General features: G+C 32.8%; 1 protein-coding gene, 3 long non-coding RNA genes and 2 pseudogenes across 4 annotated transcripts; 2 read left to right on the forward strand and 4 right to left on the reverse strand.

Annotated features, from left to right (window-relative positions):
• Nucleotides 1–17,270: 17,270 nt before the first annotated feature.
• Nucleotides 17,271–19,006, reverse strand: LOC148208244 (uncharacterized). Its single transcript, XR_015788934.1, has 2 exons — nt 17,692–19,006; nt 17,271–17,630 (listed from the first exon to the last, which is right to left on the reverse strand). It is a non-coding gene; the product is annotated as an uncharacterized LOC148208244 (long non-coding RNA).
• Nucleotides 19,007–30,256: 11,250 nt separating this feature from the next.
• LOC148208245 (uncharacterized) lies at nt 30,257–32,477 on the reverse strand. Its single transcript, XR_015788970.1, has 2 exons — nt 31,903–32,477; nt 30,257–30,571 (listed from the first exon to the last, which is right to left on the reverse strand). It is a non-coding gene; the product is annotated as an uncharacterized LOC148208245 (long non-coding RNA).
• A 2,486-nt stretch (nt 32,478–34,963) lies between these two features.
• Nucleotides 34,964–36,835, forward strand: LOC148208246 (uncharacterized). The gene is made up of 2 exons (XR_015788933.1): nt 34,964–36,414; nt 36,476–36,835. It is a non-coding gene; the product is annotated as an uncharacterized LOC148208246 (long non-coding RNA).
• A 10,839-nt stretch (nt 36,836–47,674) lies between these two features.
• Nucleotides 47,675–49,755, forward strand: LOC111019627 (sugar carrier protein C-like; annotated as a pseudogene).
• Nucleotides 49,756–51,470: 1,715 nt separating this feature from the next.
• Nucleotides 51,471–52,878, reverse strand: LOC148208247 (serine/threonine-protein phosphatase 7 long form homolog; annotated as a pseudogene).
• A 1,301-nt stretch (nt 52,879–54,179) lies between these two features.
• Nucleotides 54,180–54,941, reverse strand: LOC111019626 (uncharacterized). The gene has a single exon (XM_022296022.1). The coding sequence runs from the start codon at nt 54,939–54,941 to the stop codon at nt 54,180–54,182; it is 762 nt and encodes a 253-aa protein (XP_022151714.1).
• Nucleotides 54,942–72,089: the final 17,148 nt, after the last annotated feature.

Raw genomic sequence — 72,089 nt, forward strand, 5'->3', positions numbered from 1 at the left:
CAATTTTTGGCGGGAGAGAAAGGGGAAGGTTTTAGTCTCTTTAATTTCTTTAATTCCTTCCATCTCTCCAAATTTCCCTTGAACCAATTTTTTTTTTCCTCTTTCGAATTGGTGCACTGTCATCCTCCCACTCATGTTTCGTCCAACTCAACATCGAAGGTTTGAAGTTTCTTTTACTCTTATTTTACTCTCTTTTCAAATTGCTTAAATGCATGATATGAGGATTAATATTGGATAGGGAGATTTTACATTATTGTATAGGAGATGTCATTTTTGTGTTTTATGCATCGTAACCTTATGGGATTGTGCGAATCTCTAAAGTATTAGTTTAGTTTATTTAACATGCTTGGTTTGATTTTATATCAATTTCACGGTATGTTTACTTTCACATATTGGTTACTGTACGTATTTAAATTTCAAATGTTGACATTTTCTCATTTTTGAGATATAATAATTTCAATTTCAATTCCCTTTAATTTTCAATTTTCAAATGACATAGAGAAAATAATTTTTAAATATCTGTGTATTGTTTACTTATGAATTTTTTTTTGTTAAATCCATAAATAAATTAAATTCTTTCCGAAATAAATTTTACAAAATTGCAATTATTTTTATCTTATTTACAAAATATCAAATTTGAGTATCAGTAGTGTTCAATTTGTAGATTTTTTCTAAAATTCACGAATACATGAAAGTTCTCGGGGCAAAGTATTGTTCTTTTTATGGATTTTTGTTAAAATCCCATAAATACATGAAATTCCCCCCAAAAATTAATTTAACAAAATTTCAAAACTAATTGGTTAACAAACACCTTAAATCAAATTTGTGAATTTTCTTAAAATTCATAAATACATGAAAATTCTCGTGCAAATAATTATAAATTTCCATAATTTTGGAAAAGTATTGTTCTCTTTATGGATTTTATAAATTCCATAAATTAAATTTCCGTTTTAAAATAAATTTTAATAATCATAAAATAAAATTTCATATTCTGAATGACATTTATGTCACCCATAATTATTAACTCATGTTTTATTTCTAAAATGTGGATTAATAAACATGGAAAATTTAAAAATAAAATAAATAAACTTTTGTGGATCTTTAATAATCTAATAAATTGGATAATAAAAAATAAAATATTGGTAACCGTTTTCACGAGTGCTGTAGGGTGCTAATACATTCTCTATACACAAATGACTCCCGAACTCAATGTGATTTGCGTAGACCAATTTGGTTTTTCTTCTAATTGGGTGACCAATCACACCCTCAACAATGATTGGTGGCGACTCCAAAATCTTTTATTTTAAGAGACCCTTCAAAGAGGACGTCGGCCACTCGCGTCGCGATCACGTTGCGACAGTGACTATTAATATTGAGCTCGATCTGACCCGAAATTGCATAAATCTGGTCCAAAATTCATATATCTTGCTCGAGACTCGTGTAAATTTGTCCAAGATTAAGGCAAAACTCAAGCAAGTTCGAAGAAAGCACGCCCGGGATTTATGTAAAACCTGACTGAGTTCAAAGAAAACTTGCCCGAGAATCATATAAAACTCAGGTGAGTTCGAATAAACTTTGCCCGAGTTATGAAATTTTTGGATTCACGGGTGAGTTTGAATAGCTTGGCATGAATTGTTGATAAAGTCAAGTATTGTTTTTATATAATATGTGCAATTTATTTATAAAAGGTGTTGCTTGGCTTGTTGGCTTTGTACACGGACCGTTACCCTTGAGTGATTAGGTCGACTCCTGTCATGGTCATTTTTTTAGGTTCTAAAAAAAAATTTCTTGAACTCAAACTCTCAGTCATAAGTGGGTGAGTCGAAACCCACCGAGCCGAAGAAAAAATTGTTTCTAAAAGTAAAAGTTAAAATATATTTAATATTTTTTCTAAGATACCATGTTGTAAAATTTTCATTAAAGTAAGGGGCAATTTTGTACTTTCACATATCCTGTCACTTTCAAGTTAGAAAAAGGTATTTTTAAAAAAAAATTTCTTGAACTCAAACTCTCAGTCATAAGTGGGTGAGTCGAAACCCACCGAGCCGAAGAAAAAATTGTTTCTAAAAGTAAAAGTTAAAATATATTTAATATTTTTTCTAAGATACCATGTTGTAAAATTTTCATTAAAGTAAGGGGCAATTTTGTACTTTCACATATCCTGTCATTTTCAAGTTAGAAAAAGGTATTTTTAAATAGTGGGTGATTTGAGGAAATTGAAAACTTGTTAGGTGAAATTTGTCAATTTGCTAAAGGAGATGAATACATGAATATTGGCAGGGAGAGAAATTTGTGTTAAAATTAAACTAAAAAGAAAAAAGAAAAAAAGGAGCTATTGGAATTTCGGGGCAAATCATGTGTAATGGAGATTGCAAAGTAAAGGAAGTGGGTTGTGGGTCCGACTCGTAAGAAAAAGTGAGAGACAAAAATGTAGTTGAGTGGAGGAGAGAGAATCATCCCACTTGGTAAGAAAAAGTGGGAGAGAGAAGTATTGTTGGGTGGAGGAGATAAATGTTTTTTTTTTTTTTTTTTTCTAAGGAAAGAGAATGAGATTCTTGAATCTCGTTGTTTATTTTTTAAGGTGTTGCAATTTTAAGATGGAATTAAGTGTTATGAAATTGTGTTGGATTAATATTTCAAGTTAAACTAAAATTGGAGTCACGTACCACCCGATTTATTCTGTTTGTACGATTTGTGAGTGGTTATTTTACAAGTGTTTTTAGATATGGAATTTCAAGAAATTAAATATTACGTACGTTTTAACACTTCTGCTGAGAATGAAAAAAAATGTGTTTGTCTGAAAATTTATGAATGTTTGTGAAAATTTAAAAATGCTTTACCGTTTTAGAGAATTTATGAATGTTTGTGAAAATTTAAAAATGCCTTACCGTTTTAGAGAAATTATTGAAGCATATGATACGTTGTTTAAAAGAAGTGATTTTTGAAATGCTTGATAAGTAGAATTTTATGAATCTTGTTAGAAATAAATATTCTTATAATTTCTTTAGAAAGTAAGAAAAGTTTTTAGAAAGAAGAGTTTTTGAAATTGATAATTTTATGCTTAGTGTAGCTTTCACACAACCATGTTTTGTTGTACTCATGTGATTGCTCGTATGCTATATGAATGTGTTTCTATGTTACACCTAGAAATAGGAAGGTCTTCAGAACCATCTAACTCTTCGCAAGAGAATTATTTTTTTTGTGTATATTGAGATTAATTTATGCCAGCAGACTAAAATTATTCTGTTATTCATATTGAGATTACTCTATGTTAGTAGACCAAAGCGTTATGCTATGCCTATTGAGATTACTCTACGCCACTAGACCAGAATATGGGTATGGTGTTTAGTTTTTCCTAGCCTTACTTATATTTAGAAATGGATGTTTTACTAAGATGTCTATATAAGTCTTTATAATGCTTCATCAAGCTTGAACTCTAGTTGTTTATGGAAGAAGTTTTACGAAATTATAGCTTTTCGAAATTATTTTCTTATTAAAATGCCACTCACCGAGCTTCCCAGTTCACTGTTTATCCTTTGTTTTCTCCACCAGGCTGCACCTGAGTTTCAAAAAGATAGCCGACCAGTTTGTGCCACTTAGAGTCTTTTAGAACTTGCATATCATTTTGTATGTACATTTATCATGTTCTGTTATAGTTTAGTTGAACATTTTGAAGTTGTTCACCATCTTTGGAAGTTGTGGAAGAATAGTTATTTCTGTATTGAATTTTGTTTACACTTCGTGTTGTATATGATAGTGAATAACTTAAGTTAGGTTTAAAAGTTCAGAAAGAAGTTTGACTATGAACTCTGTAGCTAGTTGGGGTCTGTGGTCGGCATGACTCGTTCTATAACTAGTAGGTGTTTATGTGCGGGTCGTGTCATATTAGCTTTTGTATTTCTTCTTTTGTTCAATTTTAGTTCTCTGTATTTCTAACTTATATATGATCTATAGTTTCTTTTGTTTATGCTATCGAGATTTGTAATTGTTTGTAGTTAGTTACATTATAATTTGTTAATTTGCTAGTGTTAGATTGTTTATATATACAGTATATTTACCCCAACAACTAGGTCCTTGAAATGAATTACTCTTTATTTGTTTCAATAAATTCTTTAAAAAAAGGTACCGAAACCGTTCTAGATCCATAGTTCCAGTTATAAGGCCACGTGCGAATACAAGTGAGAAGATTATAACAAATCCTCTATTTTTAATCAAAGAAGAAATATGCCTCTTATCTATGCTTTAATCTGTCACGTCGAAGAAAATTTTGAAGTTTCAATTTTATGAAATGTCCATAGAAATATCGATTAAATGTCGATGTCAATATATATTTTTAAAAAGATTATAAAATAAAAAAAACTCATATAAAATGTTTAAATTAGCAAATAAACATTTCACAATATTTAAATAGGTTAAAACTTCTTATTATTAATGTGTTATTCACATGAGATTTTGTTGATATATATATATATTTTTTGTATTTGTCTTTTTTTTTGGTGATGGTATGAAAATTTAGACTTAACTTCTTCTTATATCGATATCGAACCTATGTACGTAGGAAAATGTCGACAAAAATTTAATACCTTGATCTAATCTTGAGGTTGGGCAAATCGAGGGGCATTTAGTTAGAAGAAAAGAGGGAGGCAGTAGTGAAAGAATAAAAAACAAAGTGGGCAGTAACTGAGGTTGTGAGAGAAAAATATAGAGAGTGCTGGTAAAATAGTGTGGAACAAGAAGACTCAAACGAATCGTCTAATTTAGAACGAGTGCCTAATTAAAAGAAGAAGACCGACCTAGTTAAAAGAAGAAGATGAGGAAAGGGGAAGAAGAAACAGAGGGGTGAAAACTTGGGTTGTAAGAGAGAGACTGTGAAATATGGTGGAAAAAAGAAGAGGAGGAGACTAGTGAGTAGGGGTGTTCACGGTTCGGTTCGATTCGGTTTTAGAGCTGAACTGAAACCAAAACCGAATAATAAAATGTAAAAAATTATAAACCGCATCAAACCACATTTGGTTCGATTTTTGCAGTTTATGGAGTAAAATGAAAGATGTAATTTTTCCTCGTTTCTGCTAAAACTTATATCACTAATAATACCTTTTCAAAGTGGGTGGGGTATCTCAAAACTCTCCCATGGAAAAAAAAATCTTCATGTACCTTAACATTTAACAATATAAATAACTTTCTAACTAGGATTAACTGCCAGAGGTTGAGGAAGGTAGATTTATGGTGGGAGCAGCGATAGCAATAGAAATTGGATTCGAGGTAGTGGCAGCAACAGTAGAGCTGGGTTGGAGGTAGCGACAATAGTCGTAGATGTTGGGAGGAGAATAACCAAGAACAAAAAAGAAATGTAGGAAGATAAGAAGAGGAAAATAGGAAAAGTAAGAAGAGAGACAAGATGGGAAAGGCGGAGTAATAGAAACGGTAGATTTGAAAACAAACCCACAATTCAATTATAATTCAATTTTGTAATTTTTAAAAGTAAAACTAAAAAGTTAAATTAAATGTTCAAAAGACAAGACATTAAATTTAAAAAAATCAACGAAATATTGTATGCCTCATCTGCCGTGCATCAGAACTCTTACTTTTACGTTCCCCAATGTATTAAATGTAATATAAATATATAATTATTGATAATATTAATTATATATATATATATATATATTGTTGATGCAGAAATTTGGTCTCCCGATACTTCGCCAAATTTGCACCAATATTCTAAGTGTGAAAGGGATCGACATGACCTGCAAAACAGAATAGCACTATGACCGTTGTGGCTTTGGCCACATGGGCTACGATGCTTAAGTTAGTATCGGAGAAGTCGAGTGAGGAAAGTAGGAGGAGAGTAGGAGGTTTTAGCATACTTCTAGGGTTTGGATTACTTCCCTATATATAGAAGTTGAATCGTAATCTCCCTAGGGTTTACAGAAGTTGAACCCTAGTATCTTGAGGAGATATGGACTTTTGGGCCCATGTGCTTCGTCGTGGATTTAATGTCAAATCAAGGGTCGAGATTAGATGGGGTTTCAGATTGGACTGCAGGAGGATTGAGGGGAGTCGAGTTAGGTTCTCGACGCCGACCACAGGTCGGTCCGGGCCGACGGTCTTCGGCGATTCTCCTTCTGTCGCTTCGCCCATTCTGTATTTTTCTTCCCATAACAGTAGCCCCCACTCTCAAAATAGAAGCTCATAAGCATAAGTAAAATGTTAAGACTTCTATATTGAGAGTACTTATCACTCGGTCGTTCCATGGGTAGCTGTTTTTGTGGAATAGCCCTCATACCCTTTTGTCGTGGTTGACTATCGTTTCATGGATCAGCCCTCTTAGCCCCATACCCTTTTGTCGTAGTTAGCTGTAGTCAAGTCTCTTGGGCTCTACCGTATAGTTAATTTAAATTGTTTAGGTTTTTGTCTTGGGATCTAACTTTTTGTTGCGCTAGCTGTACCATCTTTGGGTTTCTAACCTGTTTGGATTTTGCCTATGGTTTTATACTGAAGGGTCTACTCTTGGGTTTCCAACCTATTTGGCTTTTGCCAATGGTTTTGTACCCTGAGTCCAGTCGATATCCTTTTGTTGTTGTCGATTGTGATCAAGTCTCTTGGGCTCTACCATACAGTTAATTTTAACTGTTTAGGTTTTTTTTTGTTGGCTTTGGGATATAACTTTTTAGCTGGGCCAGCAATACCACCATTGGGTTTCTAACTATTTTATGCCCCAGGGTTAACTCTTGGGTTTCTAACCTATTTGGCTTTTGTCAATGGTTTTATAACTGAGTTTAGTTGGTACCCTTGAGTTTTTAACCTATTTTGGCTTTTGCCAAATAGTTTTATACCCTGGGTTTCGTTGATTGGTTTGACATGTCTGCTTTCTGTTTTAACCTTGTTGGGCCTGTACGCATGTCTTTCATCACCTTTGGAATTCTTTTCCCTGGTTTCACTGCTTGACTTTTTAGCTTATCGGTCTGCTTCTAGATCTATCCCATTTCGAGTCCTTGACCAGTTGTTGATTACCTTATCCATGCCCCCACTTGAGGAGTTTTTTGTTTAGAACAAAAATAAATGTTCAAGTAGTAAAAGCTAATTAAATCTCAAATGCTAGAATTGATCAGAAGTAAGTAATCATTTTTGGAAACATAAAATCATACGTAATCTGAAAGAAACGACATATACTAGCTAATATGTAAGTAATAAACCACTATTCGATCATTAAAAAGAATATTATCTTGTGGTTTCCTAAGATGACGTAGTAGTATCCCCGCAATACTCGTTGCTCTCCCCTGACTCTTGTTTGAGCGAGACTGTCGTTGGGGTATATCTTTTTTTAGGGTCTCGTTAATCTGATTGGTCTTGTGTTTTGTCGAGATCCCATTTTGAATAGAGTAGCTCTTTTGCGCTCATATACTTTTGGGTTAGATTCAATGCTTATGAGAAAGTTGTTGGTGCCCTTTTTCTAAAAGAGAACAATAACTCTTTTTCTCTTACCCCATACATGAAAGCAAGTAGTGATATTGCATCGGTAAGATCTCTGACTAGTAATCTTTCCTCGTTGAAGCGAGCCACATATTCTCCAAGGTTCTCTGTGGATCTTTGTTTTATAGTAAGGACGTAGGTCACAGGTCGACTCTTATCTTGCCCTCCAATGAATTGCGTGATAAATGCCCTAGCCAGTTATTTGAAGGAGAAGATTGATTTTCTTCTCAATTGTCGGAACCATATGCGAGTTGTGTCGGTTAACGTGAAAGAGAATACTCTGCACCTGATTGCCTCTGCTATTCCGTAGAGGTCCATCCATTCCCAATATGTGCACAGATGGTCAACAGGATCTGTTGAGCCGTCGTATTGCTTTATAGTAGGGAGTTTGAATTTTGGAGGGATCTTTTCTCTCATTATCTCCTCCCCGAATGGTGAATTTGCCTGATCTATAGTTTCTTCGAGACCACATTCCCTATTCTTCTGTTTTCCATTATGCTTTTGTGATTCTCCTGCATGTTGGTTAAGTGGTCATCTCTGTCAAGCATGGTGTTCCCGAGGCTTGGTCGGGTTTTCTGTGTCGCTAACTTCTGCGATCGTGTAGTTTTCGGATCCTGTAGGCGAAGAGCTTTACCTTTACGTGGATTTCGGATAAGTGTAGGTGACCTATTTTCTGGTTGTTGAAACCTTTAGAGGAAGAGTGATATGCTTCGGTCCATCTCTACGACCTTCTCTGCTAAAGCGGCCAATTTGTTATGTTCTATAATTTTCGTCAGTCGCTCTTCCTGTGCTGGAATATGTCGTCTTGTGTCGCCTAGGACTTGCTCAGGAAGTTGTCAATATGCTTCACCCTCGGCCATCTCGGGCAAAGACAGCTTCCGAGTCGTATGGTATTCATCGTTGGAATGTTGTGGTTATCTCCATAATTCATGTTGCTTTGTTTCTCCTTTGGATTCTGTCTCACGACCTGTTGATTTGTTTTTCCCCTAGACCTCCTTAGATCCGAGCAGTGCTCGACCAATTTGATCGTCTTGACTTGATCTTAATCGTTTCCACAGATGGCGCCAATTGTTGATCCATAAATTTGGTCTCCTGAGATCTCGCTAAATTTGCACCAATCTTCTATGTGAGAAAGGGATTGACGTGACCTGCAAAACAGAATAGCACTAGGACCGGTGTGGCTTTGGCCACACAGGCTCCGATGCTTTAGTTAGTATCGGAGAAGTCGAGTGAGGAGATTAGGAGGAGAGTAGGAGGTTTTAGCATACCTCTAGGGTTTGGCTTACTTCCCTATTTATAAAAGTTGAATCCCGATCTCCCTAGAGTTTACAGAAGTCGAACCCTAGTATCTTTAGGAGAGATGGACTTCTGGGCCCATGTGCTTCTTCGTGGATCCAATGTCAAATCAAGGGTCGAGATCAGGCGGGGTTTCGGATTGGACTGCACGAGGATCGAAGAGAGTCAAGTTAGGTTCTCGGTGCCGACCACGGGTCGGTCCGGGTTGGCCCGGGCCGACGGTCTTCGGCGATTCTCCTTCTGTCGCTTCGTCTGTTCTGTATTTTTCTTCCTATAACATATATAATGCGGTTTGGTTCGGTTTTGCTATTTGGTTTATAATTCTAAACCAAAACCGAACCGCATATTTTGTTTGATATTTATTACTAACCGAACCGAACCGTAAAACCAACAAAACCGCTTTTTCGATTCAGTTTCGGTTTTTTCGATTTTCTCGATTTGATTGTGCACCCCTACTAGTGAGTAAAAAAATTAAGTCTTTTTTTGTAACGTATCATTTAAAAATACACGTATTATAAAATGCTTGGATGGGAGCCAAAACTCCACCAAGCAAGAGTGAAACTTTTTTAATATGTTTAAATTAGGGAAATTGTATTGAGTAGCTAATATTTACCCATATTTACAAAAATGTCAATTTCTTTTTTATTTTGAAAATATGGCAATATATATATATATATATATATATATATATATATATTTTGCAATTTTTATTATTTCAATTTTACACTTATGACCTCTAATATATTTGATGTACGTTTGATATACATTTGATGTACCTCTAATATACATTTGACATAATTCTGATTTACATCAGGATCTACTTTTAGTATACCTCTGACATACATCTGATGTACCTCTGTATACCTTTTATATACATTTGATGTATGTATTATACCTCCAATATCAACTGATATACCTCTAATTTATGACCTATACTAAATATATATGTAACTGATATAATAAATATAAGGTATATAAGTTGTTTAATTTGCAGTGGTATATTAGCAATTTAAATTATAGTTTATCACTTCTATTTGTTGATTGATATAATAATATCATCAATGTTGATTGCTATATCACTACTATTTATTCTATATTAATATTGACTAGTTACCATCAGTATATCAAGTATTGATATATTTAATGAAGTATATCATATTGATACTTCATTTTAGGTATATCTGTAACTGATATACTAAATATAAGGTATATCAGTTGTTTAAGTTTATCAAATCTATCAGATTTTTAACTTTTCTTTTTGGGCGTGCATGGTCCACATCAACCATTTCTGCAATAACTTTAGGTTTCATTTTCTTTGTTTTCACCCTTGTTTTCATCTACACACAATTAGTAGATATATTAGTATTATATACAACACATAGATATCATGGTTATACCAAAGGTATATTAGTCGTAAATAAGAAGCATATCAAGTATTATATCAGTGGTAAATCAGTACATAGCAAATCATATATTTATATAAGAAGTTGTATTAGTAGATATCAAAATTATATCAATGGTATATTAGTTGTATATTGGTGGTAAATAAGAGGCAAATCAAGTATATATAACAGATATATCTATGTTATATTAGTGGTAAATCATATAATCACATCAAAATTATATCAGTAGACATCATAGTTATATCATACGTATATCAGTGGTAAACCAATGGTAAATCTTATTAAAAGTTATATGAGTAAATATCATAATTATGTCATAAGTAAAACAATTATATATCAGTAATACATTAGTGGTATATCAAAGGTATATCAAGTATATGTCACATATATATGAATGACAAATCAATAAATGGTAAATCATAAATCATATAATATCATAGTTATATGAGGGGTATATCACTTGTATATCAGTGGTATATCAATAGTAAATCAAAGATATATCAAGTATATATCATATAAATATCAGTGTTATGTTAGTGGTAAATCAATAATCAATAAAATATCAGCGATACAAGGCTAAATTTGACTTTTTATTATTTGAACCTCTATTTTTCTAAAATTTTTTATATATTTTGCAATATATTAAAATGTAGATGTTAAATTTGTCATTTTTTTATACTAAATTTGTTCTTCTTTGCAAATACTACACCCAAATCTATGATCAAAACACATAGAAATCAAAGTTCAACATCTATTTCAAGAAATTTCTTAGGCAAAGCAACAAACCCATAGACCATTTCATTCCAATCTCAAATAAACTTGTGATTCACAAACCCACAAATCAAGGGAGTCCATATCCTAGAAATTCAGGGTTTAAAATTCCAAAACTTACCAAAGTCAAGTTCCCAACCTCAAACCGGTTTCACAATCAACTTCAATTTCATCCTCCTTCCTTTGTTTCGTTTACGTTTCTTTCGTTTCTTTTTTGTTTCCTTCTCTTCTTTTTCTTTGGTTTTCTTCTCTGTTTCTTTTTCTTTTCTTTTGTTTTTCATCTCCACGTGGCTTCCTCCACAACACAAACATCTCAGTTTCCCACTTCTCTTTTCTTTTCTTTTCTTTTTCTTTTTCTTTAAAAAAAAAAACTCAAAATTACGAAAACACCCTTACAAAAGTAATCCACATAAAAATATTAAAATAATCCAAACAAATAAAAGTTGAAGATAATACGAATACATAATTTTGTTACTCTACCTCTTAATCGATTAAATATGTTTCTGGATTCTCAAATATTCTTTTGACATGGTTCAATTTTCAGTCATGAAGATAAGAAAAATCTTCATTAATATTTTGGAAATGAGTTGTAGGTCATAGAAGAAAAAGACATAATCTTTCATTTCATAGATTATTTGTTATGACACCTATATGTGGATAGATGCATCTCTTCACCAAACAGTTGTACTTTTCATCGGATTAACTTCTCTCAACACACCTTTTCACTTGAACAGTGACAACTCTTTTGGATTAAACTCCTTGTTTGATCGAATGATCACAACTTTTTTGGATTTATTATCTCAACAGACACTTTAACTCGAACAGTCGTGTCTCTCGTAGAAATTTGAAGGGCAAAATAGGTATGTATTTAAAAGTTGGAGGCAAAATGGTGAGGTAAAGATTCTCCTCCATAGCCCCATTTAGATATAGTATAGATATAGATTTTCTAAAGGAATAAAAATCATATATATATACTATATATAAATGGGCTATGGAGGAGAATTTTTTTCTACCAGTTATACCCTCAGTTTTTTTATATATAACAATTTTACCCTTTAAACTTTTAGGGGATGCGATTGGTCTACGCATGTCTGACACAAGTCTATTTTGCCTTTAAGATTTCTATGAGATGTGACTATTTAGATCAAGTAGTGGCGGATCCAGAATTATTCTATGTCAGGAAGGACACACATGCATATAAAGATTGGAAAAGTATCAATTTTATAAACCTGGCAATCTGTGTCGATTTTCATCTTATAATTGGATAATGTTGTAATTTTCACCTAAAATTATAAAATATGTCACACAATTTACCATTCGATAGATTTTCATTTGAAAATTTGTTGAAAAAATAATCTCATGAATCAAATGAATTAGAAAATACTTATGTTTTGATATAAAAATAATTGATATGATTTAGACAAAATTGACATTAAAGTTGTTCTTAAGTTTAAAAGTTTTTGCTGAATTATTTGACATTAGATTTTGTGCATTAGTCAAACTAAATTTGAGAAACTTAATTTTGTTTAATTAATAAGTTTTTGTAGATTTTTAAACTTAACGTATGAACTAACATAAATTTAATAGAGAGATAAAACTTATTACATTTATCTAAGTTTAGTGTCATGAACTTCAATATATTAAAAGAAATAAAATCAACTATATAAATTAATTATTTGGTCCAAAAATTAATTTAATTATTTTTTTAAATGAAAATGATTATATATATTTGGTAAAAACAAAAACACTTATTTAAAAGAACTAAGACATTATTTCATTCAAAAAAATTTTTTTTTTTTAAGAATTGGACATATTTTGGTTAAGAAAATTAAAAAAAAAAAAGAAAAAATTAACAAATAAAAAATGCAAATGGTAGGATTACATCATAGGACATAAGATATATTTTGTCAGGAAATAAAATAAGAATTAAAAAGAAAAACACGCCGACCGGAACTGTCAGGAAACAAAAGGAAAAAAATAAAATAAAATAAAATAAAACAAAGATGCACTTAGCGAAATTCAAACTTGGTAGGCGCAGAGGGGGGCACGAGGTGTAAGCGAACGAAGCATACGTTAGTTTGATTCATAGTGCATGTGCTGGCTACCCAATAGAGGGGCTGTGACCCTGATTTCTTTGGGACTCTGACTCCCCCTGATGCACGGGAGGTGCACGAAAAACCACTGGAAAGGAAGATTCAGAAGAAGCTCATCCAATAGGCACCTACTAAATTAAGGGGGAGTAGAAGAAGTCGTGCTCAGGGAAGGTAGAGGGAGAAAGCAAATTGAAGAACCCGCGGATATAAGAAAAACTCAAATTCATTGTTAGCCAAGGCGTGGAAAAGACAAGATAGACTTTGACCAGACGTGCTCGGAATCTTTTTTTTTTCGATCTGGGGGAAAGGTATCGCTCCTTCACCTGGTAAACTCGGTGATTCAAGAAAAGTAAGTCTTCGATCATTTGTGTTATTTAATTTTTTTCCTCAAATTTTATAATTTATTTTATAATTCATTTTTTCCTTTATTATCTTGAACAACCTCCTCATTTTTTCATACCAATAAATTTCGAACATTTTTTTTATAGTTTCAAACTAACTTATTATTTGATCTATATTGAACTTTTTTTTTCGTTTTAAAATCATATATATATTTCTAGATTTGAACGGATATTAATTTTACAACAATTTCACTGTGTCAAACAGTTTTTAGAAAATTTTCGTACATATTATTTATTTTCTTAAAATTTTATAGTATCATTATTTTTTTCTAATTTATTTAATATTTTATTTTCTTTGACTAAATATTACTAACAATTTTAAAATATAGTAGAAAATAATTTTTGAAAATAAGTAGTCATAAAAAGATTTAAAAAATAAGAGGTAGAATTTTTTTTTTCAGAAACTAAAAATCTAACAGAAATTTAAAAATTAGGTTTAAAGTATTACATTCTTGCCTAAAAGTGTTATAAGTGAAATATATTTTATAATTTTAAAATATAACCCAATATCTCTGGTATGAAAATAAAAAAATTTGTAAAAATAATAATAATAAGCATTAAAAAAAACAACTAAAGAATTTATATCATTTATTTTTCTAAAATAAAGATCTTCCACAAAATATCTGGAATAATTAAAATAAATTACCTACTTCACTTGTTTAGTACAATAACTACCTACGTATCCTTATATTTAATAGTTAGTCCAGGATCCGTGTAATTCACTTTTTTCTTTTAATTTCCAGCTTTTTTTTTTATGTCAATCATGCAGCATATTACTATTTTAAAATGAAAACTAATTCGAATTTTAGTAACTATTAACATGGAAAAAGTTATTTGGAAAAAGGTATGAAACTAGACATATATATGTACTTAAAACTTTAAGTATCTAGGATATTTTTTATTATTTTCTCGCTTTCATTACTTTTAAATGCACGTCAAATATTTAATAGTTAAACATTAATAAAAGGTATATTCATTCAAATATGAAATTTGACCGTAAAAAATTATATTTTAAAAATGTTAACCCACGTACCATTAATCTAACTAATATATATAAAAGTAACTGGTATATATAAACGTTGCGTAGGGACATTTAGGAGGTTGGGCGCATGCTCCACCAAGCCAAAGTGGAATTTTGTTTTAATTATTTTGTATATAATAGAAATGGTTTTAAAGTTGAAAGGGTTCCAAACTTTATTGTGTCTACACTAGATAGGTATCTAAGTATTTTAGAATTGCATTAAATATTATTGAAATACTGTTTTTCACTTTGAAATTTTTCAAAGAGCTCCTAAGTACAAAGAGAATATGGATCCAATAAATTACACAGTTGCTTCAGTACTTGGGGTTCTAAGTTGGTTTTGCAACTTAGAAGCAAAAGTTGAAGCTTTTGTAGCTACAAAAGAATATTGAATTTCAATATTAAAAAAAAATCATAAGGTTATAAACATGTTATTTAATCAAATAACAATATTAAAGTGAATTAGAATACAAAGATGATAGAAACACAACAACAAACAAACGAAGATATAAAGATCATATGTACGACATGTCAGGCTAGATTGTTCTAAATCATACGTACAAGCAAATAAATTACATGTCAGGCTAGGTTGTTCTAGCGGGATGAATAGTTTAGGGTTGGCGCTCGTTTTCTAAAATACGTTTATGATAGATCCTATCGATGTAATCTTTGGCCTTTCTGTCAATACCGGGCTCAGCAACCCAACGGTGAGCTTTATCCTCGTCGCTCGGCCACACCTTACTCATGCTCGACGTCCCGTCCCAAATGCTGCTATGGTTGTAATGGCCTCCTTCTCTCCCCCTTTTGGATTTGAAAAAGTTGAAGATTGAGAAAGAGTGAGACTTCTTTTGCTTGTTGTTGCCTCCCATGGCGCAGAGAGAGGTGTTTGATAGTGAATTGAAATGTGAAGGTTGATTTGAAGAGAAGAAATGTGTGGATGCTGTGTTTTTATAGTAGAAGATAGGAAAAAGGGGAATTTGTTAAAACAAGAATGGAGAATGAAGAATCTAGAATGGAAGCTAAGTGAAAGAAGTTGTGGAAGAAACATAAATGTGGGCTATGGGTTAATTATTCAAACTTTGGGGGAACACCACTTTTTATTTCCTCCATTGCTTTTGGTCGGTCTCTATTTTGACTAAAAGAATCTTTTGCTATGATTCAAACTTTGGGGAATATAAATTCCATGTTACTATTTCTCCCTTCTACAAGTTGTGGTTAATTAACCATCCACGTTATTACATAAATTTGCATATCTCAGTATAGTTATATCTGTTAATTAATCTTCATTGGTTTACTTTTAATTTTAGTTTCACGTAAAAGTTTTTGTGTCAATAAAAATAATTTTCATCATCTCTATATACTATGAATCTTCACTTTTGTAACCAATGTGAGACTTTATTTGCCATTCTAACCTGTTTTGTTAAAAAAATACATAATTTATTTATTAGTATGTAAATGAAATCTCAAATAGTATAACAACTTCAGTGTTAAATTTTGCCCATCCCTCTATCAGAATTTGGTATTCTAAGGAAAATAATGTTCAATTTTTTTTAAAAGAAAATTCTAACAGCATATATAAATTTAAATTTAATAATAATTATTAAAATATATGTTAAACATTATTCTTTTTTTAGTTCATGTTCACCATTATTCTTAATTCGTCGTGCTCATTTTTAAAAATAATATAATTATGTAGTTAATTGTTAGCATATTTAATATATTGAATATAAAATTTATTTTACAACGCTAATAATTAGAGGAAACAAACTTGCAGAAGTATACAGATTATATTCTTTAAGAAAAATAGTAAACCGTTAAACCGTTAAAGAATGTACTACTATTCATAATTTTATTTATTTAAATAAAGTTATGGATAATCAATTACATTACTTAGTAAAATATTTATGTGAGCAGTAGACCTTCAATATCACAAATAGTTTATTACAGGAAAAAATACAACATGACATGTGGATCGATCAACTCAACAAAACCAGGTCAAATCTGTCAAGTTAGTTTAACGGAGAAGACCGATCTACCTTGCAGATTGAGCTAAAGATCAAATCAACTATAGGAATTACCTAATTTCTCTGCAACTGACCTTAGGCCCGACAACCTGTAACCGTGAGGTCGTATATTTCAAGACTTGGTGGATAGTGGAGGGAATGACTTGCAGAGCATAGAGGAAATGGTCGGCCGAAGATTGCATTGTAGTTCGATATGCCATCAATGCTTGTTGCGAGCTCACAAAATCACGTTAAACCAAGTTCAAGTGTACACTATATTGTTGATTTGTAGTATAAACAAGATCGAAATCCACAATTGAGTAAATACTAAGAAATATGCTTAAGAATACGAAACGGACCAAAATAATAATATTTGTAATGATTAACTATAGAATAGTGTAGGAATCAATAACTAAACACATAACAGCAAAGATGGGTAAAATGTGATAAGCCATCTTGGGATAAGGGATGTGAACGCAAGAGGGGATACTCTAGCTGTAAATGGGAATAGGGGAAATTGCTTATTGCAGTTCTTTGGTAAAAATAGACACTCTAGCAACAAATTCAGTTGAAGCTAAAACTGATTTGGCTCTCTTCTAAGATACTCAATCGAGCATTAAAACAGTTCATCAAATTTCACCTTATTCCTAATCATTCACAACCTACTAGAAAATAATAGACTTACCATAAATAGAGTTCAACGCGTATCTCGTATAGAATGCGATCTTCTGCACACCAAGTCAATGGCCCTTTTATAACACGTCATGAAAGAGCAAGCAATATGAACATGGCAGCTAACAAATTCAAAGGGATGAAAGAAGAAGAATGACTCTATTTATCAACTTAAATTAGCACTACAGTGCTTCTATTCACAGAGTACAGTAAGAAACCCCCTAGAAACGAGGTTTAATCCATGCGGATGGAGAAATACATCATGGGTAAAAGAAAGGAACAATCCCTTTTGGTGAAACATGGTAAAACCCATGCAATAGACGCCAACTGGGCTTGAAAACTAGTGGGCACAAATGTCTCCCACGTCAGCTTTAGCTAAAAAAATTGAAGGTTCTCTCTTCTGCTGTGATTCAGTTTCTTGGGTTGCGTTTCCTCTTGGAATCTCTCGTGGCGGCTGAGACCTCTTGAGCTGTTAAATCACTCATTGATTTTAGCGCAACCTGCAGTAATTTTATGAACATCAGGTGATTTTCGCATGAAAATGATAAGTTACTGCTCTACCCAGAAATGACTCCAGCATCATTGCTTCAGATCAGGCGCTCTAGCTTCCGAGAGACCTAGCACTTTCTTTTGCTTAGCTGCTCTTTTTCTAGTACTTATAGATTCTACACAAACAATCAAAAAATTGAGGAAATAAGCTATAATTTATCAACATCTAACAAAACAAGGATTTCAACATCTCACTTAATTTCTCATTTTGGTGTGTTTTGATGACTATGACCCTCTCATTGGTGCTCAAATTAGCCTAGTATTTTGTCAAAATAACTCTCTTTTGGAGAGTTATCAAGCCCGCAAATTTAAAATCAGGCTTGCCTCAAAGGAAGATGTTGCGCCTCTGCTTAATAGCAAGAGGGACGAGTGCAAGTGCACACTGTCACAAGTAATAATCTGGAAATATTTCAAGTTCGTCTCCACAGGGACTAGTTTTCTTTTAAAATTGATTTTGCAAATTGTTGGAATGAACAATCGAGTTTGGGAATAAAAATAATTGATTGGTTGAAATGCACGTTTTATAATTTAATAAAATAGAATTTTGAAACCAACCCTCATACTACTGACTAGTTTGAAGAGAAATGAATTACACCTATCAGAATCTCACACTAAATTTACTCTCTAATCGCAAACTGGTTCAACTCCTATTCCATACCGCTTTTGGTTTGTTTAAAAGATTAGGCCAGTATTTAAAACATGTCTGTAAAATACTAGAAGAATCCTAAGTAATTAAAACTCCAACTTACGTTTAATGGGTAAGAGAGCCTATGTCTAGGATCTTGTTTAAGTTCTTATGTCTAAGTAACTTCCCATTTTATCTTGATGAACTCCGTTGACTCTAACCTTTTCAGAATTAAACTCAATTGTTGTGATTAAAACAAGTGGCCAGCAAGTAAAATCAACTAGATTAATTAACTCAATCAAGATAAGCAATTTGAGCGTAAACGCCGTGCTATCTGATAGATGTAATTAAAATGATGGGAACTAAGTCATTCGTAAGAGGGTTGGAAACATTAATTTAGCTACTCATGGAATTAAAATAAATGCAGTAGCAAAAGAAGATAACAAAAGAATTCATTTTCATTGAATCGGGAAAGAAGAACATAAATTAGAATAACTAGAGTTGCAATAAAATAAGCAAGGAAAAATTGTAAAAACAATAAAGGAAGAACAAAACTTAAAGCTGAAATTAAAACTTAAAAGCTAAAGTTGACAAGAATTTAGAAAGGGAAAGCAAAGGCATGGAAATGAGGTGTGTAGAAGTGATGCTTGGAGGCTCCTTTTATAGGCCATGGAAGTAACAAGGATTTGAGAAATTCAAGGGAAGTTGGCAACCACTTGTTGTAGAGATATTTGGTGTTTGGTTTTTTGTTTTAGTTTTTAAAAAACAGGATTATTTGATAACCAATTCAATTTTCTATTTTTTTGTTTTTCAAAAACCATTTTGAAATTCCATGTAAATTAAAAAAAAAAACTAGTTTTCAAAAAGAGGTTTTTGTTTTTCAAATCTAATTTTTTTTCTTCTAATAATCAATTTTTTTTCTTTCTCGTATTTATCTTTAAAAAATTTATTTCTCACTCTAAATTTTTTTATTTATAAATTTCTCTCTACAAACTTTTTTTTCTCTCTAAAATTTTCATATTTTGAATATTTATTATTATTTGTCTATATTTTTTTTTCTAATGGATCAGTTTCATTTCTCTCTCTAAAAATTTAATATTTTCCTAACTTTTTTTCTCTAAAATTTCATCTTTTATAATTTTTCTTTGTCTTTGTAATCTATTTTTTCCTCTAAAAATTATATTTTATTTTCTCGTTCAATTTTCTACTGTAACTTTTATTTATATTTGTATTTATTTATATTCTCTAAAATTATATTTTGAATCTTGTTTTTATATCTAAATTTGTTTCCAACTATAATTTTTCTCTTTCTTTATAATTTCTTTTTTTTCCTTTTAACATATTTTTTTCCACTTTTATTTCACTATTTTTTTTCTAAATCTTTTTATTTATCTCTCGAAAATCAATATTCTAAAAGTTTATTTACATCTCTCTAAACATGTATTTTCATGTCTCTACATCCGCGGGAAGACAAAAATTTCCGCAGGGTCGGGTCCCAATAATATGAAATGCATGTCCCGACTCCGTCCCCGATTCCATTTTTTAGATAATTAATATATATTTATTACACTTTTTTTATACTTAAATTCTAAAAATAATTAAAAACAATTATAAAACCGATAATTTTTCTCGAGAACATCTCTCGAGCCCAAGAACGAGGTGGAGACAGAGACTAAAAAATTTCACGACCACGAGAATGGGGGAGAGCATCCTCAGTCGCACCCACACCATTGTAAGCTCTACTCTACATAAAATTTTCTCTCTCTAATATGTATTTTCAATTTTCTAACTTTTTAAAATCTAAAATTGGTTACCAAACATGTTTTCGAAAAAACAAAAAACAAAAAATGGTTATCAAACATATATGGTTTTTGTTTTTTAAAAACAAAGAACCAAAAACCAAAAACTAAAAACAAGAAAAACCAAAAATAAAAAACTAAAATGGTTATCAAACGGGCCCTTAGTAAAATTTTTATGTTAGGAAGACAACTCATTTCTCATATCTATATTAAAACTTGAGTAGACCTCCAATATCGCAAATGGTTTGTTGGAGGAAAAACTACAACATGACACGTGGGCCCACAGTTCTAGCAACTAGAATGTTGAAGACCCAAACTTGCTGCCCAATGGTAGAGTTCAAAAGGAGGCTCCTAGACCTCCAAAACCCACTATGCTGAGAACCGGAGCTGAAACTAAACAGACCCGTTCTATCCTCATAGAGGAGGTCTTGTCCGCCGAATAGTAAACTTAGATCGCCTAGATGTAGGGGCGGGTGGATTCTATGATGCAAGCCGTACTAGATGCCGGGGTACCACTCCTAAAGCTACCTGAATCGAAGATCCCTCGTGATTCTAGGGAGGGCAAATAAAAGGTGGACGACCACCTAAACAAGAAAAGAGCCCACTAACATGTCGAGAAGCTAGTACTCAGTGGAAACAACAGACCCTCACCTTAAAGGGATCTACGTTCGATGCTCTCTGACCCAGCCTTCTTAGAAAGAAGATGAAGATTTCCGTAGCCAAGTTTAGAAGTAGAATGAGCTCGAGAAGCAACATCTCGAGGAATGTGTAAGCAATATGAGCTTACAGATATAATTCATCGACTTAAAGAAAGAGTCGGTCAGTAAGATCAATGACGACCTAAAGAAGCCTAAAGACAAGCCCAACGACGATCCTAAAGCCACCGTTCGTTCAGGTCATTCTTGACCTACTGATCTCATAGAAAAGCTGCTTGTCAACCTTCAATAAGTACGATGGCTCTACTGACCATGTAGATCATGTAGAGACCTTCGAGTCCATGTCATGGACTTACATGCATACGCAGATGTAATAAAGTGTAGGGCGTTCTCCATCACCCTACTTAGCTCTGCTAGAAAATGGTACAGGCTACTCACGCTTTACTCTATTCAACCTGGAAGCAATGACACAAAGCCTTCTTATCTTAGCTTGCAACTCACTGACAGGCCAAGTACTTGGACACATACTTGCTCTCAATCAAGCAAAAGTACAAGGAATCGCTGCGTGAATACATCAAGAGGTTCTTTGCCGAGCAGGTCTAGGTGAAGAATTGCACCGATGCCTTTGCTCGAAAAGCATTCGTTAATTGGGAAACTCATGAGAAGCTGACCTAGTTGCTAGGTAAGAAGTTGGAGCCCACTCTTAAGGGCTGCCTTGAGTGAGCTAGAAAGTTCATCAAGGCTGAAAACATCGTCCAATCAAAGGACAATAAGTCTTATAGGCACAGTTTGTCTAGATGTTGAAGGACAAAGATGAGGATAAAAGGGACAATAAGTCAACTCTTTTTGCTAATCTGACAATGATCAGTGCAATAAGAAGAGGTCAATGCGACCAGAGAAATACAACAAGTTTACACCGGTCAATGTCCCAATGGCTGAAATCTTGAAAAACATCCAAGACTATAAGCTCGACCTACTAAAGGATACAAATCCATGTGTTGAGTTTGACTTTTTGCTGTTGAAACGTGGCTGTTGAGGCATGTTTGACCATAAAAATGAACATTTTTCCTTCATATTTAATTAAAAGTGTTTACATATTCTTAAAATATGATCTAAGGAGAATATTTCTAGGTAATTTGCAATATAGGGTGTTTTGGAAAAAAAAATGGAGTAAAACGTGGTCAAACTTGGCAAAAACTCATAGAATTCCTATGTTACAGGAACTATGCGCCTAGTGCATTTTTTGCATATTATCCAAAACGTGTGTTTCACTTATGGAGGGCACACGAGAGTCATTTCACTAGTGTTTAGTTGGAACAAAATCAGCCCAGTCCAAGTCCTCGAGTTGTTGGGATCATGTCAATCTCTTTCCTCCTATTTTGGTGGAGAGTTCAACCAACTTGGAGCCATGTATAAGGAGAGCCTCCCAAGCATCAATTCTCATTCATTCCTAGTCTCTTGAAGAGCTTTAGCATCCATTTTCAGTTTAGAATTCGTTGTAGTTATTTTTTCTTTTGTTATTGTTGCGCCTCTGCTTAATAGCTAGAGGATAACTGCAAATGCACACTGTCACAAGTAATAATATGGAAATATTCCAAGTTCGTCTTCACAGGGACTAGTTTTCTTTTAAAATTGAGTTTGTAAACTGCTTGAATGAGCAATCGAGTTTGGGAATAAAAATTGGTAGAATTGTTGGGAAACACAATTTAAAAACACAAAGATTAAAAAAACCAACCCCCTACTAAGATTTAGTTCTAAAAGATGAATTACACCTATCAAGTGTGTTCGTAATTAAACTCAATTTATGCAAACTGGTTCAACTCCTATTCCATACCGCTTTTGGTTTGTTTAGAAGCTTAGGCTAGTGTTTACATATGTTTATGCAACTCTAGAATCCTAAATAAATCAAGCTCCAACTTACGTTTAACGGGTAAGAGAGCCTATGTCTAGGATCTTGTTTTAGTTCTTATTTCTAAGTAACTTCCCGTTTTACCTTGATGAGATCCATTTGACTCTAACCTTTTCAGAATTAAATTCAAACTAATGTGACTTAAACAAGTGGCCAACAAGAAAATCAACTGGATAAATTAGATCAATCAAGATAAGCAAAAGAGAGCATAATACGCCGTGCTCACTGATAGATGTAATTTAAATAGATGAACTAAAATCGTAGGAGGGTTGAAGAAACAATTTACCTACTCATTAAATCGAAAGAAATTAAAACACAAGAGAAGATAACAAAAGAAAGTATTTTAATTAGAATTGGAAAGAAAGTACAAAATGGAACCAATTGAATAGCAATAAAATAAACAAGAGTAATTCTAGAAAAATAATTGAAAACAAAACTTAAATAAAAACTACAAAACTAAAGTAGAAAGGAAAACAAAAGCATGGAAAATGAGATGTCTTGAAGTGATGCTTGGAAGCTCCTTTTATAGGCCATGGAGGTAACAAGATGTTGAGAAATGCATGGGAGGTTGGAACCAAATGAGGTTGTAGAGATTTTAGGAACTAATGACAAATCTTGGACCAATTACTTGGTCAGAAGTTGTTATTCCCGTTTTGACAATCTAGGCATCGAATGTGGCTGAAACATTTGAAGCTGGAATTTCAACGTAACTTGGTTGGCTCATTCCTCTAGTAAACTAGAATTTCTAGTCCTGCGATGTGTCTGACGCATTGTGATCATAAATCTTCACTTTTTCTTACAAAATAAGCATATTTACACAAATTAGCCTTCATTTACCTATAACTGAATTCCAAAGTCCTTAATAACAAATTATGCACATTTTCCCTAAATTATATGCTTGAACATACATTTTTCATCAAAATTAACTCCCAACTAAGCATGTAAAACTACTATTTTTAGCCTTTAATCAAGTCTTATCAGTTATACTCTTGTATTTTCAAAAACTCTAGTGTTGGTCTTGTTTTAATTCAAGTTCTTTCTTTTGTTCTTCATCTATTCATTTCCTTTAACAGTCTTTAGTGAGTTTAAACTCCCTTCAAGCTCGAAAGAGAAGAAGGAACTCCCTTCAAGCTCGGAAGAGAAGAAGGTTAAACTAGAACTCATTGTACGTTGTTATTATTTAAACTAATTCAATCAAAATTATTTCTCTTATTTTTCCAAGCATTTTCTTTACTTTAATTATGCACTAATTATTTCTCTTACTTAGTTTGGAACAAAATACTTTAATTATGCACTAGTTTTGTTTTAATTATGCACTAATTATAATTCGTCATGCTCATTTAATCATGTAGTTATTATTGTTAACATATTTAATATATTGAATATAAACTTTATCTTACAAAACTAATTATTACAGCAAACAAACTTGCAGAAGAATACAAATTATATTCTTTAAGAAAAATAGTAAACCATTAAAGAATATAGTACTATTCATAATTTTATTTATTTAAATAAAGTTATGGATAATCAATTACGTTACTTAGTAAAATATTTATGTCAGGAAGACAACTCATTTCTGATATCTATATTAAAACTTAGATCAATACACCTCAAATATAATAAATAGTTTGTTGGAGAAAAAATACAATATTACACGTGGACCAGGTAAAGATCAAATCAACTCGAGGGAATACCTAAGTCCTCTGCAACCAACCTGAGAACAACGACAATATGCCCAACAGTTGACCTTAGGTCTGACAGCCCGTAACCGCCTATCGAAGATATTCTATTAACCTTGTACTCCTCCAGTGCTTGTAAAAGGAACATCATTCCACTTAGTCAGGTATGCAATTCTGCTATGAGAACGACCTACTTGAGCTCGTGTCTTATTGACTTGAGCTTCAAAGTGTTCTTTCTCCTTGCTGGTTCTATCATGCATGAGCTCGCACCTTGTCAGCTCATCTAGTTGCCACATGGCTAATCACGATAGCTCGGCAGAATCCTGCTTTAATATTTGGCATCGTTTGTGTGAAGCTCGACATTGTATAAAGCTCATGTGCTTTAACAAAGGTTGACGATTCTCAATGTTCTAGAAACCACAACATTAAAGAACCAAATTTGCCGCCCAATGGTAGAGTTTAAAAGGAGGCTCCGAGACCTCCAAAACCCATTAAGCTGAGAACCCGAACTAAAATCAGACATACCCGTTCTACCCCCGTAGAAGAGGTCTCGTCCATCAACCTACAATCTTAGATTGCCTGGATATAGGTGGGCATAGATTCTAGGACGTCAGCCCTACTGGATGCCGGGGTACCACTCCCTAAGCTACCTGAATCGAAGATCCCTCATGTTCTAGGAATGGCAAATAGAAGGTGGACGACCACCTAACCAAGAAAGGCACCCACTAACATGAAGAGAAGATGGTTCTCAGTGGAAACAAAAGACCCTAACCCTAAAGGAATTTACGTTCGATGCTCTCTATCCAACCTTCTTAGAGAGAAGATGAAGATTTACAAGATACTATAATCATAACCGAGCTTAGAAGTAGAATAAGCTCGAGAAGCAACATTCGAAGGAATCTGTAGGCAATCTAAGCTTACAAATGCAATTTGTCAACTTAAGGAAAGAGTTGGTTAGAAAGATCAAAGTTGACATAAAGAAGGCCAAAGACAAGCCCGACGACGTGCCTGTTCGTTCAGGCCATTATCGACCTGCTGATCTCATACAGGAGCCGCTTGCCAACCTTCGATAAGTACAATGCTCCATCGTAGATCATGTAGAGACCTTCGAGTCCATTTCATAGACTTCCACGCATACGCAGATGCAATAAAGTGTAGGGCGTTCTCCATCACCTTACTAGTCTCTACTAAAAATGGTACAGGCTACTCATGCCTTACTCGATCTGGAAGTAATGGCACAAAGCCTTCTTAGCTCAGTTTGCAACTCATCGAGAGGCCAAGCACTCTGACACATACATGCTTTATATTAGCAGAAGCACAAGGAATACCTACATGAATACATCAAAATGTTCCTTGACGAGCACATCAAGGTGAAGAACTGCACCGATGCCTTCACCCAAAAAGCGTTCATTAATTTGGTAACTCATGAGAAGCTGAGCTAGCTAGTCACTAGGTAAGAAGTCAGAGCCCATTCTTAAGGGCTGCTTGAATGAGCTATAAAGTTTATTTAGGTTAAGACATCATCCAATCGAAGGACGATAAGTCCTATAGGCGCAACTTGCCTAGATGTTGAAGGACAAAGATAAGGATAAAAGGGACAATAGGTCTAACTCTTCTCACTGACCTGACAATGATCTGTGCAATGAGAAGAAGTTAGAGCGATTAGAGAAATACAATAATTTTACACCTCTCAAAGTCCCAATGGCAGAGATCTTGGCAAACACCAAAGCCTATAAGCTTGACCTACTAGAGGATACAATACCTACATAAGGATCCAGACATGCATGATAGGTAAACTTACTACCCTTCCACTGAGAGACCATAATCACAATACCTCAGATTGCTACGACTTGAAAGAGTAGATTGCAAACCTTATTCAAAAGGTCACTTCAAGAAATATGTCGGAAAAAAAAGCGAGGTAGCAGCTCGAGTGGTTCTTAAAGAAAAAGAGAAGGAAAACGGGAGTGGTCGAGGACCCCTCTAAAACAAGATGAATGACCTCCATTGATCAACACTATATTTAGAGAAAAGGGAGAGGTCGAGGACCCCTTTAAAGCGAGATGAACGACCTTCATTGATCTACACCATCTTTTGAGGACCAAGTTGTGGCTAATCTGGCCATAAGTGAAAGGAGCTTTCTTATGAAGCTCGACAAGAAATATGTTCCCTATAAGCTAAGCCAGAAACCCGCCTCATTACATTCTTGGATGCCGACCTCCAGGTTGTTATCAACCCCATAATGACGAGTTGTCATAGCTCCTCATATCAACCACGTCACAGTTCGACATGTCTTGATCGAGGTGTAGCCTAAGCCAATATTCTTTCCCTATCAACCTACACATCACTCGGATGGGGTAGAGCTCAATTGAAAAAGCCCGACACCTTTGGACGACTTCATAGGAGAGAGTGTTACTTCGGAAGGCTACATCAAGCTTCCCATCATGCTCGGGGAGGGTGACACCTAAGTCACTGAGGTTGAGTTTGTGATCATTGATAACTCTTTAAAAGAGAGTTATTTTGGCTCAATACTGGGTTAATTTTAGTGCCAGTAGGAGGGCCCTAGTTATAAAAGCACACCAAAATGAGAAATTAATTAAATGAGAAATAGAAAATCATATATGAAGTCATTGTCTTGTTAAATGTTAATAAATTCTAGTTTATTTATACAATTTTTGGGCTGTTGGTGCAGAATCGGTAAATACAATAAAAATAGTAGCTAAGGAGAAGAAGCGCCCGATGCTGGAGGCATTTTTGGGCAGATGATAACTCTCCATATTTTAGAGGAAAAATGCCTTAGGTAGGCTAGAACATGCCAACTTTACTATCGAGTATTTTAGGCTTGTTTCATGTTTATGTAAAGGAAACCCTCACTTGTGCTTTATGTTGACAAATATTATGAAAGTTTTCTAAATTTGAATGTTTTTGTGGCATCAAGGTTGATGCCGAAGCATTGGAGCAAGAGTTGAAAAGAAAAAGAGCTGAAAGTGACATCTGATTTACCCTAAAATTACAGCAATAAAATGGAAAATCGCCTGAAATTTTAGTTGGCAGCGCTTTATCCATTTTTTCCCCTAAAGGGATATAAAAGCTTGCATTAAAGGCTGTCTCCATTTATTTTTCACCAATCCCTAAGTAAGAAAAGACAAGAGAGAGAGAGGTCTTGGCATCTTGGAGGAAGACCAGAAGAAGAATGTAGTGGAGTTTCTACTTTTTTTTTTTTTTTTTTGGTCTTCTTTCTTTTTCTATATTCCTTAGTAAATGGGCTTTGTATTTTCTCTCTTCTTTCATTGTTATGGCATTGCGTAGCTAAAATTCTTAAGGGGGTTGTGGACCATTACTGACTAATTTTTCTTGTGTGTAAAGTTGCTCTACTTAGTTAATGCTTGATTGTATTTTATAATTTCAATAATGTATTTGATAACCATGTTCAATGAAATCTTAATTATCTTTTTAGAGATTGTAATAGAGAGAGAGTCACTTTAACTTGTATTAGGTCTACATTCGAGTATAAAGTATGGATACTTAGGAATAAGAGACTCACCTAATATCGCTAAAAACTAAGCTAAATGGTCGTTAGTCTAAACATTGTTTTGAAGTAGCGTTACATCTGGATAACTTGGGAAGATGTCATGTTTGTTTGGTCAATTATGTTGGCAGTTTTGTTGCTCGAGCATTAGTTAGTAACATCAGTAACAGGGATACAACCCCCTATTTTTACATTTAAGTTTTAGTCTTCTCTTTTCTCTGTTCTTGTGCATTGTGTTGAAGGATTGAGTGATTTTAATTTTGTTTTACTCTTATTTAAATGCACTTTTATTTAGCTACAAGGTAGTGATAGTTTAAGATATTTTTTATTTGATTTTCTTATATCTTGAGTGAATATTGCAACGTTTAGTTATTCAATCCTTGTGGATACGATATTTTTATTACTTGCTACATATAGCTGTATACTTGAACAACACTCACAATATTTCAAGTACGTAACAGTAGAGCTAACTTTTCATTTTCACACAAAAATTACCCAATGTTCATACAATTACTGCATGTTGTCCTAAAATCAAGGAGTGATATAAAAGCTCAAGAGTTCCTAGCCGCCACGAGAGATCCCAAGGGGGGACACAACCGAAGAAACCAAATGATGATAAATGAGAGAACCTTCCATTTTTGCAGTTGAAGCTGACGGAGGAGACATCTTTGCCCACTGGTTTTCAAGCACAGGTGGCATTTCTTACGTGGGTTTTAACATTCTTCACCAAAATGGATCATTCATTTCTTTTACCCATTATGTATTCCTCCATCCCCATGAACTAAACCCAATTTCAGGGAAGATTTCTTGCTATACTCTGTGAACAGTAGCACTGTTGTTCTAATTTAAGTTGATAAATAGAGTTCTTTATCTTTCACCTCTTTGAATTTGTTGGGCACCATTTTCAGATTGCTTGCTCTTATATGACTTGGAAGGGTATATGAAATGTGTCTACTCTTTTCTAGTAACTTGTGAATGCTTGGAATAAGGTCACCTTACCAAGCTTGATGAAATGTTATAATGTTCCATTAAAGCAACAGAAGGTATGGAAAATCGTGTTTGGTTATATTGGAAGAGAGCCAAGTCTATTTTAGCTTCAACTGAATTTGTTGCTAGAGTGTCCACTATGACGAGAGAAATGCAGTAAGCAATTTCTCTTGTCCCCATTTACTGGTAGCGTATCCCTTTTTGCGTTCGAATGCCTTGTCCCAGCATTTATTATCACATTTTACCCATCTTTGCTATTATTTGTCTTTAGTTATTAATTCCTGCGCTGTTCTGTAGTTAATGCTTGCTAATAATATTATTTTTGCCCGTTTGGTTTCATTAAGCATATTTCTTAGTATTTACTCAGTCTCTATGGATTTCGACCTTGTTTATGCTACAAATTAACAACATAGTGTACACCTGAACTTGGGATTAACGTGATTTTATGAGCCCGCAACAAATTTTTGGCATCGTTGCCAAGGACTATGTTTTCATACTTAGAAATTGTGTTTAAGAGTACAGTACTTAAAGAAGCTTCCTCAATGCATTTGTGATATTTTATTTTTTTTGTAGGTGAATGGATTAGTACCAAGGTTGAGAATATCTGCTTCACGATGAAATGAAAGGACTTTTCACCAAAGAAGACACGAGGAAAGAAGAAATCGAGCATAGGCAATTATGGATCCATCATGGAACCCACAGCCGTAGAATGTGTGTGTAGAGGAAGAAATAAGAGCGTATGTGGCACCATCATTCTATGATTATAACATAGCAATTGCAGAGCCCGATATTGAAGCAAACTAGTTTAGAGTTGAACGTGTTATGTTCCAGATGTTAAACATAGTGGGACAGTTTTACGAGCATGCTTCTGAAGTTATTGCTCTAGGTCAAGCACGCTTAACTTTGAAGTTCTTTTGATTGAACCACCGAAAAGGAAGGTGCACCTTGTTGGTATAGATAACGACTATCAATTCTTTTAAGCCTTTCTTGACCATTCTTCAATGATCTCAAGATCCCTCTCATTCGGATTCATATATCCCTCCTCTCTAGTCGAGCGTCACATGAATTGTAACGGCCCTGGATTTTTAATATCCCAACGGGGACCATTACTAAAAGTCAGCTAAAAAGTCTCGTTTGTACTAGAGACTTAAACCACTAGAGATACAAACTATGCAACTCTCACCACACTTCCACTGTACCACTCTGAATAATAACACTTACAAAAAAACTTGCACTAAACAAACCAAACAATACTAAAGTTCTAACGAAACTCAAATTCTTCTCAGTTGATAATTTAATAACAATCTAACCTTAAAAACTTCTCAATGAAATCTGCATTAATCATAAACCATCCAATACACGAATCTACTTTCTCAAATAGCAGCGAAGCAAAAGCTAACTCAAGTTCAACTTGAACAAATGTATTATCTGATAAATGTCCTCAATAGATTACATCACCACAGTTTCAAGTAGCTAAACAAAATTAATGTTCTCAATAATAACGAACTGTCAATCCTAAAACATTCCGTAAATAAGGAACTTAACAAACCAATGTATTAATCTAATAACAAACTCGAGCTACAAATAAACAACTATAACTATCCTATTCAAAGTGAAACTTAACAATGTAGTGTTAAATGGTCTCTCCAGTCAAGTCTCATCCTCGCCATCACCATTCCAACTTCAAAGAGTTAGCTCGATACCTGCAAAACTGGAGGGGGAAAAAAAGGAATGAGTACAACCACGACACCCAGTAAGTAACCCTTATCTGAAGCGTCATGCATAAATAACATACTTATCAAGGAAACAATGAGTCATGCTTATCAAAGAATCAACACATGATGCTTATCATTAATCTCGAGCCTTAAATGAAATAAACATATTACAAGAAGCAGTTTATTCGTAAGTTTAACTAAACATGTACCATATATGTCAAACTCATCCTCACATCTTAGGTCACTAGTTCTCTTTCTTGATTCCTCCAAGACTTACTCCTTCGAGTCGTTCTGACCCCTAATCTTGCGTAGCCAAGACATAGACACTTCTCTACGGTACTCGATGTTGGACCTTGACATTTATCCCCAAGGCCTCAACTACTACTCAACGTATTGGCCCTTGGCCTTTAAGCAACTTCTAACCTATCACATTATGTTAGTCCTCCAAGTCTAACTCCTCGAATCGTATCGACCCTTGCCATTTATCTCCAAGGTCCGACACTCATCTACAGAAGCTTGGCGTTCGACCTTGCCATTTATCCCCAAGGCCTTGAACTGTGTATCGACCCTTAACATTTATCCCCAAGGTATCGACGACTATTCAATGTATTGGTCCTTGACCGCCACCACATCAAGACCCAATACTAATTCAACAATTAGAATCATCGTGTCGACCCCCGACATTTGTACCCGGAGCCTCCACACTCATCTCCACCAAGTTGGGGTATCGATCCCTAACCTTTGCACCTAGAGAGTCGATACCCAACTAGTGACGTACCAGCCCTCTGACCCTGTTACTCATCCACACACTTCATTATATCCTGAAACTCTCACCACAGTCCTACATGCTTCTGAGTCATGACCCATGCAGAATTTATCTCACAAGAATGCAACATGCGTTATACACGAAACATATGCCACTATCATCTAGACATGGTCATCCAACATCACAAGAACACATTTCTCTCAACATTCAACGTGCTTTACACACCACAGCGTATATAATTCATAAAAGAGACGTAGCCAACATATATCCAGAAAACGCATCCAACACTTTAAGAAGTTTCATAGTAATTAGAACACAAGCAATATGTATAAAGTAGTACCAGCAATCATGCAACAATATTTATAGGCACACAAACAAACATTTCGTTCATAGCAACACACAACAAACAATCCCTTAAGTAAGAAACTACTTAACCACTCCCAATGTTCCTAATTTTTCGGTTGATTCGACACCTAGGCATTCAAATTAAAAAACAGCATGTCAAGAAGACAGTTTCGGTCATAAAAATAATTTATAAGGAGGGTTCCAAGGGTCCATTACCACAAAAACGATTTTGTTTCAGTGTGGGTAACTCATATCTAACTCGAGCAAGGGTGGGTAACGTAGATCGAGTTTCAAACAGGTATGGGTAGGTGCCGAACATCACAAAAATGCCGCTGTCTGCGTTTTGTAAAAGGGAAAACACGCAGAATCAGCTGCCGACGTTGCTGGTCGTTAAAGACAGGACACAGGATGCTAACTATAGGCTGCTACGGGTCATGGGTTGCTGCCCAACAATCGAGACGTCGGTACACACCGCCGTACCACAATTCCACCGAACTGCCACATATGGTGCGGAATTGCCGCTAGTGGCTAACCTCGGGCCACCGTGGGTCGTGCGAACAAAGTTTGGTTGTCGAGCTCGCGAGGAAGGCGTCGGAGGTCGCCGTCTCTGGTCTCACGGGTCGCCGAAACGCAAAGAAGGCCGCCGTTCGAGAGTCGCCACATGCCGTTGAGAAGTCGTCGGCCGCTGCTGAACAACCTAGGGTTTTTTTTTGTTTTTTTTGTTTTCACAACCTTTCTTTAATTATTATTTCTTTTTTGTTTTTTTGATAAAAAAGATATGGACCCAACAAAAACAAGACAACGAAGAATGGGTTAAGCCTTTAAAAAAGAGTAGGGATTAATCTTTTTTAAAAATAAAATCTACTTCATAAGTATTTTGGAACATAAATTAGGAGGTTAACTTATGCTGGGAACCCAATAATAAAATCCAAAAGAGAAATTACACTTCCAAATTCTTAAAATAAGATTTAATTAAAAAAAACCTTTTCCAAAATTCAAAGCTAAATTTATCTTAATCTAATGAAATTAAACTTAAATTATAATTTACCCCAAAATTAGAACTCCAACTTAGAAATCCAAAAATTTAATTACCAGCTCAAGGAAAAATCCAAAGACTGAATTTCATCTTAGGATAAAAACAACTCGAAAACTTGGGGCATTACAAAATCAACAAAATGTTTAACCTCCCAACCCTTTCGAGGACTTCCTTCAATGACCACGTCAAGCGACCGTCTGAAGCACACCTCAACAACGCCCTCTTTGTGGCTCGAATAGAGGGTGCCTCTTGGTCAACTACCTCTTGCAATGTCGCTCCCTACTCTGATATTTCTCACACCAGAAGCCAATGTGTGGCTCTAGTTCTTGAAAAACAGGCTGACGCTACAAGGCAGGACACGACCATCACCAAGGAACGGGTACTGCTGATATCCTACATCGTGGAAGGAAGATAAATCGATGTGAGGCTAGTAATCCTTTGCGAGATCGCTTCGTATGCGCGCAAAGATTTTGGGAAGCTATTTTTTCCTAGTATGATCACCAAGCTCTGCTTGCACTGCAATACCCCAGTAGTGGATTTGAATGAGGACATGCTGTCTGAGAAGATGAAAATTGATGCACCACTTTGAAGCCACTAATGCTAATAGAGCAAGCACGTAGAGGAGGAATACCAATAGGGGCCATCAATGAAATGATGGCTCATCGGATGAAGATGCAGAAGTAGCTTGAGCTGCTAACAAGAGCCCTCAAATCGTTCTTTGCCTACTACAAAAAGCGTGATGTTGAGCTCCAATCTACCCTCAGCCGTATTTCCAAAGCTTCCACCTCTGTTCCCCCACCTTCACTGCTGCAATGAGGCCTGTCTTAGATAAAGAAGTAGGATCTAAAGAGGAAAATCCACTCACAGGCGACTCTTCAAAAGAAGAAGAAGAAAGTTCTACTTGACTGCGGAAATGAAATGCTTTTCCTTTTGTTTTTGCTAAATATGACCCCTAGTTTTTAATTTGTTGTCTTTACTTTTTTGTCTTTCATTTTCTTTTTTTTTCTCATTTCAGTTAGTTAGTTTCATATTAGGTTGTTTACCACCCCTCCCCCGAGCAAAAAAATGAAATGAAAATGTATCATTATGCTTCATCTGTGTATCATGCATCTTGTGGCGGTCTTCACTTTATTTAGTAGCAGTAATGTAGATGCCTGTACAATTCTTCCTTTTTGCCAAATGTTAGGACATCAGTTGCATGTAGCAAACATTCTTGCTTTCTCCCGAGTTCATGTTTTAGTGGTGAAGCCTTAACGTCGCTCTTTTAGTACCTATCATAAACCACGAACACTTCGTGAATAATTTTCAATAACTCACATATCAAGGTCCAGACCTTACTTTAGTATTACTTTATTGGACTTCCTAACCTTTTAGATGCTAGTATTTTTTTTTCCATCCATACATTACAAACCAACTTAGCGAAAATATTCTCACTTCTTCATATTCTCTTCCATGCTAGTTTGGCGGTGTCTGAACTTTTCTTATCTTGTCCTTAGTAACATTGAGGACAATGCAGACTTTTAAGTTTGAGGTGTGCGCATTTGCTTTGCTTTTAACCCTTTTCAACTTAGTATTATATAATTATGAATCTTCTTAATCTTGTAATTCATCCCTATAAAAAAAACAAAAAATTAAAGAAAGAAAGAAGAAAGAAAGAAAATATTAAATAGGCTGCAGGATTAGGAAAGACTTGTCGTCCAATGTTCATAAACCAATCCAATAATAAAAGAGCTAGTTGTGTTAGGCAAGCAAAAGGGAGTTTGAGAAATAAGTCTCTAGGTGAATTAGGTTTTTGAAAGGGAAAGTAGGTGGATGTTATAGTATAGGAAAATTGCCTTTGCTAGAGTTGGATTAAGATCCAAGTTGCTCTCTCTCTCTCTCTTTTTTTTTTTTTTTCAAGACAAAGGCATGTATAGCGTGTTTACAATGCAAGTGAACACATAAAGTAAAGCTTGATGCAATACGTGGTTCTTAGTAGGGTAGAACTGCCATTTTCGGGTTGTGAGGTATTGTCTTCTGATAAGGCTAAAAAAGGGTAGGTTTGCATGCTTAAGTAACTTATATTTGGGACGAAAATGTATGTTCATGCATATAATTTAGGAAAAATGTGCATAATTTGTGATTAGGGACTTTGGAATTCAGTTATAGGTAAATGAAGGCTAATTTGTGTAAATATGCTTATTTTGTAAGGAAAAATGAAGATTTATGATCACAATGCGTCAGGCACATTGTAAGGCCAGAATTTTTCCAACTTCACAATGCTTCAGCCACATTCGATGTCTAGATTGTCAAAACGGAAATAACCACTTTTGACCAAGTAATTGGTCCAAGATTTGGTTTTACTCCTAATATCTCTACAACAAGTGGTTGCCAACTTCCCTTGAATTTCTCAAATCCTTGTTACTTCCATGGCCTATAAAAGGAGCCTCCAAGCATCACTTCTACACACCTCATTTCCATGCCTTTGCTTTCCCTTTCTAAATTCTTGTCAACTTTAGCTTTTAAGTTTTAATTTCAGCTTTAAGTTTTGTTCTTCCTTTATTGTTTTTACAATTTTTCCTTGCTTATTTTATTGCAACTCTAGTTATTCTAATTTATGTTCTTCTTTCCCGATTCAATGAAAATGAATTCTTTTGTTATCTTCTTTTGCTACTGCATTTATTTTAATTCCATGAGTAGCTAAATTAATGTTTCCAACCCTCTTACGAATGACTTAGTTCCCATCATTTTAATTACATCTATCAGATAGCACAGCGTTTACGCTCAAATTGCTTATCTTGATTGAGTTAATTAATCTAGTTGATTTTACTTGCTGGCCACTTGTTTTAATCACAACAATTGAGTTTAATTCTGAAAAGGTTAGAGTCAACGGAGTTCATCAAGATAAAATGGGAAGTTACTTAGACATAAGAACTTAAACAAGATCCTAGACATAGGCTCTCTTACCCATTAAACGTAAGTTGGAGTTTTAATTACTTAGGATTCTTCTAGTATTTTACAGACATGTTTTAAATACTGGCCTAATCTTTTAAACAAACCAAAAGCGGTATGGAATAGGAGTTGAACCAGTTTGCGATTAGAGAGTAAATTTAGTGTGAGATTCTGATAGGTGTAATTCATTTCTCTTCAAACTAGTCAGTAGTATGAGGGTTGGTTTCAAAATTCTATTTTATTAAATTATAAAACGTGCATTTCAACCAATCAATTATTTTTATTCCCAAACTCGATTGTTCATTCCAACAATTTGCAAAATCAATTTTAAAAGAAAACTAGTCCCTGTGGAGACGAACTTGAAATATTTCCAGATTATTACTTGTGACAGTGTGCACTTGCACTCGTCCCTCTTGCTATTAAGCAGAGGCGCAACATCTTCCTTTGAGGCAAGCCTGATTTTAAATTTGCGGGCTTGATAACTCTCCAAAAGAGAGTTATTTTGACAAAATACTAGGCTAATTTGAGCACCAATGAGAGGGTCATAGTCATCAAAACACACCAAAATGAGAAATTAAGTGAGATGTTGAAATCCTTGTTTTGTTAGATGTTGATAAATTATAGCTTATTTCCTCAATTTTTTGATTGTTTGTGTAGAATCTATAAGTACTAGAAAAAGAGCAGCTAAGCAAAAGAAAGTGCTAGGTCTCTCGGAAGCTAGAGCGCCTGATCTGAAGCAATGATGCTGGAGTCATTTCTGGGTAGAGCAGTAACTTATCATTTTCATGCGAAAATCACCTGATGTTCATAAAATTACTGCAGGTTGCGCTAAAATCAATGAGTGATTTAACAGCTCAAGAGGTCTCAGCCGCCACGAGAGATTCCAAGAGGAAACGCAACCCAAGAAACTGAATCACAGCAGAAGAGAGAACCTTCAATTTTTTTAGCTAAAGCTGACGTGGGAGACATTTGTGCCCACTAGTTTTCAAGCCCAGTTGGCGTCTATTGCATGGGTTTTACCATGTTTCACCAAAAGGGATTGTTCCTTTCTTTTACCCATGATGTATTTCTCCATCCGCATGGATTAAACCTCGTTTCTAGGGGGTTTCTTACTGTACTCTGTGAATAGAAGCACTGTAGTGCTAATTTAAGTTGATAAATAGAGTCATTCTTCTTCTTTCATCCCTTTGAATTTGTTAGCTGCCATGTTCATATTGCTTGCTCTTTCATGACGTGTTATAAAAGGGCCATTGACTTGGTGTGCAGAAGATCGCATTCTATACGAGATACGCGTTGAACTCTATTTATGGTAAGTCTATTATTTTCTAGTAGGTTGTGAATGATTAGGAATAAGGTGAAATTTGATGAACTGTTTTAATGCTCGATTGAGTATCTTAGAAGAGAGCCAAATCAGTTTTAGCTTCAACTGAATTTGTTGCTAGAGTGTCTATTTTTACCAAAGAACTGCAATAAGCAATTTCCCCTATTCCCATTTACAGCTAGAGTATCCCCTCTTGCGTTCACATCCCTTATCCCAAGATGGCTTATCACATTTTACCCATCTTTGCTGTTATGTGTTTAGTTATTGATTCCTACACTATTCTATAGTTAATCATTACAAATATTATTATTTTGGTCCGTTTCGTATTCTTAAGCATATTTCTTAGTATTTACTCAATTGTGGATTTCGATCTTGTTTATACTACAAATCAACAATATAGTGTACACTTGAACTTGGTTTAACGTGATTTTGTGAGCTCGCAACAAGCATTGATGGCATATCGAACTACAATGCAATCTTCGGCCGACCATTTCCTCTATGCTCTGCAAGTCATTCCCTCCACTATCCACCAAGTCTTGAAATATACGACCTCACGGTTACAGGTTGTCGGGCCTAAGGTCAGTTGCAGAGAAATTAGGTAATTCCTATAGTTGATTTGATCTTTAGCTCAATCTGCAAGGTAGATCGGTCTTCTCCGTTAAACTAACTTGACAGATTTGACCTGGTTTTGTTGAGTTGATCGATCCACATGTCATGTTGTATTTTTCCTGTAATAAACTATTTGTGATATTGAAGGTCTACTGCTCACATAAATATTTTACTAAGTAATGTAATTGATTATCCATAACTTTATTTAAATAAATAAAATTATGAATAGTAGTACATTCTTTAACGGTTTAACGGTTTACTATTTTTCTTAAAGAATATAATCTGTATACTTCTGCAAGTTTGTTTCCTCTAATTATTAGCGTTGTAAAATAAATTTTATATTCAATATATTAAATATGCTAACAATTAACTACATAATTATATTATTTTTAAAAATGAGCACGACGAATTAAGAATAATGGTGAACATGAACTAAAAAAAGAATAATGTTTAACATATATTTTAATAATTATTATTAAATTTAAATTTATATATGCTGTTAGAATTTTCTTTTAAAAAAAATTGAACATTATTTTCCTTAGAATACCAAATTCTGATAGAGGGATGGGCAAAATTTAACACTGAAGTTGTTATACTATTTGAGATTTCATTTACATACTAATAAATAAATTATGTATTTTTTTAACAAAACAGGTTAGAATGGCAAATAAAGTCTCACATTGGTTACAAAAGTGAAGATTCATAGTATATAGAGATGATGAAAATTATTTTTATTGACACAAAAACTTTTACGTGAAACTAAAATTAAAAGTAAACCAATGAAGATTAATTAACAGATATAACTATACTGAGATATGCAAATTTATGTAATAACGTGGATGGTTAATTAACCACAACTTGTAGAAGGGAGAAATAGTAACATGGAATTTATATTCCCCAAAGTTTGAATCATAGCAAAAGATTCTTTTAGTCAAAATAGAGACCGACCAAAAGCAATGGAGGAAATAAAAAGTGGTGTTCCCCCAAAGTTTGAATAATTAACCCATAGCCCACATTTATGTTTCTTCCACAACTTCTTTCACTTAGCTTCCATTCTAGATTCTTCATTCTCCATTCTTGTTTTAACAAATTCCCCTTTTTCCTATCTTCTACTATAAAAACACAGCATCCACACATTTCTTCTCTTCAAATCAACCTTCACATTTCAATTCACTATCAAACACCTCTCTCTGCGCCATGGGAGGCAACAACAAGCAAAAGAAGTCTCACTCTTTCTCAATCTTCAACTTTTTCAAATCCAAAAGGGGGAGAGAAGGAGGCCATTACAACCATAGCAGCATTTGGGACGGGACGTCGAGCATGAGTAAGGTGTGGCCGAGCGACGAGGATAAAGCTCACCGTTGGGTTGCTGAGCCCGGTATTGACAGAAAGGCCAAAGATTACATCGATAGGATCTATCATAAACGTATTTTAGAAAACGAGCGCCAACCCTAAACTATTCATCCCGCTAGAACAACCTAGCCTGACATGTAATTTATTTGCTTGTACGTATGATTTAGAACAATCTAGCCTGACATGTCGTACATATGATCTTTATATCTTCGTTTGTTTGTTGTTGTGTTTCTATCATCTTTGTATTCTAATTCACTTTAATATTGTTATTTGATTAAATAACATGTTTATAACCTTATGATTTTTTTTTAATATTGAAATTCAATATTCTTTTGTAGCTACAAAAGCTTCAACTTTTGCTTCTAAGTTGCAAAACCAACTTAGAACCCCAAGTACTGAAGCAACTGTGTAATTTATTGGATCCATATTCTCTTTGTACTTAGGAGCTCTTTGAAAAATTTCAAAGTGAAAAACAGTATTTCAATAATATTTAATGCAATTCTAAAATACTTAGATACCTATCTAGTGTAGACACAATAAAGTTTGGAACCCTTTCAACTTTAAAACCATTTCTATTATATACAAAATAATTAAAACAAAATTCCACTTTGGCTTGGTGGAGCATGCGCCCAACCTCCTAAATGTCCCTACGCAACGTTTATATATACCAGTTACTTTTATATATATTAGTTAGATTAATGGTACGTGGGTTAACATTTTTAAAATATAATTTTTTACGGTCAAATTTCATATTTGAATGAATATACCTTTTATTAATGTTTAACTATTAAATATTTGACGTGCATTTAAAAGTAATGAAAGCGAGAAAATAATAAAAAATATCCTAGATACTTAAAGTTTTAAGTACATATATATGTCTAGTTTCATACCTTTTTCCAAATAACTTTTTCCATGTTAATAGTTACTAAAATTCGAATTAGTTTTCATTTTAAAATAGTAATATGCTGCATGATTGACATAAAAAAAAAAGCTGGAAATTAAAAGAAAAAAGTGAATTACACGGATCCTGGACTAACTATTAAATATAAGGATACGTAGGTAGTTATTGTACTAAACAAGTGAAGTAGGTAATTTATTTTAATTATTCCAGATATTTTGTGGAAGATCTTTATTTTAGAAAAATAAATGATATAAATTCTTTAGTTGTTTTTTTTAATGCTTATTATTATTATTTTTACAAATTTTTTTATTTTCATACCAGAGATATTGGGTTATATTTTAAAATTATAAAATATATTTCACTTATAACACTTTTAGGCAAGAATGTAATACTTTAAACCTAATTTTTAAATTTCTGTTAGATTTTTAGTTTCTGAAAAAAAAAATTCTACCTCTTATTTTTTAAATCTTTTTATGACTACTTATTTTCAAAAATTATTTTCTACTATATTTTAAAATTGTTAGTAATATTTAGTCAAAGAAAATAAAATATTAAATAAATTAGAAAAAAATAATGATACTATAAAATTTTAAGAAAATAAATAATATGTACGAAAATTTTCTAAAAACTGTTTGACACAGTGAAATTGTTGTAAAATTAATATCCGTTCAAATCTAGAAATATATATATGATTTTAAAACGAAAAAAAAAGTTCAATATAGATCAAATAATAAGTTAGTTTGAAACTATAAAAAAAATGTTCGAAATTTATTGGTATGAAAAAATGAGGAGGTTGTTCAAGATAATAAAGGAAAAAATGAATTATAAAATAAATTATAAAATTTGAGGAAAAAAATTAAATAACACAAATGATCGAAGACTTACTTTTCTTGAATCACCGAGTTTACCAGGTGAAGGAGCGATACCTTTCCCCCAGATCGAAAAAAAAAAGATTCCGAGCACGTCTGGTCAAAGTCTATCTTGTCTTTTCCACGCCTTGGCTAACAATGAATTTGAGTTTTTCTTATATCCGCGGGTTCTTCAATTTGCTTTCTCCCTCTACCTTCCCTGAGCACGACTTCTTCTACTCCCCCTTAATTTAGTAGGTGCCTATTGGATGAGCTTCTTCTGAATCTTCCTCTCCAGTGGTTTTTCGTGCACCTCCCGTGCATCAGGGGGAGTCAGAGTCCCAAAGAAATCAGGGTCACAACCCCTCTATTGGGTAGCCAGCACATGCACTATGAATCAAACTAACGTATGCTTCGTTCGCTTACACCTCGTGCCCCCCTCTGCGCCTACCAAGTTTGAATTTCGCTAAGTGCATCTTTGTTTTATTTTATTTTATTTTATTTTTTTCCTTTTGTTTCCTGACAGTTCCGGTTGGCGTGTTTTTCTTTTTAATTCTTATTTTATTTCCTGACAAAATATATCTTATGTCCTATGATGTAATCCTACCATTTGCATTTTTTATTTGTTAATTTTTTCTTTTTTTTTTTAATTTTCTTAACCAAAATATGTCCAATTCTTAAAAAAAAAAAAAATTTTTGAATGAAATAATGTCTTAGTTCTTTTAAATAAGTGTTTTTGTTTTTACCAAATATATATAATCATTTTCATTTAAAAAAATAATTAAATTAATTTTTGGACCAAATAATTAATTTATATAGTTGATTTTATTTCTTTTAATATATTGAAGTTCATGACACTAAACTTAGATAAATGTAATAAGTTTTATCTCTCTATTAAATTTATGTTAGTTCATACGTTAAGTTTAAAAATCTACAAAAACTTATTAATTAAACAAAATTAAGTTTCTCAAATTTAGTTTGATTAATGCACAAAATCTAATGTCAAATAATTCAGCAAAAACTTTTAAACTTAAGAACAACTTTAATGTCAATTTTGTCTAAATCATATCAATTATTTTTATATCAAAACATAAGTATTTTCTAATTCATTTGATTCATGAGATTATTTTTTCAACAAATTTTCAAATGAAAATCTATCGAATGGTAAATTGTGTGACATATTTTATAATTTTAGGTGAAAATTACAACATTATCCAATTATAAGATGAAAATCGACACAGATTGCCAGGTTTATAAAATTGATACTTTTCCAATCTTTATATGCATGTGTGTCCTTCCTGACATAGAATAATTCTGGATCCGCCACTGCTTGATCTAAATAGTCGCATCTCATAGAAATCTTAAAGGCAAAATAGACTTGTGTCAGACATGCGTATTGAATCAATAGACACTTAGACCAATCGCATCCCCTAAAAGTTTAAAGGGTAAAATTGGTATATATTAAAAAACTGAGGGTATAACTGGTAGAAAAAATTCTCCTCCATAGCCCATTTATATATAGTATATATATATGATTTTTATTCCTTTAGAAAATCTATATTTATACTATATCTAAATGGGGCTATGGAGGAGAATCTTTACCTCACCATTTTGCCTCCAACTTTTAAATACATACCTATTTTGCCCTTCAAATTTCTATGAGAGACACGACTGTTCGAGTTAAAGTGTCTGTTTAGATAATAAATCCAAAAAAGTTGTGACCATTCGATCAAACAAGGAGTTTAATCCAAAAGAGTTGTCACTGTTCAAGTGAAAAGGTGTGTTGAGAGAAGTTAATCCGATAAAAAGTACAACTGTTTGGTGAAGAGATGCATCTATCCACATATAGGTGTCATAACAAATAATCTATGAAATGAAAGATTATGTCTTTTTCTTCTATGACCTACAACTCATTTCCAAAATATTAATGAAGATTTTTCTAATCTTCATGACTGAAAACTGAACCATGTCAAAAGAATATTTGAGAATCCAGAAACATATTTAATCGATTAAGAGGTAGAGTAACAAAATTATGTATTCGTATTATCTTCAACTTTTATTTGTTTGGATTATTTTAATATTTTTATGTGGATTACTTTTGTAAGGGTGTTTTCGTAATTTTGAGTTTTTTTTAAAGAAAAAGAAAAAGAAAAGAAAAGAAAAGAGAAGTGGGAAAGTGAGATGTTTGTGTTGTGGAGGAAGCCACGTGGAGATGAAAAACAAAAGAAAAGAAAAAGAAAACAGAGAAGAAAACTAAAGAAAAAGAAGAGAAGGAAAAAAAAAGAAACGAAAGAAACGTAAACGAAACAAAGGAAGGAGGATGAAATTGAAGTTGATTCTGAAACCGGTTTGAGGTTGGGAACTTGACTTTGGTAAGTTTTGGAATTTTAAACCCTGAATTTCTAGGATATGGACTCCCTTGATTTGTGGGTTTGTGAATCACAAGTTTATTTGAGATTGGAATGAAATGGTCTATGGGTTTGTTGCTTTGCCTAAGAAATTTCTTGAAATAGATGTTGAACTTTGATTTCTATGTGTTTTGATCATACATTTGGGTGTAGTATTTGCAAAGAAGAAGAAAAAAAGGAAATGGAAGGGGAAGAAGTCACGGTTTGGGAAGGAGAAGATGAACAGTGTAGAGGAGAGACAAAGACTATGTGTTGGGAATTAAACAAAAAAAAAAGAAAAGGAAAATGATTGGAAATTGAAGCAAAGGAAACGTGAAGTGGGTTTTTGTTGGAAATAAATTGGGGTATAACCAATGGTTAATAACCAAGTTGGAATTTGTGTATTGTGGGTCTAATTTGTAAGGAAAATGAGAGAGAAAGAAGTGTAATTGGATTGTAGAGAGAGAATTGGGTTATTGATTAAATTTATGGTTTGATTTGAAGAATTGTAGAGTTTAATTGAGACTTGAGTGTGAATTGAAATTTCATCGGTTATTATTTTAGGACGATCGGAAATTGGAGCAGCGTACCAACCCAATTCACCTCATTCATAGGATTTGTGAGTCGTTATTTTACTAAATATTTTAAGATATCTATTATAGAACTTCAAGAAAATATTTATTACGTATGTTTGATTATTTCTATTGAGAAATTGAGTTTGCTAAGAATTTATGAATGCTTCTGAGAACATAGAAATATTTTATGATTTTCTGAGAAACTGTTGTGTTTATTGAATATGATTAAAAAGAAATATGTTTAGAAGTAATTTGAGAAAGAAATGTTCTTAGAAAAAAGAAAAAGAAGAATTTTAGAACTGTTTATAAGATTGAGAATTTTATGCAGAAATAAGTTTTCAAACCACCATATTATTGTATCCAGTTGATTACCTGTATGCTATGTGAATGTGTTTCTATAGAATACCCAGAAATAGAAGGTCTTTGGGACCATTTTACTCCGCACGTTGAGAGAAATATTCTGCTGTGTATATTGAGATTACTCTATGCCAGTAGACCAGAAATAAAATTATTCTGCTGTGCGTATTGAGATTACTCTACGTCAGTAGACCAGAATAGAATGTGGGTACATATATGGTGTTGAATTTTCTTAACCTGTTTTGTATTTGAAAGAAAATATTTGATAAGTATTGAGAAAGTGTTTTTAGAAAGTATATGTTGTTAGAAGTTATGCTCAGAAACTTACTGAATTTTAGTTGCTCAAGTTATTTGAAGTTTTAACGAGAATGTTTATTATTTCAGCTTTATGAAGCTCGTCTTAAGAATTGAAATTTCAGTTGTTTTTATGGAATAAGTTTTACGAAATTATTTTCTTAATAAAATGTCACTCAATGAGCTTCCAAGCTGACTGTTTATCATTGTTTTTCTCCACCAGGCTACACCTGGGTTTCATAGAGATAGCCGACCACTTTCTGCCACTCACCATCTCAAAATTTGCATATCATTTTGTATGTACATCTAGAATGACTCATACTGGAATAATTGTACCTTTTGTGGTTGTACAACATGTTTAGAAGTCATGGCCGAGTAGTTATTTTTTAGATGAATTATGTTACACTTTATGTTTTATATGTTGAAGAATAATCTAAATTAGTTTTAGAAATTTAGAAAGAAGTTGACTATAGACTTGGTAGATGGTTGGGGGTCTGTGGTCGGCACGATTTGTCCTATAGTTAGTAGGTGTTTAGGGCTGGTCGTGTCAACTTTTAAGTTATATATTTATGATACTTTCATGTTTTAATATTTAGTTAATGTTATTTTCAAGTTTGATTTAATATTTAGTTAATATTCTTTTTACATTTAATTTATATTTTAGTATTAGTTTTCTTATTTACCTTAATATGACTTTTTGATTGCTGTTGTTCTTATTTTATTTTTCTTGGTCACGTGATTCTTTATCCCACATTTTTTCAATGATTTCATGGCAGTACATAGTATTCAGTTTCTTTCTCAAATTTCAATTATTTAATTTTGGTTCATTCTTCCTTATTACATAATATACAAAGGATAAAAGAATGAGTAAATAATAAAAGAAAACACACAGAAAGATTATTGTTGTATTCTTTAAAAAAAAATATTGACAATGAATAAGAATTGTTCAGTTCAAATGAGTTTTGCATTGAAATTATGTTTGCATAAATATTAATGAATCATTGTGGACACAAGTTGTGGAGAGAGCAATATAAAGTTCTTACTTTAAAAACATTTTAAAAAAATAATTATTGAAACTAATAATTAATAAATTTATGATGAAAGGGACAGATCTCCATTCATATAGTTATATAAGATTATTTTTTTTTCTTATTTACTATTTTGGTTTAATTTATTTTTACGTCATAAACTTCAATTTTTGTATTGTGTCTATTTTATTTTTAGTTTTTTAATATCAAAACATTATTTCTTTCACTACATAATATTACCTTAATATATTTAATTATACCATCCATTTTTTAAATTGTCTAATAGTTTTGTATCCATATTTAGATGAAGAAAGTTGTTAATAATTGTGCGAATAGGTATAGATTGTATTTTTAATTATTATTATATTTAAATAGTGTAGTATAATTTATATTTATCCTTTGAAAAATAGAAAAAATACATTTGATTTTTCAATTTTAGAAAGTAGCTTAAGAGGAAAAATAAGTAATTTTATTTGTTCCAATCATTTAATATTTAATTATAATTTTGACAATCTAACAAATTATTTCACTATTGTTCGAATTTTTAGTTACATAATTTGATTTAATTTATTATGTCTCAATTAACAATAGACTTGATTATCAAAAATTGATAATCACATTAATTATTTCATTTTATAGTATATTCAATGTTTTTTATACCTCTTATTTATTGTTTTGGTTTGAAGACCGTAGTTTTTTTATTGAAAATGTCAACAAATAATAATATATTTTATTTGAAACAAAATATTAGCACATTTAAAAGTTCTATTAAGTTGTTATTCTATAGGTTAAATTGTTAAAAATATTATATTAAAATGTTTAACTTTTTTTTTTATACAACATGCAGGGGTGAGATTTGAACTCATGACCTCCCTCAACTAATTATAACATATATTTTGATATTATATTTGATAAGAAAAAGATGAAAAAAAAATCTTTACTTTTCTACTCACTAGTCTCCTCTTCTTCTACCCAATATTTCATGTCTCTCTCTTACAATCATCGAGTGTTGCCCCCTCTATTTCTAATCCTCTTCATCTTTTTTTTTTTTTTAACTAGGTCGGTCTTCTTTCTTTAATCAGGCACTCGTTCTCAATTGGACAATTCGTTCGAGTCTTCTTGTTCCACACTGTTTTAGAAGCACTCTCTATATTTTTCTTTCACAACCTCAATTACTGCCCACTGGCACCCTCCCTCTTTCTTCTAACCTGATGCCCTTGGGATTTGCCCAACCTCGAGATTGGACAAGGGTATTAAATTTTGGTCAACGTTTCCATATGTACATGGATTCGATATCGACATTGAAGAAGTAAATCGAAATTTTCCTACTATCCAAAAAAAATGACAAATACAAAAAAATATATATCAACCAAATATCAAGTCATAAAACATTAATAATAAGAAATTTTAACCTATTTAAACCTAGTGAAATGTTTATTTTCTAATTTAAATATTTTATATGAGTTTTTTTTGTTTTTTTTAATCTTTTTAAAGATGTCAACTTTAAAAATATATATTGACATCGACATTTAATTCATGGATATTTTTATAAAATTGAGACTTTGATATTTTTTTCGACATCGACATTTTAAATCATAGACTAGAGGTGTATGGCTTTTTCGATTTAAATGAGAGAATTTGTTATAATCTTCTCGCTTGCCATGTGGCCTTCACATCTGTAACTATTGGATCTAGAATGGTTTGGGTACTTTTTTTGACCTAATTATTGGATAATAATATTGTATATATAGACTGCGTAACTGATTATAAATAATTACAGATGTGAAAAAAAAAACTATAGATTTGTATATATTTTAGAAGTACACAAAATTAAAATTGAACAAAAGAAAATACAGAATCTAATAGGATTGTAAATCATTAATTCTAAAATCATTCCCAAAACAGGGAACCACAAAGAATTCTATTATGGAACTCAATGATTATATAAATGAGAGAGGAAATTTAAAAGATTTGAAATTTGAAAATGTGTTTTACGTTTGAAATTCAAACTCACATTTCACGCATCCTACACTGTTTTTGTGCTTTTTATTTATTTATTTTTTATTTACGAAAATCTCAATTTTACCAATGAAATTTACGGTTTTAGAATTATTTGTATGAATAAATTTTGTTCAACAAACAACTCATATTAATAATTTGGACGGTAAACAAAGTTAAGGGTAATTCACTGGGAAACATATTCCTAATTATCTCTTAGGAAATATTTCCATATATATTCCCCATCCACTCTTTGTTTTCTCACATTCTACGATCTCTTCTCTTCCCCTCTTTCCTTATCTTCTAAGTCTTTTATCTTTATTTACTACTTCTTCTCTTAGATTTCGAAGATGGCTGATGATAGTTTCGAGCTTAGTTGTAATCAAGGTGGTCCGATAAAAAAATATTATGGAGAACTAACTTCTTATGTGTTGATCACTTGTATTGTTGCCATCATGGGAGGACTCATCTTCGATTACGACATCGGTATCTCAAGTAATTAGAGGAAGATTGTCTGATGATGTTTTTATAGGACCAACTTAAAGTATAGACAAGTGAGACGTTGGTTTCTAAGGCCAAGGAGCCCAACAACTCTTGATTCTTGAAAAATATAAAGAAAAGAAAAAACTTTATCAAGAAAAATATAAAGAAAAGAAAAAACTTTAATTCAATAATATAAGTAACTCTGAAAATTTTGTTATGAAAAACCAACATGGTAATTAAAATCGATGAAAGTTTGAGAATATACCCCAAAAAAATATAAAATGGTAAAAAAAATTTCTCTATAATAAGTTTGTGTGTTTGTGTTTTTTATTTTTTCGTTTTCTTTCGTTAACTTTAAATTTTTAATTTTTTTTTTGGTAAACTTGAGTGTTTAGTTATGTTATCGTGTTTTTTTTTAATGTTTTTTCGTTTTTAGTAAATAAAGAAAGGTAGAATTCCATGACGACTCCCATGCAAAATTCAAGAATGATAAAACAATATTTTTATTTATGTTTTGGAATAAATTGGAAATCAAGAAAAACAAAAAACTATCTTTGTTGTTCCAAAAATATCTACACAATCTTGAGGATGTTTGTAAACAATTGAAAAAAAAAACACAAATGATTGTCAAATATGCTTAAATTTCTTAATAAAATTGGAAAGAAAAACAAGAAAAAAACTTATCATAGTACCGAGTTAAAAGGAAACCCTAATCTTCTTTTCCTTTACAATTTCGACTCACTCCAATATTTATTATTTTGTTTTTTAAATGCGATCAGGTGGCGTCACATGTATGACTCCGTTTTAGAGATTTTTCCCTTCAACCAATCAATACCGCAAAATTTGATAGTGTTGCACTCACCATGTTTACTTCTTCTCTTTATTTGGTTGCACTTTTGGCTTCTTTTGTAACCTTGTAGCATCTTGGGTTACAAAAACATTTGGTCGTAAAAAGTCTATGCTTCTTGGTGGCCTTGTGTTCTTGGTTGGTGCCGCCATTAATGTTGCTGCTCAAAACCTTGTAATGCTCATTATCGGTCGTATTTGTTTGGGCATTGGTGTTGGATTCTCAATTCAATCTGTTCCACTCTATGTCTCAGAGATGGCTCCCTCTAAATATCGAGGCTCTCTTAATGTTGTTTTCCAACTATCAATTACGATCGGCATTCTAGTTGCTAATCTTGTTAATTTTGGCACTGACAAGATTCATGGCGGATGGGAGTGGCGCGTGAGTCTTGGAGGTGCGGCAGTGCCTGTTCATCACAATCTCAGCTGTGTTTCTTCCTGAAACTCCAACTTCAATGTTGGAAAGAGGCGAAATCGAGAAGGCAAGAATCATGCTTCAACGCATCCGCAGTGTCGCTTTGAAGGATGTAGATGTAAAATTTCAAGATATAGTGGCAGCAAGTATTGCTGCTAAAGCAATGACACACCCATGGAGGAATTTGAGGGAGAGGCAAAACAGACCACAATTGGTAATGTCCATTTTAATCTCATTTTTTCAGCAATTAACAGGGATCAATGTGGTCATGTTCTATGCTCCGGTGCTGTTTAAGACTATTGGTTTTGGAGACGATGCTTCTTCTTTCGTCCGTCATTACGAGTGGTATTAATGTTTTGACAACTTTTGTATCTATGTATGGTACTGATAAGTGGGGAAAGAGGATTCTTTTCTTGCTCGGTGGAACCATCATGTTCATTTTCCAGATGATTAAAATTTTACTATTTTAAATAAGTTTTGTTTTGTTTTGTTTTCTGGAACAAAGCTCAGCCAAAAATAAGATCGACAAATAATAGTTTTTCAAAAGATTTTTGTCTTTGTATCGATTTGATTCTAATAAAGATGTGACATCATTTGTTGGTTTTGGTGGCTGCGTTCATAGCTTGGAAATTTGGAGTTTCTAGTGAGGTTGCTTATATACCACTCGTGTTGTGGTGTTGTTCATAGCTTGGAATTCCTTCTATTTTCACTTTTTTTTAGTAGTTTCGTAGGGACTCTGTTTATCAACAGTAATGAAATAAAATTTATTTTCGTTTAATTTTGCATTTATGGTCTTTTTTTTTTCTTTTAATGTTTACTCCAATGTTTCGTTCTTAAAATGAGGAATGCCTTGGAACATCTTCTGTGGCTGCTTCAACAAATTAACTAAAATTAATTAAACTAAAAGCCATGGAAATGTTTTGTATCTTTAAAGTTACAAAAATTTATCTAATTAGTTAGGCTATGTTTGATAATCATGTTAGACTCGTTAAAGTCGGTTTCTAATTTTATTAAGAAATCTAAGTATTTTTCAGCTATTTATATTTTTTGTTTTTCAATTTTTAGAAACATTTTCTTAAATGGTATAGAAATTTTGAAAACCACGAAAACAAGTTTCTTCTCTAAAAATAAGGGTGAAACAATAAATTAGAACATTACCAAACAAACTCTTTAATAACAATTTCAACCTTTAGTTATTTGTTTTTCTACTTTTAGTTTTACATTTAAAAAAAAAACTACATAATAAAAACTACATATTTTTGGTAACTATGGTTTTGCAATAATGGCTAAATTGCCTTTTTTTTATACTGAAAAAATATTAAAGACAAATATAATACCCTTGTAACCAGGGTTTTTTTTTTAATATTATTGTCAATAAAACTTATTTTAAAAATATAAAAAATGTGGTAGGTTTTGAAACTTTTTTTAAAAATATTGTAGTTGAAAAAAATTGAAGGCGCCACGTCATTTTTTTTAAGAGACGACCACGTCTTTGATTTTTTTTATATTAACCATTAAAATTTTTCCTTTTTTATAATATTAGTTATATGTTTTTTTTATTTAAAGTTATATGTTTTTATAACATTATAATTTATTATAATTTTTATTTTTTATTAATTTATCAAAATTTATTAATTTCTTAAAAAAAATTTATAATATTATTAATTTAACAAAATTTATTAATTTATATTTTATTTTTTCTTATAGAATCATGAAGTTATCCACGGTAGTTCAAAATTGGAAATTAATATTATAAATTAGAGAACAATGTTTGAAGCTTGTCAATTTACAGTTTATCGATCTAATCCGTCCCACAACGGGGACGTCGCCGGTTACGATGTGGCTGACGACGAACTATTGGTGCCACTAGTGTCTCCTAACCCTCTGTAGGGTCTCGATCCTCTGTAGGGTTGAAGTATTATCTATGCTCTCCACGTCCACGCCCATGACCCACTCTAGATGGTGTGTGATACTGACTAGAACCAGGAGTCGGTATCATGACCATAGACGTGGACGAACCAGCATCGTCCTGTGTCTGTGTAAACGGTGGAATGTCCTCAACCCTATGATAGATAACTTCAGGTACGAGATCGTCAAGCCCTACTAGAGCATCTTTGTCTAATTGACGTCGTCCTCTACGTCTAGGGCCACGAGTAGGAGTAGGTACTTTGTACATTTGATGAAGGCTTTGAAGATGTCTCCCGCCAATGTTGCACAACGTATTAATTTCGTCTGATGACGAGAGAATACTAATTTGCTCGAAACATGCAGCCTACATGGAAAGAAATTAATAAATATGTATTTATTAATTTGAATAATTTTTATAACGAAATAAAATATTGTACTGTAGCACCAAATGCTGCTCCTTCTCGAGTTATATATCGTCTGGTGATTAACGTATATCAGCTCATGTATCCTGGATCGCAATCACCATCGTCGTCGATGGGAGGATTGATAACAATAAAATCTCTACGTATGTGGCACCTCGCCACAAAATGTGCAATCTGATCGTGCCAGGTGCTATCCCGAATTTCAATGTCATGTATCCTCTTATCCCAACATGGCACCTCTGGAATTGCTTGTTTCATACCAAATTGTCTGGTAACTCTATCAGGATGATACCACTCCACAATATGAAAGCATATGAGTGGACTCACAGTGCACCAGACGTTATGTCCATTGGCACAAAAGTCGGGTAGGTTGGCAAATTCCTTAATTATCATATGGCATCCAGATCATCTGAAATTGTAATAAAAAACATTGTAATTAATTATAAATCAATATATATTTTTATATTCTAACATTTAAAAACGTACCGAGCCTGGTGACAAGAGGTCCAGCATGTATCTATATTGGATCAAAACATGTGTAGACGCTTCTGTAACACAAAATTGATCTCTCCACCTACAATAATATTATAGGTTAGTACAACAATTGAATGAGTGAAAAAATTTTAAGAGGAAAATAAGACAATATTTTTATCGACGTACCGGGCAGCTAATGGTCGACCCACGAGCTCGTGATTTGAGATGTGACGATGTTGTGGAGCCATCGTGGGGAACCGATCCCAAGCCCATACTTGAAGAAGTATAATTGGACCGGCAATGTCACGTGAGTCAGAGCGACATGATTTGCACAGATTTCGATACAACCATGCCAAACATGCTCCACCCCAACTTAAACGTCCAGCTACATCGAAATCTGCTAACGGTGGCAGGAACATTAAATGCACCAAGTTGTTAGACTTATCGGCGAATAGACTACCACCGATAAGCTGCATAAAATAGGCACAAGCGTATCTGGCAATGGTTTCCTCATCAGCATCGTCGGCTAGATTACAAAATTGAGAAGCTAGCCAAGGTAGACTCAGCCTAGAGCCTCTGATGTGCGCAGCACCTGGAGTGACCCCAAGTAATGCTTGACAGATGCCTCTTCAATCATAATCAACACGACCAGTAATGGGCTCGCCATCTACCGTAACCCAAGTTGCACAGCTACATCTTGTAGAGTGATAGTATACTCTCCATCTGGCATGTGGAATGTATGAGTCAGTGGCCTCCACCATTCCACAAGCACAGTAATGAAATGCCAATCCAATTGGATGAATCACAATCTGGCGAATCCATAAAATCTAGAAGCGCGTAATGCAAGTTCAATCAAAGGATGCAATGGGATGATGCGATCCAATACTGCCTCTCTACGTCGGCAGTGCAACTCCTCGTTACACTGACCCTGCCAAACTAGCTCTGATCGGTGTCCAGCTTGATCATACAATACAGATCGATCGATAGGACCTGAGTTTAATTTCATAATCTAATACGATAGATAATCATTAATTGGAAACTTAAATTTAAATTTTAAAACAATAGTCACAACACAGAGTACCAATTAAACTAAAGGTACAATCACATAGAGTTTTTGTTAAAAAAATAAATTACATCGACAATTAAACTGACATAAATGATTTAGACTAAAGTCTTCAATTACATCAACATCTATGAAGGTGCTTCCCGTCGTCTTGAAGGACAGCTTCTTTGATTATGACCCAGTTGATTACAAAGCCTGCATCTTTGTTGAACACTTGGTTCTCTCGAATCCATCTCGTTATGAATCCGCGAGCTCCTTGGTCTTCCAGGCAATCTCAACAATGTTGGATCGGGGTGCAATATAGATAAGTTTGGGTGCGCGATCCAATAATCTTCATGTGGGATTGGCTGAAATTGAGGAGCGTACGACTCAGCATACCTGGAAAGCTTGTAAGGATCCTCAATGTAGTCCTCGTAGTTAAAGTTTAAGTGTGAACAAACTGCCATTAAATGAGAACATGGCATGTCATACGTTTGCCACTTGTTGCATGTACACAAACGTTCTTCGGCAATAATTCTCACTATTTGTGTGTTCCCTCCTTTCGAATTGTAATAATGAAGCCCTGTTTGCACATGAAACACACCAACGACTTGATCATAACTGACTACAGTGTGTTTGGTGGATCTCGCCACCCATCTAACAAGCTTATCATAAGCATACCTATTAAGCTTGATAATGTAAGTTAACAACATTGATATAATGAAGGACATTAAACAACCGATTAAAAAATACGTGGTGTATTTTTCGTTTCTACTTAAAGCATCTCTTGTCTCCTCCCTCAGCTTCTCGAAATATTTTATGCATCGGTAGAATGTAAGTTCTACCAACGCAGTGATGGGTAACATCCGAGCTCCTTTCAGTACCCCATTAATGCTTTCGGAAAGATTGGTTGTCGCGCACCCATATCTAAATCCACCATCATGTGATAGGGTCCACTTCTCAATTCCAATGTTGCGGAAGAAATTCATACAAGAGCTATTCAGTAATTTAATATTTTCCACCTCCTTGTTATACTTTCGAATCTGGAATTGAGCACCGACACGATGTACCAAATCTTTCAATTTCGTACACTTGTATTTATGGTTAAAGTTGCTAGAAACATGTCGTAGACAAAATTTGTGATGCGATTTAGGTCCGGTCCAACCATTATCTGGATTATTAACCGTAGAGATAATACTACCATGTCGATCTGAAATTAAACATATCTCTTCATGCGTAACAACTTTTCTTAGGTTTTTTAAAAATCATCCCCAGGTCTGACGACTTTCTTCGTCTACAATAGCAAAAGCAAGAGGTAACAAATGTCCATTTGAATCGACTGATGTTGCAATCAGTAGCTTACCCTTATACTTTCCGTAAAGGTGAGTGTCATCTATTTGAAGCACGGACCGAAACTTTTGAAAGACTGCAATGCAAGGATCGAATGACCAAAATACAGAATGAAGAATGTCATGACCCGGTTGTCCGTAGTTCTTAATTTTCCATTCAACAATTGTTCCTGGATTAATGTGTTTCAGCATGTACATCCACTTTGTCAAAAGTTTATATGACTCATCCCAGTCACCAAAAATACGAGCCAAAGCTTTTGTTTTTCCTTCCCAGACCTTCCAATAAGGAACATGATATCCAAATTTTTCCTTGATCAGATTTTGGAGTGTCGCAATACTTGTAGAAGGATTAGCTCTCACTGCATCACAAAATTCTCTACTTATCATATTTGAATCCAATTGACAATGACTTTGATTAAATTCTGAATATACACAAGAATGTTGGTCCACGTACTTTGTAATCTCCCATAGGTTAATATTTTTCTTAAGAATCACACGAAGTCGCCAGTTGCATCCATCTTGCCACTTCTTACATCTAACTGCCCATATAGATGGTGTCAACTCTACAACTTTGTAAGGGTGGTGACTCTTTACAGCAAAACGTTTGACGATATGTTGCATAGTTTTTTTATCATTACACATGAACCCCTTATACAACATATCATTTTCAACTGTCATTGGTCACAACATAGACTCGTGTTCTGCAATATTGTTAACACTGTCCATGTCATTAAATATTTGAAAAGGGATCTCATGTTCACTCTCAAGTTCCAATTCATCAAACTCATCATCTGTCGCTGTCCTGAGTTCTATAAACCTATTATCAGCAGTTAAGTCCATATCTTCGTCTAAATTAAAAGTTGGAGGTACAACTAACTCAGGTTCGGGATCAAGACATTGACTATGGTCAAGACATTGGCCGGGTCCCTCGAGGTCCACTGATTCAAAAGGGATATCATGTTCACCATCGAGGTCCATGGGACATTCGTCATATTTCTAACATTCACATATAATTCCACTAATTGTGGGCATGACAGTGCAATAGAGAACATTAAATCCAATACATTTTGGTTCTCTAATGGAATAGGAATGTATTTAATGGAACCCGATGGTGTTTGATTAAGGTGTCTATAAATAAGTTCTAATTTACTCCTCCCCATATCTAACTTTAGTGACATTCCAACCATTTGAACAAAGTGTTCAAACTTAATATCATTATACACAGTAAAACCTCCACTTGACGGTCCATTGTAATCAATTTCATTTACACCAACAACAGTACCTCCATTCATATACAGTACAATCGCCAAACATTTAGCTGTCATTTCAATCCTGATATCTTTAATTAAGTTCCTAATTAAATTGTAACTACACCAATCAAATAAATAACATAAATTTAATTGTAATAAAAAGGGTATAATTTTATAATTACACACATGTATTAAATAAATAAGCAAATCAATACATATAAACTAATTAAACATATAAAAAAGATAGTAATTAAGAAATATAATACAGAAATATGCATAATCTTATAATTATAAATACCTATGATTATTTAATAAAATAAATAAATTACATAAATATATACTATTAAACAAATAAATAATATATTGATTAACAACTAAATCTTACACTAATCATTGCATAAATAAATAATAAATATATGATTTTATAATTGCATAAATTCATCCAAGAAAGAAACGAATTAAAAATATATGTACGAATTAAACAAATAAATTAGATTCATTCACCAATTAAATATAGCACAGTATAAAAATAAATAAATAAAATTGAATAGTAATAATAAAAGAAACCGAAAAGAAAATACCTTGATCCCTCGTAATTCCAAAAAGAGAGGAATGAAGTGGTCCCAAACCTAAAAAAACAGAATAATACAAAATTAGACTACGTTAGAGATAATCTAGAAAAAAGAAAGAAACAAAAGAATAAACAAAAAAAGGGAAAAAAAAAAAAGAGGCAACCGCTCACCGGTGTGGCGAGTCCGGCGGCGGCAGTGGAAAGACAGGACGAGGCGGTGAGTCGTACGGCGGCAGCGGGGAAGAGGACGGCGGCGGCGGGGCAGAGGGAGGACAACGGCGGAATAAAATAAAGGTTTAAGGGTTTGGTGGTAGGGTTGGGTGGTGGGGTAGGATCTAAAAAAACAAATGGTCGTCTCTGAAGAGGCGACCATCTACGTGTGGCAGTTGTTGAAAGAGACGACCACGTTCAAATTTTTTTTAAAAAATGACGTGGCGCCACGTCAAGGTGGTCGTCTCTTAAAAAAAGTTTCAAAACCTACCACATTTTTAATATTTTGAATTAAACAACTATATTTTTAAAATAAGTTTTATTGACAAGAATATTAAAAAAAAAACCTCTTGTAACCAATTAGGTATATATCTATAATTTTAGGGATTTAATAATAATAGGGATTCAACTGTATTTAATAAAAAGTAAATGAAATTAAAAAAATTATCATAAATCTAATTTAAAATTGCTAATTAGAATTCAAGAGTAGATTTAAAAAAAAAAATTGATAACACTGCAATGAGGTATATTTGAAATTTACCCCTCTAAACTAGAAGATTTACAAATAAACAATAAATGTAATTAAAATGATTAGCTTAAATATACTTTAAATTTGCTAATTAGAATTTGAGAGTAGATTTTAAAAAAATGATAAGATATGTTGAGGTATATTTTGAAATTTACCTTTTTAGAACAGAAGATTTAAAAATAAGAGGTAAATATAAATAAGGAAAATTAACATTACATTTATTGGTTTTTTTAAATAAAAAAAAAAGAAAACGAAAGGGTTTTGAACTGTACCCTGCTTCCAAAAATGCAACCCTCAGAACCTCCACTGCCGCCCAACCCTGCCTCCATCTTCATTTGCAGAACCTCCGCCTCCCAACAATTCAACCTTCATCGCCGCCCAACCCTCAGCCGCCCAACCCTCAGCCGCCCTCCATCCACGCCGGACGCCGCCGAACGCCGCCACCCTCTCAATGTCGAACGCCGAACGCCGGCCCTTACTGCTTCACCCGCCGCACCCTTTCCTGTCGCCACGTCGTCCACCCTTCGTTCCTTCACGTCGAACGCAATCGTCGTCGCATCGCCCATCCCGCCACTGCAACGCCCACCCCGTTGCTGCTTCGCCCAACCTGCAGCCGTGCCGCCGCCCTCCTGCCGCCGCACCGCCGCCCCTCATTCCTTCACACTGAACGCAGTCGCCCGGAATCCAACTTTCACTTGATCTGTCCAAACCAGATTCGACCCTACCACCACAGACTAAAGCCCGTCATCGTTGCCCATTACTCCGACTGTTTGAGAGGTAAAATCTTTGTTCTGATTTTGCCCATAAAACTTAATTTAAAAAGATATCTATTATCTTCCTAAATTTCAGGTGTATTTTTAAAAATATATAAATGTGGGATCTACCACATGAGTGTTGTTAATAACTATATATGTGTTTATCTCTAACAAACATATTATATTTAAGTAAATTAAAAACTAAATAAAATCTATTGATAGTTAAAGTAAGAGTAGGAATAACTCGATTAAAAGGCTGCTCGAATAACAAGGCGTCAAAGACAAACATGTACAATCAACTTAGACAGTGAAGAAGAGGTATAGATGCAACAGTTTATATATGACTTATTTGTTTTTTAAAAAATCATCCCATAGATGTTTTATCTTTATATACAGATTGAATCATCAAAGACCCCGGGAGAGACTCCAATGTTAAATCATACGAGCAAAAAAATGGGTGGGGGAGACTTAATCGGAGGTAAAACAAAACAGACTAAACTTGGCCCTAAAAGAAATTTGGGTTGTAAGGAATGTACCAAGAAGGTAAGAACTCAATGTATGTTTGTGTTGAATAGTAATATTTAAAAATTATATTTACTAAGCTAATTCTACATTTATGTTTTAGGGAAAAAGAAAGTGTCTCAAGATAGTTGAGGAAGAGCTAGGTAATTATTGGGATGTACATGTACCAGCATTAGTCAATAGATCTATTGACTTTCGTATTTTGTTCATGAATTGATATATACATCTGTTGACTTTCATGTTTTGTTAATTGTTGAATTATTAGTACATACATATATAGACGTTTTAATTATTGGAATATACATGTACTAGTTTTATATTTATGATATTTTATTTATACAACAGTGAATAGATGTATTCAATTATTACTTTTTGGTTGTTTCTTCAATTGATATATACATCTATTAACTTTCATGTTTTTGTTAATTGTTGAATTATTAGTATATACATATATAGATGTTTTAATTTTGAAGATTGAGCTCGTGATATATATGTGATTTGTATTCTAATTTTGGTTTTCATCAACTGGTATATACATTTACTGACCTTATGATTTTGATAATTCTTCTAATATAAGGATGATACAAATCTGAGGAAGATAATCAAATGGTGAGATGATAACCGAATATAAGGATGATACAAAATCTGATAAAGATAATCAAATAGTGAGATGGGGATCGTGGAACACTAGTAATCGTTTAAATTAACTGAATTTCCTAATAAAAGAATTAAAATAATTAGGATAAAATCGTAGGGAACAAAATTTGTTGAGTTGTTAAAATACTTGTAAATTATAAAAAGCACAGGAGGGCATTATGGGGAAAAACTAAAAAATGTAAAGATCCAAATATATTTTTTAGCCATTTTTACAAAATTATAAACAAATTGACATTTTTTTCACCAAATTTAGCCACTTACTCAAATTTCCTTAGATTTTTTAACTAATTTGATTTTGAGCCCAGTTTTGTATGACTCAATTTGACCAATTAAATCCAATTTGAGTGTCCAATAAAAGACATGTGACATTAGTTGGGAATTGTTATTTTTTTTCTGTAATTTTAATTTGGGGATCATTTATAATTGCCCCCAAATTTGACAAAATATACTATTGTCAATAGTAACGTGGTCGTTTATGACTACCCGAAATTTATGGTTCTACAATATTTTCTTTAATGAATTATATTCTTCCAATATATGTTATTTTTTTATAATATATCTACTAAAGGTATTGTAAATAAAAATAAAAATAAGCCAACCTAATATAAGACATATATCTCTAATCAAAAGATGATTGGTTTGAATCCCCACCCAACGAGTTGTTGAACTAAAAAAAAAAACTAAAAATAAAAAATAAAAAACGGAAAATAGTTATCAGCCATATTTTTGTTTTTATTTTTTTTTCAAGAAAAAAAAACATAAATGGTTATCAAACATATTTTTATTTTTTATTCTAAAAAATAAAAAAAAATAAGAATTGAAGTAGAAAACAAGCTGAAACAGGAACGTTACCAAACATGTTCTTATTTTTGTTGTTTCTAAAATTTCTCTAAAATTTTTAGAATGTTTATGAAAAAAGTGAGAAGAAAGAAACCTAAGAGCTCGTTTGCTAACATTCTCATTGCCTATTTCTTATTCCATTTCTCAAATAGATATGTCTGGTAATCCATTCCATTTCTTGTATATAAAGTTTGAAAAATATTTCAAAATAAAAAAAGAAAATTTTGAACTACAAAACTAGTTTTGTTTTATTTGTTTCTGCTTCTTAGCTTAGGATTAAGTAATATATGGTGTAATTAAAATCGTTGTATAGCTCTGTTGGTGAGCTAACTATATCTTGACGTGCTTGGCTCGATTCTCAATTGCAACGTTTTTATAGTTTCTTTCTCTCTCTCTTTTTAATTTATATTTTCTATTTTTTCTATTTACTTAATTTAGTATCTTTTTGTTTTCAATTTATATTTTCTACTTTTCATAAAATATTTTCTTTTATAAATTAAAAATATTTTGAAAGTGTATTCTCTTTTCACATCTAATAATTTAGATTCCTAGAAATATATATTGTAAATTATATTATATTTAATGAATTATAATTCAGATTCTCAATTGCAACACTTTTATAGTTTCTTTCTCTCTTTCTTTTTAATGTATATTTTCTATTTTTTCTATAAAATATTTTATTTTCTAATTTATATTCTCTCTTTTTGTTTTCAATTTATATTTTCTACTTTTCATAAAATATTTTCTTTTATAAATTGAAAATATTTTGAAAATGTATTCTCTTTTTAAATCTAATAATTTAGATTGCTAGAAATATATATGGTAAATTATATTATATTTAATGAATTATATTTCTCGTGTATAGATTATATTTTTTTATATTATATTTATTAAATTATATTTTAACTAAAAATAAAAAAATCAATATGGTAGATATCCCTCATCAATGTGTTGTAAGCTGTTAAAATCTTCACACCCACAAGTTATTACACTAAAAAGAAAATTAAAAATAAAAACAAGAAAAAAAAACAGAAAACCAGAAAGAAGAAATAGGAAATTACCAAACAGAACTTAAATTGAGAATGAACAAACCACCACTCAACTCAAAAGCTTAAGCTTATGAGTTGGGTAAATTTAATTCATTTATATGGATTCTAACACTGTCAAATCCTTAGATTTCTTAATAAAATTAGAAATAAAAAACAAGAAATGGGAAGGTTACGTTTTGAGATGTTTTTATTTTATTTTGAGTCTCGATATTTACTTACCCCAATTACTTGCACAAGGAGGAACAGCAGGTTAGAATTCCAAGTCTGAGAAAGGGATTCTTCAAAGTCAAAATAACTCAAAGCAATGGACCAAATAAAAAGTGTCTCAACACTTAACCCCACAAACTCACATTTATGTTTCACTCTCAATATTCTTTTTTCAGCCTATGCTTTTTTCTTCTACTATAAAAACTGGATTCCCTCCTCCCCATTTCAAGCCAACACTCAATACTTCACTCTGAATTTGAATCATTTTCCATCTAACTACTTACTTTTCTTTTCGCCATGGGAAGAAACAGCGGTGAGAAAAAGGCTCGCTCTTCGTTCTCGATCTTCGGGTTTTTCAAATCCAAAAGAGGTAGAAAGGGAGATCTTTATAACCATTGTGGCACTTGGGATGAGACGTCGAGCGTGGGCAAAGTGTGGCCGAGCGATGAGGACAAAGCTCACCATTGGGTTGCTGAGCTTGGTATTGATAGAAAGGCGAAAGATTACATCGATAGGATCTATCGTAGTCGTGTCTTGGAAACCGAGCGTGAAACTATGATTGTTCGTCCATCTTAAACTAGGCGAAATTTGTAAATTCACATTTATGTGTATATTTTCTTTGGTTTTTGACGTGTCTGTCGTCAATTATTATTTATAATTGTAAGATTTATTGATATTCGAATTTTAAAAGGTATGACTTCCATGTTTAGTTGTTTCGTCAATCTGAACATAACTACGGCTGAATATATCTCAACTAAAAAGTCGTCTTCACCCACATGACCATTGTCCTTAAAAAAGACTTTCCGAATGCTTCAAGTTTGACTAAAATATGTAACATCTTAAACCGTGGTCCTTGATTAAGTAATTTTAATTCTCAAGATATATAGTTAATCTTTTTTCATTCACCAGTCTATAATCGTCTATTTTGTTTAATAATTTAGATGTACATATTTTAAGAAATAGCAATAATAGGGAAAAATCAAAACCACCCCTAAATTATCAAAGATCTTTTGAGTACAACATATGGGGATGGGGGATCGAACTCATAACCTCATGGTTCGAGGTATATGCTCGTTTTGGTAATTATCAAATATCTTTAGAGTCACACCATCGAAGTTTTAATTTGATCAATCACCCCACAAAACTAATCAAATATGATTCTTATAAACATCCTTCATCCCCATATTTGTTGTACTAAAAAATACACAGTAACCAGATGTAGATTTACGATCATCAGGATCAGACGCCCAATCGGAGTCGACATAACCTTGAAGTGAAAGATCCTTAGGTTTGTGGAAGATCAAACCATGATCAATTGTGCCCCGTAAATAATGTAAAATACACTTAACAGCTTGCCAATGAACCAGAGAAGGAGCATGCATGAATTGACCGACTTTATTCACACTATAAGCTAACTCAGGACGTGTAATAGTAACATATTGAAGGACACCAACAATACTTCTATACAAGTGAACATCAGAAAATTTTTCACCGGAGAATTCAGAAACAATTGAACCACCAACCATAGGAGTAGTAATAGAATGCGCCTCGTGCATATTTGTTTTATGCAACAAATCTAAAATATACCTCGACTGTGGTAGAAAAAGTCCTCCATTGGAAGAAAAGGAGACCTCAAGTCCAAGAAAATAACTCAAATGATCCAAATCATTCAAGGAAAATTTAGCATGAAGTGCACGAATTCAGAGAGTCAATATCAGAGGAAAAGGTACCAGTGATGACAATGTCATCAAAATATATAAGAATGTAATACATAGAACCACCATAATGTCGAATAATGAGGGAAGAATCTGCACGCGAACTAGAAAATCCCAAAGTAAAGAGGAACGAACTCAGCCGATCAATCCAGGCCTGTGGATCCTATAACTTATATGGAGATATAAACTAAATCTTACACTAAACTATAACTTATATATGAACTATAAAGTATATACACTATATCCCTCTAAAATTAACAAACAAAGCAAATAACCTACATAATGAAATATATATGACTTTATCATCGAATACTTTATAAATACCCCAAAATCAAACACCCAAAATCAGAAATAAAAACAAACATAGAATATTTAAAACATAAACGGTAGAAAACGGGCTACCGAAAACAATGGTGAAAAGCGAGCGAGTCGATACGGGCTGCCGAAGAGGGTAACTAAAGAAAATGGAGAACACTAAGAAGACGAGGAGACGACTTGCCAAAAACAATGGTGAAAAGTGACAGAAAAAAAGACGAATGAAGAATAGAAAGAGATAACTAAAAATTTGGGAAGTTTTTTTTAGGAAAGTGAAAAGATGGATAAATTTAGGGATTTAAAATGTAAACCCCCAAATTTAGGAGATAACTTAAATCTATTGTTTTTATGTTTTTTTTTGGGAAGTTTTTTTCAATTTTGAATTTCAATATCTTAATAATAATTATATGTATATAAAAAATGATTATTGGTAAAATGGAGATGGGTTCCATCTTTAAAGGGTGTATTTTAAGACAAAAAATGTAAATTTTGTAGAATGAATCTGTTTGTGTAATTATCATCTCAAAAGGGTCTATCAATGTACTAATCCCTTTAAAAAAAATGATGCCAAAATTATAAAAGGTCAGACTTATCCTGTAAGCTCAAAACGTGAATAGCATTGATGTATGTTTGGTATATACTTGATATACTACTGATTTACCACCGATATACCACTAATATACCTATGATATCTACTTATATAACTTCTTATATGATTACATGATTTACAATTTATTAATTTACTACTGATTTAGCATTGATGTATTTCTAATATATACTTGATATATCTTTGATATACCACTGATGTACCACCGATATACAAGTGATTTGCTTCTGATAAATTATGATATCTATTGATATAACTTTTGAAATGATTATATGATTTACCATTGATTTAACACTGAAGTAGCACTAATATACGTTTTATATATACTTGATTTTCTACTGATATACCTCTCATATAACTATGATATCTACTTATATAACTATCATATATGTGCGTTGATATATATTTATGATATGATTATATGATGCATCATTGATTTACTATTGATTTACAATTTAATATAACTGATATACCAATGATATCAAATATATTGCCTCTAATATGTTTTTTTGATATGCTACTAACATATCCACTGATTTTTTTTTTGAATGATATTGCAATACTTGTTTATATGTAAAATGTTTTGAATTTAATCCTATGTTTGCCGATTTGTTCATAGTTTGTTGATATCATAGTGATTCCATTGATTTATTACTTATATAGCTCTTATATATATCTGATGTATATAGTTGATAGACGATACTATTGATATATTACTGATTTATCACTGATATAACTATGCTATCTACTGACAAAGAATAAATTTGTTGCTGAGGTTGAAACTTGAAAATCATTTCCATTGAATGACAAAAAACATATATGCTTCAAATAGAAATCATCAGTTTCTAATATAAACAAGTATTTGATATTCATCAAAGGTAGATCAATACTTGACATTCATCACTGTATTCCACAAGCTAAACGACAAATAAACTAAAGCAAAATAAGAATCAAATTGGAATAAACATAAAAACAAATGTACCAAGAGACTAAACAGAAAAAGAGAGAAATTTTGATAGATTCCAAAGTGTGTTCAATTGAAAAACAGACCCACGATTTTTAAATCTATGCTCAAATTGTCCATTTTCATTGTTTTTCCCGATCAGCCACGAGTAAAAGATTAAGAAGAAGATGAGCTTAAACAATGAAGAGCGTGAAGCAGGAAGTTTTAATGTGAACTAAGAAGAAGAGCGCTTGAATGAAAAAGAAGATTTATAGCAAAGTCGGAAGTTTCAATCTGAGCCAAATGTTTCAAATTCAGCATGAACGATGATGAGCCGCGAAGTTGAAAGTTTAAGTTTCAGATTCTGTAGCGATTCGACTTAAAGAATAAGATATGTAGAAGCTAGAAATTTTAAATTCATAGCCATTTGACTCGAACAAGAACATTTGTAGAAGTTGGAAGTTTCAGATTTGGAAAAAGACGAAGATAGGGGAGGAAACATGCAAGATCTGAAACAAAATAGGGAAACGTAAAATTAAAATAATAAAAAATAAAAAATCATATTTCAAATAATTTTACATATTTGCAAAATCCAAAATTTCTTACCATATTTGTAAGAGGTCATAAAATTTCAGAAATAAAAATTTTAATATTTTGCCATATTTGTAAAATACAAAACAGGTTCAGAAGATTATCTAAAAAAGGCTTAAGAAATGCACTAACATTTAATATTCATACGTACATCGTAAGTATATCTGAAATCAGGAGTACATCAAATGTATATCAAACGTACATAAGATGTATATCAAATCTCATAAGGGTAAAATTGGTATAATAAAAATTCTTGAAATAAAAATTTAGATTTTTACAAATATTTGTAGAATATAAAAGAAGTTGACATTTTTGCAAATATGGCTAAAGATATAGCTACTCAATGTAATTTCCCATATAAGAATATGTATTATAATTAGTTGAATAAATCGATAAGTGTTAGTCTTCAATTCATTTAATTTTAAAATCTCATGGGCAATAAACACTTCAAATACCCACAAATTTCCGAAACCAAATTATAGTTCATATACACTAGGGCTTGGTCCCATGTTCTACCTGTTATAAAAATCTCGAACGTTTGAAGGCAACAAGTTACATTCTGGGTTCATAATTAGTATGAAATCAAGGTGGAAATTGTTAGAGTTAATTTCTTACTAATCATTTATTATTAACTGATTTGTTATGAAGTAATCAAAATTAAATCCTTTATTAAATCTGTTGCATATCTCCTTTAGTAATTGGGTCATTTTGGAAGTAAGGCCCAAAAGCTTTCCAGCCCATGTTTGTTGTTTTAGTTGGTCCAAATGGAACGAACCCTAAAATCCCCTAAGCATCATGATGAAACCCTAGAGAGTAGATTTTTGTTAGAGATTTGGGTTGCTCTCCCTCATTGCCGTGAAACCAAAGAGAAGGTAAAGGTGCATGCTTTCATTGTCACCATGAGAAAAAAGGGCTCCATTGGAAGAATCGAACCCACGCCGGAGAGACGACGCCGCCACCCATCGATTGAGTCGAGTGGGTTTTGCCACCATAAGGTGTTTTTTGGCGATCTTCGACATTGTGAGGGTTTTTTTTCGGTGTTCTTGGTAAATATCTATATCATCTTTGTATTTTCTCTTGAATCTTTCCTTTGATTTCTTAGATCCGACATTGTTGTACCTATTGTATGTTTTTGTTTGATCTCTAATAATATTGACTAGCAAAGATCTTATAATCTTTGCTAGTGAAGTAGGTCGTTAAGATCGAACCACTATAAATCCTTGTGTTTCTTGTTCTTTTACACTTACATATACTTTCTTTGGTTATTCTGCGAATCGATGAGCATCAAGTCATAAAGAATATTATTACTATAATTTTTAGGATTTAAACGAATATTTTCAGTGTTGTAAAATTACTGTATAGACGATAAATCGCCCAAAGATCATTAAAATCGATCGTTAAAATTACAACAATTATCTTAGTCATTATCTAGGTGAGCAGCATTGAACTCGGTTGAGGAAGGTCAACAAAGGAAGTTGACTGCAAACATTAGCTGAGTTGTCACTAAATTCATCAATTCTCCACCTTGACAACTATACATCCAAGAAGAAATCAGGTAGGAGGCCTTCAATCAGCAACTCAATTAGTTTCTCCAATCTTGAGAGTCTTCAAACAACTCTCAAGGATTTTGGTTTGCTGAGATTTGGTAATAGTATATGCTGCATTGTCTTGGGAAGCTATTTTTTCTAACTGGATCTTCCCATCTGATATGATGTCTCTGATGAAATGATATCGCATGTCTATGTGCCTGGTTCTTTCATGATAATTTTGGTTTCTTGACAAGAAAACAACAATTTGACTATCTAACAAGATAACTATATGTTCTGAGAAGTATTCATCGAGCTCTTCAACAAGCTTCTCAATCCATGTTATCTCTTTAAAAGCATATGATAAAGCCATATACTCAGATTCTGTTGTTGAAAGAGCAACAACAGTTTGTAATGTAGCTTTCCAACTAACTACATTTCCAAATAACGTACGTACTAAACCCATTATAGATCTCCTTCTATCTCGGTCGGGTGCATAATCTGCATCAACGAATACTATCAAAATTTTATGATCCCGTTGAATAGGTTCATAAAGCAACCCATAGTTTATTGTCTCTTTAACATATCTCATTAGCCATTTAACAGAAGACCAATGTGATTTGCCCGGATCATCCATGTACCTGCTAATTACACTCAAACCATGTGCTAAGTCAAGTATTGTACATACCATTAAGTACATCAAACTGCCTACTGCACTTGCATATGAAATGTTATTCATTTCAGACCTTTCATCTTCTGTTTTAGGGGACTGATCAGATGAAAGTTTGAAATGATTTGATAGAGGTACATTAACAGCTTTGCAATTCAACATATTAAACTTTGACATCATTTTCATGGCATAAGCAGATTGTGAGAGTCTCATACTTCTTTTTGTTCTATCTCTCTCAATATCTATGCTTATAATTCTTTTTGCAAAGCCTAAGTCCTTCATCTCAAAATGCTCATTGAGTTTAGCTTTAAGATGTTGAATTTCAATCTTGTCTTCACATGCTAGCAACATATCATCAACGTAAAGCAACAATATATGAAACGTTTATTTTCAGCATGTCTAAAATAAACAAGTGATCTTGACTACTTCTAGAAAAGTTATTTGTAATCATAAAAGCATCAAATTTTAAGTATCACTGTCTTGGTGCTTGTTTCAAGCCATACAAGGATTTTTCAAGTAAACATACCTTTCATTCATTACCTCTAAACACAAAACCTACGGTTGCTATAGTATATTGTTTATTTGAAGTCTCCATGCAAGAATGTCGTTTTCACATCCAACTGTTCTAACTCAAGATTGTAATTAGTAACAATTGATAATAAGATACAAATTGAAAAGTGCCTTACCATAGGTGAGAAGATCTCACCATAATCAATACCTTATTTTGTGTTAACACCTTTGCAACAAGCCTTATTTTGAACCTAATTGGCTGAGTTGGGTCTTGATTGTGTTTCAATTTAACGATTCACTTGCTGCCTACCAATTTCTGATTAAGGGGTTTATCAACAAGATCCCATGTCTTGTTTTTTAGTAAAGAGTCCATTTCATCTTGCATTGCCTCCTTCCATTTATCACAATCCTTTGAATTTATAGTATCATTATATGTCAAAGGTTCCTGATCTGCCACCTCAAATTCAACATTTAAAGCAAAATGTACAAGATCTGCACTTGCATACGTTTGTGGATGACAAATTTTTCTTCTTTGTCTATCACTATTAAGATTGTAATTCTGAAGGTTTTTAGTTTCAATTGTAGCATCTTAAGTCTGTTCTTCAGTTTGCTCTTGGTTAGTAGGAGTATCCTTTTGTATGGTTAGTTGGTGACTTCACTATACCAGATTTCATTTCTGAATGAAGTGAGTCCAATTCCATTTCAAAGGTTAATTTTTTGATGTATTATTCTCTGTTTGGTGAGATAACATTTTTATTGCCATTTTACTCTCATCAAACACCACATCTCGGCTGATAATACATCTTTCTTCCCCTTTTCAACACATCATAGTCTGAAACCTTTAACCCCACTTGGATAACCTAAGAACAAACACTTCTTTGCCCTGTGATCAAGCTTACCCTCTCGTGGGTTTGCATAAGCAACACATCCAAAGATTTTGAGACTGCTAAGATTAGGTGGATGTCCAGACCATTTTTCTATAGGAGTTTAAAGCCAATAGCAATTGATGGACTTCTATTTACGAAATATGTGGCTGTAATCAAAACTTCCCCCCAAAATTGTTTCGGTAAGTTTGCATTTGAAAGTAAACATCTCATTCTCTCCCAAATTGTTCTGTTTATACGCTCTGCAAGTTCGTTTGTTGAGAAGTTCCTCTAACAGTGAGATGTCTTTGAATTTCATACTTTGCACAGTAATCCTTAAACTTATTACTTAATAATTCAAGGCCATTGTCAGTTCTTAGGCATTACAACTTGCATCCCGTTTGGATTTCCACCAAAGTTTTCCATTCAACAAACCTCTCGAAGGTTTCGTCTTTCGATTTTAAGAGGAATGTCCAAACCCTTCTAGAATAGTCATATATAACTGAAAGAAAGTACCTAGATCCACCCATAGTTGGTGTCCTTTCAGGCCCCCACAAATCAGCATAGGCATAATCAAGAATAGCCTTTGAATAATGTCGTCCAGTTGCAAAGGATACTCTTGTTGTTTTCCCATAAATGCAATGTTCACACATTTCTAAGGTGTCAATTGACTGTTTTCCCAATAGCCTCTGCTTGTGAAGTTCCTTTAAACCTCTTTCACTACTAATATGTCCTAACCGAGCATTCCATAACTTTGTAAGTTGTTGACCATTAAACGAAGCCATTGCTGTAGAACCTACTACTGTACTGCCCTCTAAAATGTGCAGACCATTACTCACAATCCTTTAATTTTAACCATTGATCCTTTTATAATCTTCATTGTACTATTCTCCAGCTTTCATATGTCCCAGATTTATCAAAAACGATTAATGACAGAAGATTTCTCTTTAAATGTGGTACACATCTCACAAAAGTTAATTCCCTCACTTGTCCATCAAACATTTTAATTTGGATTGTTTCAATTCCTTTGATGCATCATTCATGGCGGTTTTCAATAAGCACTTTACCACCATCAATCTCATCAATGGTTTGAAACCAATGTTTGTTTGGTGTCATATGAAATGAACACCCCGAGTCCAAGATCTATTCTAAGCTAAAATTTCCTGCTGATACAGTAAACACCTCTATAGACTCATGGTTTTCTGTGAGATTTGCATTGTTTGTGTCACCTTCTTTCTTTTGCTCATTTGTCTTCTTATTTTTATGTTCGTAGAAATTTCTCATAATGTGACATTCTTTATGACAATAGTAGCACTTCTTAACTTTGTTTTGAGACTTAGATCTCCCTCTACTATTTCCTCTATTAGATTTCTTTTATGTCCTACCCCTGGCCATAAGACAAGCTTCATTTTCTTTTCCCTTGTTTTTCTTGATTTCCAACTCTCTAGATCTGAAGGCGTTGAGAACGATGTCTAAACTCAAACTATCTCTTCAATACTTTATAGCCGTTTTAACCTCACTAAAAGAACCTGGAAGGGAATTCAATAAGACAGTCGCTTTATTTTCATCAGACATTGTTTCTTCAATGTTGCTTAAATCTAGCACAATTTTATTGAAATCATCAAGGCTTTGTTCTAAGTCTCTACTAACATCCATTTTAAAACAGAAAAAAACTTCTCCTTAATATAAAGTTTATTAGTCAAAGACTTAGTCAAGTATATAGAATAAAGCTTATTCAATAATAAAAGGGCAGTGGTGGCTTCATGAACTTACCGCAACACGTTATCAGCCAAGTATAGAATGATCGAACTGATGCCAACTCATTCATCTCAGCAATTTTATCAGCCTCCATTGTTTTTGCTAAAAAAGTCTGATCATCGAGGGCTTTTGAGCATTTCTCCTCCACCAACAGAGCATGCATCTTTTTCTTCTACCGGGAGAAATCTCCTTTCCCATCAAACCTCTCCACTTCGAATTTGGCAGCCATCTAAAATTGGCTCTAATACCAATTATTGTAAAAATCAAAGCTAAACAAACAAGATTGACTCTAAAACAAAAACTAAGAATAAAGTTCTTGTAATGACCCCAATTTTTTATATGTATTTAATAATCTTAAATTGAGATAATTACTCATAAAACATAATTTCATTAAAATAAAATAAGATAAAAACTTGTTCTTTCATTTAAAAATCGAAACGATAACTTAATAAAACTTAACTTATAAATCTCTAGCAGCGGAAATCATAAATTATAATTCTTAAATAAAACAAAGTAAAAATGTGGTCTAGTTATAATTAAAAGTATAAATTATAAATAAAATTAAAGTGTGTCTCATATCTCCTCCTCATCAATGCCAAAGTTATCATCAACGTTGTTCTCGTCATCTACATAACTATCTGTAAGAAATTGAAACCACATAGAGTGAGTATAAAAATACCCAGTAAGTAGTTTCCATCATAAGGAACCTTTCATGTTCAAACACACACATCATGCTTATATGCATGCATACCTCAACCTAACATATAACCCAATAAACAACTTAACTTAACATACTTATGCTTGCTAGCATAAACTTACATATCGAAATCCTTAACTTGGCGTCATGCTATGCAGAAATATCCCATACCATAACTGTCAATTCCGCATGTAATATTTATAGGGTAATAACCCTCCATAAATACCATTAACATGAACTAATTTGTTTCCTCGGGCCCAGCCTTTAGCAGAAACTATACATGTCATATCATACATCTACGTGCAAAACATAACTGCTTCATTTGGGTATTTCATGCATAACATTAATCTTACCTAAATTCATGACACATAAGACTACTAATTTAACTATGAATGCAATGAATCACACATTATGTCATGTTTTACCTAAACATGTTTCGCTATTGAACATACTTAGAATAACATGATAAAGCCACACAATCATAACATGCTTTTCAATGTATCAAATTTAACCACAATCACCATTCAATAACAAAATATATTTAAGCAACATGATTAACATAATTAAATAACAAAGAAGAAAAAATAACATAACTTGCTTACAATCAAACAATAATACAACAAAACATACAAGACGGTAACTTATGATAGAATCCATTATTTGAACTTCGTAAAATAAAGGTAATTCCTTAAAGCTTCCTAATAACAATTAACACAACTAAAATTAGGACACAATTACCTAAACTAAGTTTTCTCGAATAAATTCTCATAACTAGGTAGGTTCATTATTCTACTAGTATAAATCTCATAATAATTAACCTAGTCCATAATAATCATAAAATTAATATTTAAATTTGTGAAAAGAAATTTTAAATCTTCATATTAGCCTCTGATTTTTATACTATAATATCTATAAAAATAATTTACTGATTTTGCCAATTTACAAAAAACTAGAGAAAATACGTAGCATTAGTTTTCACAATTTTAAGCCCTACGTAAAACTAATCATAAAAATCAATTTTAATACATTAAAATACATTTT

Source organism: Momordica charantia, assembly GCF_013281855.1.
Source record: "Momordica charantia cultivar OHB3-1 chromosome 11 unlocalized genomic scaffold, Mcharantia_2.0 BLBB01000011.1, whole genome shotgun sequence".
NCBI lineage: Eukaryota > Viridiplantae > Streptophyta > Magnoliopsida > Cucurbitales > Cucurbitaceae > Momordica > Momordica charantia.

Bases quoted from the DNA above. Each gene is read 5' to 3' on its own strand.
- LOC111019626 (XM_022296022.1), bottom strand. From the start codon at position 54,941: ATGACAGTTGAAAATGATATGTTGTATAAGGGGTTCATGTGTAATGAT.